Below are 72089 nucleotides of genomic sequence, written 5' to 3' on the forward strand. Positions count from 1 at the left end.
ATAGAATCGATGCCTAAAAGCAATCATTAACTGATATTTCATCTACCCCCAAACTCTGTCTTTGATATCCGGACCCCAGAAGATAATCATGATTTTAACTTGACCCATTGATACGGTCAAATAATAATTGCTCTCTAACATCCCTTTTACAATGGGTCTTTCTGATATATTTAACCTCCACCTCTAAATTGACCCCTTCATGGGCGAAAAGGTCTGCAACCTTATTGCCTTCTCTTAGAGTGTGAGTTATGATAATACTAACATAGTCATTTAATAATTTTTTAGCACTTCAACTTAGTTAGTAATATTCCAAGAAACATAACTAGTACCTTTAAGGGCTTGGATGATATTTAGGGAGTCCCCTTCCAGCCAAATTTTTTTAATTTTGAATCCATGAGCAAGCTGGAGGCTTTTTAGAATGGCCAGAGCTTCAGCCACATGATTATTTTGGAACCCAAAAGGAGAAGCAATAGCAGCAATATAGACACCTTGAGCATTTTTGATGACTCCTCCACCACCAGACTTCCCAGGGTTGCCTTTAGCCGCCCCATCGAAATCCCCTTTATCCATTCATGATCAGGAAATTGCCAAACAATATTATCTCTCCTATTCTTATTGTCAGATCTACAAACTTTGTGAATTAAGTTCCATTCAGTAAGGATGCCTTTTTCAATTTCATTCATATCAATAAAAAGCCATTGTTTATTGTTCTTGTGAGGAATATTTATGTTTTCTTTTATAGCCCTGCAAATTTTTTCAAAGACCACCTGAGAGGTGCACTTAGCATCCCTAAATATTCTATTATTTCTCTCTTTCTAGATTCCCCAGCAAGTCATGGGGAGGATCAGGGACCAAAGGTTCTTGATAAGAGGACAATTAGTGGGGAATGTCCATTGCCAGATAATATCCTTGAGACTCTTGTGCATGACCCAATCAACTTTCCATTTCACCCAAAACTTACTCCAAATTTCCCAGGTAAAGGAGCAGTGGAAAAATAGATGATCAACTGATTCTTCCTCTTTCTCGCATAGCTCGCACCTGTTAGGGAACATGAAACCTCTTTGGACCAAATTGTCAATAGTTAGGATCCTATTGTGAGTAGCAAGCCAAAGGAACATATTGACTTTAGGGATAAGAATTATATTCCAAACTTTACCCCAAATGGGGTTACTCATCTGAGTGAAAGTGTTTTTGTAGGCTGAAGCAATCGTAAAGTCACCTCTAGGATTACTCTTCCAGAGAAAAACATCATCATAGTCTTTGTTAATAGAAAAAGATAGCAGCTCCTGCTAGAGCAGGGAAAATCCAGCATATATAACATCAAGCCTAACCTATTTGTTTTCCTTCTAGTAGTCACACACCATAGGTCCAAACCTCCTTTTACAGTCCTCAATAAATTGACTGTTGCCTTGATCAAAGAGAGGTTCATTGTTCATCCAAGGATCCTCCCAAAACCTTATTTTGTCACCTTTTCCAAGGACCCATCTAGCTCCAGCTTTGGCCACTTTTATGGATTTGATAATACTATTCCAAATGAAGGACCCAACAGGGATGTCTTCAGAGTTGAGTAAATCCTGGAGAGGCTAATTCTGAATATATTTGTCAAACTAGATCCGGTTCCAATCTTTCTTGATGTCATAAGCTCTCCATATTTGTTTAGCAAGGAGAGCTTTATTAAAAGTTTTTAAAGCTTTAATCCCAAGCCCTCCTTTGCTCTTTGGTTTACACACTTTGTCCCAAGCAACCAAGGATATTCTCTTTTTTTCTTCAACCCATGACCATAGAAATCTCTTTTGGATTCTTTCTAATGCTTCAGTAAATTTAGCCGGGATACCAAATAGACTGAGAGCATAAATAGGGAGATTCTAGAGAGTAGCTTGAAGAAGCTGCAACTTCCCAGCCTGAGATAAAATGGATCCTTTCCATCCAGCAAGTTTTTTGTTGAGTTTGTCAATAAGTATATTCTAGAAGGAGTTTGGGGGAACTAAACCCAAGGGGAGACCCATGTAGGTGGATGGGAGCATTTCCACCTTGCAACCAATAATTTTAGCAATTGTCTGTTGTCTTATGACCGGAGTGTTCATGAAGTATATAGCCAATTTGTCCCAATTGACTTGCTAGCCAGTAGCCAAAGAATAAGAATTAAGAGCACTTTTAAAGGTAGTAGCCTTCCCAACAGACGAATATCCCATTAGGATAGTATCATCAACAAACTGTTGGTGAGAACAAAAGACATTAGTAGAGGAAGGTTGAAGGCCTTTGATGATTTTATTCACTTTCAATTTTTGGATCAGTCTGCTCATGCTCTCCACCAAGATGGTGAAAAGAATAGGAGATATGGGATCTCCTTGTCTAAGCCCCCTTGACGATTTAAAGAATTTAGTAGGAGATCCATTAATGAGAATTAAAAACATAGGAGTGGAGATCAACTCTCTGATAATTTTGATTATCTTCTCATCAAATCCAAAAGCCTCCATGATTCTGAAAAGAACTTGCCAATCCACTCTATCATAAGCTTTCGCCAGATCCAACTTTATCAAAAATCCTTCTTTATTATCAACATTGAGGGAGTGAATATTCTCATGCACAAGAATGATAGAGTCCAAAATCTGCCTGCCAGGAACAAAACCTTTCTGCTCCTCAGAGATGATGAAGGGGAGGACAGCCAAAATTCTAGTAGTCAAAACTTTAGATATGATCTTATAGAAAGAGTTACATAGACTTATTGGCCTAAATTTTCCCATTGAATCTGCCCCAGCCACCTTAGGAATTAAGGCAATAAAAGTGGAGTTGAATTCCTTAAGGATTCTTCTAGAACCAAAAAATTCTTTTACCGCATTGACCGTGTCTTCTCCCACAATATGCTAGAATTCTTGGAAAAGAAACATAGGGAAGCCATCAGGACCCGGAGCTTTATCCCGTTGAAAAGACAAGACAACTTTTTTAATTTCCCTAGTAGAGGGGATAGCAAAAAGGGCCTTATTCTGATTAGGATTAATGATCTTGGGGATGATATCAACCAAATCTTGTTGTTGGGTATAATCAATATCCTTGTTCCCGGTGAGGAGCTGAGAGAAGAAACTAACAACTTCATCCGTAATTTCATCCTCATTAAGAAGAATTTTGTCCTCGGCAATTAATCTGGAAATTCTATTCGTAGCTTTATGTTTCAAAGAAGTCATGTGGAAAAATTTTGTGTTTCTATCCCCAGCCTCCAGCCAATTTGTCCTAGATCTCTGCCTCCAATAGATTTCCTCCCTAGAAATGATGTTGTGAAGTTTGACTAAAACATCATCTTCCATAGCTTTGGGATACTTTTTATAGCCATCTTTCTGTATAGAGTTTTGGATCTATTCTAATTCCTCCTTCGGCTTTTTCTTTGAGTCAAAAATATCACCAAAGACCTTCTTGTTCCATATCTTAATGTTGACTTTGATGTTTCTAAGTTTTTTAGCAACTTTATACATGGCAGTTCCATTCACATCAATATTCCACCAATTGGCAATAGATTTATCAAGAGAGGGGTGAGAGATCCACATTTTCTCAAACCGGAAAGGGAAACTTTGATTACTCTTAATGGTCTCAGCAACAAAGGTAATGTGATAATGATCCGAACCAATTCTATTGATGACAGACAAGGAGCATCTATGAGAAAGAATCCAATAATTAGTAACAAGGGATCTATCAAGTCTTACCTGAATGAGGTCTTCACCATCCCTGTGGTTAGACCAGGTGTAGGAAGCTCCTTTAAGATCCATATCAATAAGAGAATTGACATTGATGAAGTCCATCAAATCAGATCTGTTGTTCGGTTGAGCTTGAGTTCCTCCATATTTATCAATACCTTGCAGAGGAGTATTGAAATCTCCCATCACAACCCAACTTTTCTTAGAAAAAGATCTTCTTTTTTGCTGGATTTTATCCCAAAATTTACTCCTAGCAGATTTGGAATTAGGGGCATATATGTTTATAACCACACATTCTTTTTCATCATAGATGCTTTTAACTTTCATGGATATAATGTTACCATCTTCATCAATCATTTCTCCTAAAATAGTTTTCTTGTTCCAGAAAATAACCACCCCACCAGATGCCCCATTCGAGCTGCTACCACAGACCCCTCCATTTTTAAAGAAGTTTAAATTCTCCACTTTCTCCTTACTCATTTTGGTTTCCTGAACAAGGATAATATCCGGTTTTTGGTCTCGAATGAGATTCTGTAATATATCTTGTTTATTGAGACCATTTAGGCCTCTGATGTTCCATGATATTACCTTCATTTGGAAACCTAGGGGCAGGATTCTTGTATAGTTCGGTGCCTTCCATCAGCTATGTTTTGCTTGCTCTCCTAGTCCCTATGCCATTTCATAGTTTTACATCTCGGTGGAGATTTGGATACACCAATATCAGCCTTAGATCTGGTCCTAGTTTTCACCCCATTAAGGCATCCTGCCTTCTTGTTTTTCTTTTTTCCATTCCCTGTTATTTCTTCCTCATGCTCCTCTCTGGTCTCATCTTGCATATTACTCCATAGTTCTCCTCTTTTTTGGGATGATGTGGGCATATCAACTCCAATATTCTAGAATAACGCATTTAGATTAACCTTAGGTGATCCAAACTTGTTATTCCTTCCAAGTTTAATTTCATGTCCTTCAAATTCATTTAGGCACTGTTCATCTCTTTTTGTTATTGAAACTTGAGGGGCCTCATGATGAGATTCAGTGACATTCTCAATCTCACCATCTTCAAGTGTCTCTTCACTGATAGCATTCTCCTCCTCTTGAGTCTGTAGAACCTCAAAAGTATTGACTATTTTGATTTCAAACTCTCTGATTTCATTCTTTTTATCTTCCTTCAAAGGGGGATTCTTAAGAGGGTCATTTCTATCTCCTTCTGATAGGTCTAGTATGTTACCAAGACTTCCACTTCTTCCTTCCACTTTATTACCTTTCTTATTATTATTCTTTTCTTTCCAAACTTGTTTGTGGGTGTCAACTGTCATAGGTTTTTTAGGGTTACTAGGGCAGGCCTTAGCCCAGTGACCATCTTTTTTACAAGAAAAGAACACAAAGGGGAGTGACTCGAACTCTATTGTCTATTCCCATAATCCAAGTTTGGAACTTATATCAATAGAACTAGGAAGATCCATCTTCTGCAAAATATTGACATAGATGCGTGCATAAACTAGTCTTTTTTGAGTTGTGATTATTGGATCTATTGCAACAAGCTCCCCAAAGGAGTTTGCAATTCCTGAGAATACATCCTCAACCCAAAATTCCATCAGCAAGCCTGGCAATCTTACCCAGACCGGAGCAGATTCAAAGAAGGAGTCATTGAGTTCCATGTTAGGAGACCATTTTCTCATAGATAAGGAGGATTTACCAAACATCCAAGGGCCACTACTTAAAGCTGCTTCCATATCTTCCCTACAAGAGAAGGAGAAAACAAAAAAACCTCTAGACAAGGCAGAAACATCAACCTGACCTTTCATCCTCCATTTTCTCTTAACAAAATACCTAACATCCTCAATATTGGGTCATGGTCCAACAAACTTCCCCACTAGAGAGAAATCCATTAAAGAAATGCTATGATCGATAACCAAATCTGGAATGGCAATAGCAAGTTTACCCATTTTTCTATCAGATATGTCTTTCACAAAGGGAAAGGATGATTTACCAGTCGATTTTCCAGTTGATTTCTTTGTAAAGAGACTACTCCAGGGTTTGAGGGCTTGCATCTCCTTAATCTTTTGAGTCAACTTTCACAGCCTCGGCACCCAATTTTTGGGAATCTATCATCTTTTTGCAATTAGGAGGAGGGTCCCGTTGCCGTGGGTCCCCATCTGGTCTCCCATCCTCATCATCCATCGCTCATCCTTGAACTATAGTGGCATCAGAACCAGAGGATCCAACCTCGTTGTTCCCTCCATTTCCAGTTTTCAAATTTTCCCCCTCTGCTTGCATTGTTCCCTCCATCTTGCCTCTTTAATGCTTTATCTTTCTCCTGCTATGTAACAAGGTTCTGGGTTCCTTTCAAAAACCTATTTTTAATTAATCAAAATAATTAATCATAGCATTTACCAACCCATGATGAAGCATGACAATTTTACCCTTGATGAATTTTGGCCTCAATAACTTGAACCTCTTAAGCCTCGAAGTGACATCCTTTTCTTATCTTATCAAAAATGGAAAAATGAGATGATCACGTCCTTAAGTAAACCTAGAGATTCTATACCTATGGATATCCCTCCTCATAATAGACCTAGTATTCTTCCTACTCCTTCTATTCCTCCTATATATGCCCCAATCGTGCCTCCTACATCTTACAAAGGAAATATTTTGGCATCTTCTATATCTCAACCTAGTAGGGCTTCTCCCATCCCTCCTCCTTTAATGGAAGACAAAAAGCTTATTTCTATTGATCCTCAACCTTCACAAGTATCAACTAAAACTAAAATAAATCAACATGCAAGAGAACACCGATGAATACGTCATGTTAAGGCTTTTGAAGTTGCTTCCTAAACCATTTCCTTCCCAAAGACACCAAATGTTTACCTGATCCCATTTTTTCAACCTTCGCCTAACTCTAGCGAGGAAGTTAAACCTTAAACACTAAAATTAAAAATGCTTAAGAAAAATGATGGTTCATGATCTTTCCGCATTCGAGATCCTATTTTTATTAATCTAGATGATGATATGGATGATGATGTTGTTCATGCTAACAATGTTGATTCTAATGATCATGATGATATGTATGAGCTTATTGATGTTTTTGATTAAGAAAAAACAGGTTTTTAGGGGACCCAAAACCCCTTACATCATAGATTTAAAGATAAAGCATTAAAATCATGACATATCTTCACATTTTTCAAAAGCATTAACCCTAGCTCATAATGACAAACAAAGTGACTTGTCATTAGAGAATGGTCCTTGTTTGGATCTTGTAGTAGCTCCATCTGTTGTGCTTGAAGTGGCTCCTCTTGCATCTTGTTCACCTTCCCTAAATGATGTTTAACAAGATTGGGGGGCAGATGATTTTCTTGATTGGCTTTATTTGTGTCATAGATCCTCTCTTGTATGTTTGCTTGTTTGTAATGTGCTTCCCTCGTGATGTGTTTCTTGATATTTTTTTGTGTTATCTTAGGTTCTCTTTGGATGACCCTTGTTACTCCATTGATGCAAGGTAATAAAGAGGTTGAATCTGTTGTGATATTATTCTATTTGTATCTCAATTCTTCTATACATTCTCCTTTGTTTTTTCTACTTGGGGATGATGCAAAGCATTGAGATCTCTTTTTGGTCTCTTCCATATTGAATAAAAAAGACATATGTTATGTTCTTCCATTGTGTTTGTAGTTCCACTACCTTTGGGGAATAAGGTCAAATTCAATATAAATATTCTTGATATAAATTATTAATCATAAGAGTATACTGACCCTAGAGTTAGTGGGTCGCTTATGTGCTTTTTAATATACGTTTTGTGACCATTATCCTTTGATTTTTCCTTTCTTGGGGGCATCTCATTGTGGTAACGTTCTTGTCTTTTTGATGCATTCTACCTTAAAGAAATTGCTCCCGATAAGGTGTATGCAATCTCTTTAACGTGGGGGCATACACTCCACTCAATGTTACACTTTATGCACATACTATGACATGTTTTCATACTCAAGTTACTTTTCAAATTGAGTCTTTTGCTTTGTAATTTCGTATTTTTCTTTTTCATGACTCATAGTAAGAAAATCTTACTAGGCTAGTACAGTTATGTGGTTTCTCTCCTTCTCTTATGTTGTCCTGTTTATCTCAAAAGAATAGAAAAATATTTCATTGTATCGCTTAGGCTATAGAAGACTTCTTGGATCCAAGAATTTAGAATGCCAAGTTTCTTCTTACCCAGAATGAGACAAACACTTAGAAGAACCAAACCTATTAGATTTGCTAATAAATGTGAGATGATGTGGATACAATCTTGATTATATATTTTGACCAATTGGATCATCTTTCTCTACATCTCTACATGAATATCTTGTGAAGACATTTCTGAATAATCTTCCACCATTATTTCTAATAGGAATAGTTCTTCTATTTTTTCAAATTTTCTTATCGCATTTTCTTCTTGTAAATAATAAAAAAAAAATTGAATGACCAGTATTTCACCAATTTGTAACCCAAGATTCTAAATTGTTCTGTAATGAAATTGAAATTGCCCAAGGCAATACTATTAAACATGTAAGATATTGTAGAGAAGCGAATGTTTTATATTTGGTAATTATTCAAGTAGTGAGATCCTAAAGTCCCTGATGGCTTAGTGTGTCTTGTCTCTTTGATATCTTGATATAATTTTTTCAATGCAACTTTGTACTTTACTGTGAGTATGCTTAGTCTCATAATCCCACTAAAGTGCAGGATAAATGTAGTGTGTTAAATTGTACAAGTTACCTAAAAAAAATTCATCACCTAGACCTCACTTTGCCATTCCGGTTTCCAAGGCCTGATTGCAATGTTGATTCTACTCACACCACCCATCTATTCTACATTTTCATCAACTTCCTACTTTTACCCCTAATCTAGAGTCTTGATTTTTAAGACTAGGGCATTACCATTCCCTAGTCCAAAACTAGGACCAGGGTGTACCACACCCTCATCTTAAATTAGGACTAGGACGTACCATGCCCTGGGCCTCTTAATTGGCCCCCAAATTTAACCCTCATAATGATCATCATCAATGAGTGGGAATTTAGATCCTATGTCATCCTATTGTGGAAATTCAATTTGATTTTTGATGGTAAAGTATAAAAGGAGGTCTACCCCTCTCATTTTAAACATAATGAATTCTAAGATCTTAATTACACTCTAGCAAATTCAAATGAGTAAGAAATTAGTCATTCATCGAGCATTGGAGTAAAAGTGAAGTCAAGTTCAAGAATTAAAGATGGCATTCATGATCAATGTTTTATGAAGATATCCTACATGAAACCCTAAAATATTTCTGTGAAGACAAACAAAAATTCATCAAGTTAAACATTGTGGTTTTAAGCATTACATTTTAGATCCAGTCTTTCCATCAAAAGGAAGGTACTTTATTGCAGGATTTCATTACATTTGTCAATTTGAATTTTATGGTTAATTCAAAAACTAGGGTTTGATCAAAGGCATACCCCTATTCCTAACATATCTTTATTTCTTTCCATGTGTAGGAAACATGTGGAGCTATGCTCGAGAATCTAACAGAGTTGGCAGTGACAAATAGGGTCAACTTTCGATGGTAGAAAATTCGGAGGACCAGGGTGGATTTGTGCTACCCGATCCTGAAAAATCAGGTCAAAATTATAAGAATAGGTTCTACACATCTCCTTTTTCCCATATCCAAGTTGTCACTCAAAGGGACATCTGTAGCTTACTGTTTATGTCAATTTACTTCAATAAATCATGGTTTTACCCTAATTTCACAATTACAATACAATTCAATTAAGAAAGAGGCTAATCATTTTTGACTAGTTGAATCCAATCAGAATCTCAGTCTCATTCCCATTGGGATTGAGCCTAGATCTATTGGTTTCAACCCTCTTTCAATATAGTTTGGTTAATTGGGCTATTTAGAGGATTTACTTAGTAAAATCCTAATTCCCAATTTTCCATCCATTACACTTTTGATTTCACCCTCATATTGAATTGTAAAATAGTCAGCCAATGATCTGACCCCCCAAATTGAACCACTTCAAAATGAAATCTTGCAAACTCCAACACCAATTTTTATTTTATAAGGAATCTATCCAACCTAAACTAAACCTTATCTTCTCATGTTATTCTATTGTTTTAGGTGAACCATCTAGATTATGGTTTAATATCGACCATTGATAATTCCTCACACAATTTTTTAAATTTTATTGATCCTATATGTGAGAGTGTTCTCCCTCCCTATTTATCCTCTAGAGAAAGGATGACATTAAAATATTTCCCTTTTACCCACCTCCCTTATTGGTGCACCCACCTAAAACTTCTAATACAATCCCAAGTTTTAGTTTGGTCTCTTTATAAGTTTGGCCCAAGCACAATACTTATTACTAATTCTTGATTATCACACAAAGTTTTGAAAGTACCAAATATATACGAATTTGAATCTTCAACATACATACTTGATAGAATATGTTTATTCCATATTATAACTAATCTACTAGTCATTCCAACCACGTCTTGAGCAAAGATTTATCCCCATTTCTCCATATTCTTGGAAGTAGATCCTTACTCTTGTCACCTTCCATTTTAGTCTCTTAAAAGAGGAGAATGTTTGGTCCTTCTATTTATATGAGCAACCTTATCAAGTGGTTCTTTTCTAATCCATTAAGGCCACAATATATCCTAGATTAGAGCCTTCATTGATTCTTCTCTACAAGGAGGTGCTCGACTCCTATTTTCACAAACTTTCTCGTTGACTCTTATGTGTCATTTTCTACCTCCTCTAATGCCTTCAACCTACCTTAGAGGAATCCATTTTCTTTCCCTTGACACTTCCTTGTCTTGCATCCATTTGTAAATGTTTTATTTGACCATTTTTTGGTCCTCTTAGTGGCTATTGTAGCATCGGAATTAGGAATCATCAAAGCAATATATAAAAGGACATATTAATCATTATTAGCTCAATCACACATTGCAATGATCTAATCCTAAGCACATTCAATAGAGACATAAAAACAAAGCATTCAAAAGCAAATATCATGCAAACCAGATGACGATTTGGATGCTCCTTCCATGCGGCTCCATTGTTCTTCTTTCCTCTTCAAATGGATTTGTGGATCTCACCTACAAGTGCACACATACAATTGAAAGCAAGATGGATGTTGATTATTGGTCAAGAGTACTAGAAGCATAAGTTCGATAGTTTGATTAGGGATTCGGGATTAGCTTTGATTGAAAATCATCCAATTTATAGAAGAATTGGATAAATGACAAGATTAGCATGATGCAATTCAAATGGAAATTGCAAATCAATATGACAAATTATGCACTTTCCATGCACAATTTGATTGATTGATAATTGATGACAAATTATGACACATTCTATGTCAAAATTGATTGATTATCAATTATGACAATTTATGACAAATTGAAATGTCATTCCCATAGAATTAGTAGATGAAATAGGAGGGAAAAGAAATTAGAAATTAAGAAAATTAAAAAATTGAAATTGATGACAATTAGGAATTAGGAATTGATGGAAAAATAGGAAATTAAGAACTAGAAGAAATTAGGTAAATTAATTAATAATTTGTCATTTATTAATTAATTTACAAGAGGAAGAATAATTAGCCAATTAAATAAAGATTTAATTGTAATGAGAAGACTTAGGATTAATAAATAATTTAGTAATCCTAGAGGAAGAAATGACAAATTAGGTTAAATGAATAAATCATAAAACCCTAGAAGATGAATTAGGTCTTGAAATATAATTGACTCGATTTGATTTGATTTTGGATTGATAAATGACCAATGTGATAAACGATTTGACTGAAAAATGCGCCAATTGACGAGGAACAATGACAAATTGATCAAATTGACATAATTGAGACAGACAACGATCGATAGCGAAATGATCGCAAAATGACAAAATTGACAAAAGGACGAGGATCGACCAAAATCATGACTGAAGGTTGTTGTCGACAAGACCAAATTCGAAGGTGAGATGATAGAAGAATGACTCGATGCTCGCAAATGATAAAAACCAAGTGCGTGACATAGGAGAAATGTTAATGCGATGCAAAAACCTAAAATGAGGCAATGCGTAAATGTTAAAGTCTGACCCTGCAAGCGTTGACCATTTTTAGGTGTCTACATTTTGCCCCTCTTTGAGACAATGCGATTTTAAGCGTTGTTTCAAAGAACAATAATAAAAATGCCCCAGACAATAATAATGACATATGCATGCCCCCTCGAGGAATTGGCCAGAAATGCCGCGAAAAGAGGCCAATTGATCGATAAAAAGGATAGGATCGAACGGACGGACAATCGGATACCGGATGCATGAAGGAAAAGCAATTGAAGATGCAAAAGACCATGACCAATATAAGATGGAGAGGATGCACGTCCATCTATGCACTGACAAAGATCTATAAATGAGGCCAAGAGAGTGAAAATTGTTCATTTGCACTAGCCCAAGAAGAGGATTTGTTGCTCTGGAAAAGGACACTTGCAGAGAGATGGCGAACATTCAAATGGTAGATCACCTCAGAGAACGTGTACGCATGTACAAATGATCGGACGATGCAGGAGCAGTGATATGGATCTCAAAAACCCATGTTTTCAATTTCATGAATTTGACTTTCTTGCGGGACATTGCGGGGCCAATAGGGGATGCAGAAACTGACTTATGCGCTTGTGTAGGGTCTTCTGTGCTTGTGTCATGTCTTCTACGCTTGTGTGAGGTCTTCTGTGCTTGTGTCATGTCTTCTGCGCTTGTGTAAGGGTACACAAGTGCAAGAGTCAAGACACAAGCGCAAGAGTTAAGACACAAGCGCAAGAGTCAAGACACAAGCGCAATTGTGCATGTAAGACTCAATTTAGGTTCAAAACTGCATGCAAAGGACCTGAAAAGGGGGGACAAGGGTAGGATAGGTCAGAATAGATGAAAAACACCCTAAGGTGGACATGAAAATGAGGAAATGCAACCTGTAGGAGCAAACCCTAAAACTGACAAAATGTGCCCCAATTGTGATGCAGAGTTGACAGTATCCGTTGATCACGCGGGAGAATCGACCAGACTGTTTCATGCTACAACATAGACTCAGAAGCACAGACAGAGATATATTAGCAGGACTTGAGACATGGTAGGGATGAGGAGGATAGAGGGAGAACCCAGTGACAGAGGCACATGCTCCTTATGACAGACAATGGACATTATGTAGTGTGATATTATATAGTCAGCCTACGGGCCATACTTAGGATAGACAATCCAATTTTGTACTCCGATATTATGTGGATATGATATGCATTGATATGATGGGATGCAATGTGTTATGACTGATGTTATTTTCCATGTATGGATGACTTATGCACTGTTTATGAACATGTATGGATATATTTTTATGTGTTTTTAATGCATTGATAATATGACATGGAGAAAATGCTTGATGTGATGCTTGATGCAATGCAAATGTACTAACCAAATGGATGCAGGATGCAGCATGTATGTTTGGAGATCGGAGCACTAGACCAAACTGACTATCTGACTGAACGGAAGAAATGTTAGTAAGAAGAAAATGAGACAGAGGACAGTTAAAGATGAAGAAAAACTTGCTTTCAATAATGCACTTTGTAGGTGAGAACCTTTATTTTTATGTAGCAAAATGGATGTGTAGCATCATGGCATTGAAGGCCAGAGCTGAAATGCAACCCTTTTTGCAAAAGACAGACACATCACAGACAAACGACAATCACAATCAAAAAAGAAAAAGACCATGAGCCATCCCGGTCACTCTAAATCACTTAGTGACATCATCGAGCAACATAGGAACATGACCGAAGCTAAAGATAAATCAATAAAAAGATAAGATGCACAAATTCCAACAAATCAAACAAACATCTAGATCTTCGTTGTCAAAAGTTGAAAGTGCTGATAGGACGATCATGCTGTCTGGTTTCAGGACATGCGGTACCCCGTCTAAGACAGGACACAGTCTGGTTTCGAGTATACCACACCCTGTATAAGACCCATGATAGTAGAGACAAGGACAAATGATGTTGAGGTTGATTGATATGACAATTTTGATCAGTTTGAATGTCTGGTTTGAGTGAAAAAGTTCATCTGTTAAAGCGTGATTTCATTAAAGCACAATGTTGGAGGGATGCTCAGTGATTTATCTTATGCACAAAAAGGGATCCTTTATTGACAAAATGTTTGTTTTTTTGGATTTTAATGTTTTTGAAATGTTTTTGTGTTCATTTTTTCAGGACTTTTTATGATTTTTAGGGATTTGCATTTTTTTCAGTTTTTAGATATTTTTTCAGGACATTATTCGATTTTTTTGAAGATTTTTTTTTTTCAGGTCATTTTTAAATGTTTTTGAGATTTTTTTCAGGACATTTTTCAATTTTTTTGAATTATTTCAAGATATTTTTCAATTTTTATGATTTTGCCCTCAGTGTCTAGCAAGGCAAGGAATATGATAGGTGAATAAATAGGCTTGCTGAAATGATGGTGGATAGAGGGAAGACAAAGGCCTTTTATTATGGAGACAATGCGGATGCAATTTCCAAGGGCGATTGCGTGATGGGACAAGAGACTGGATATGACAATGTAAAGCAGGAACATGGCATGAGGGACATGTCAAGAGGTGTTTGAAACCATGTTTGAATTTTGCGTCCTTATGTCAGATCAAGATCAAGGGACAGAAAAGGTGTATGGATAGTGATAAGATATGGATAGGAGAAGCAAGACCAAGAATGGATAAGGGACATGGACTGAAGGTCGGGATAGGATACGGGATAGTGGCAGAAAGTTGCAATAAGGTAGGGAATATGGATGAAAGGTTATAATAAGCAAATGGATAAAGACCAAAAGCTATGATAGACTGAAAGCTGCAAACAAGATACATGATGCTCATGATGATCTTCAACCTTGTCAAGATCAAAGGTGGAAAGAGGAAACTGGATATGAGGGACAATAGGATAATGGAGGGTAATGACAAGGGTTCGATAGGATAATGAAGAAGGAAATCTGCCCCCAAGTGCGGTGTGCAAGAAGTTCATAGACTACACATGACGCCTATTTGCCAAGTTTTCATCATGGTACTTGCCCAAGGCGCCTGTTTGCCAGGTTTTCACCAGTGGACGAATTATTTTTCTTTACTTTTTTTTTTCTTTTGTCTTTTTTTTTTTTTTGTCTCTTTTTTTTTTTTCACTTTTTTGATTTTGTATTTTGACTTTTTCAATAGAAGATGGACACATGATAGGGGATGGAAGAAGGACTCAAGCGTCTTTTTTGTTTGGATAGTAGCCTTGAAAAAAAAATGGACCATGACCTTTAAAAGTATGCTCAAAGACGTTTGGTCGGATAAGGACATGGAAAATGACATGAAACTAAGGCAAGGATTTATGCAAAGGATGGGATCAAAGGCATCGAAGGATGAAACATATGCATTGGATAATGGATAGGGTATTGGAAGAATTGTGCTTCAGTGGATGGAAATGTTGGCAAGATCGACATTGGCACACACCTTGAGGGGTGATGGACTGATGGAGGAAAGACGTATTTTGGATATTGAGATTTTGATGAAGGAATAGCTATGGATTTTGGGACATAAGGGCCCAAAATGGATAAAGAAGGTGATGGAGGAATAGACTTGGAAGGTTTGGATGGAGGAATAACAATTGTAGATGCCAATCTGGGTTGTTCTTTTTGTGCTTCAAGGAGCTTCTTGGGGATCCACATGGTTTTTGATTTTTCATGCTTTTGTGGTTCCTTGGAGTGCATTGCTTGCACAAGGGATTTAGGAACCCATATATATTGCGACTTTGCTTTATTTTGCTCAGTGGGCCTTTGTGGCCTTTTGGATATTTCTTTTTCTTTATAGATCATATTGTTCTTTGTTTTGACATGTCGATTATATTGGACATGTTGATCCTTGAATACATGTGGATTGCTAGACTTATGACTTGTATATTTGGCATCCAAATTGCTTGGAGGGGGAAAGGAATGCATGGATGGATATGAATGAAATGGACTTCTTTTGGATGGATGAAATTTACTCAAGGATGTGTGCCTTTGCTGATGTTGCATAGGAGATGGAGGGATATAGGGACCTAGAATGGATGGAAGTGATGATGGGGAAGGTGGACATTTGGATTTTGACTTTGAAGGGATACCAACACCTTGAGTGTGAGCTCTGTAGCCATGACCATTAATATTTTCTTTGATATGGAGGGGTTCTTGCTCATGAAAGTCTACTCCTTTACCTTTATGAATATCTTGACTTGTAGGATACTCTTTTCTTTGGGAAGAAGACGCGAGTCCATTATGAGGTGGATATGATATGAGAGAAATAATGAGATCTTGAAATGGATCGGATTGCACCAAAGTGGAAGAACCCATTATGCATGTTGAGGGTTCATGAACATCTTGCACTAACACATTAGGATCATGAGGGGGATTAGGATCATGAGGGGGACTAGGATTATGTAGTGGACATGGTTCAATGACAGGCTCTTCAAGAGATGGAATGGGAGAAATAATGGGATCATCAAAAGGAATGAGATCTTGGAGTGTATATGGAGCATTAAGACAAGGAGATGGAGGAACAAGTGGATCTTGTGGAGGATCTGAAGGAATGATTTGATCTTGACAAGGAGGAAGATCATTGGAATCCTCTTTAAAGGTGTTTTTCTCTTGACTTTCAATGGGATCATCGGAAAGGATGGAAAGGATATCTTGATCTTTCTCAGGAAGTGGAATGTCAATGGGATTTGAAAGGACATTGTGTTCATGAAATGGAAGGGGATCATTTGGGATTGGATGGACTGGGATATCTTGATCTTGCTCAAGGAATGGTGTGTCAATAGGACCTTGGATAGGATGGACAAGAATAGGGGAATCATCATGAGTTTCTGGGAAGATGAGATCCTGGTCAACAATTGGATGGGATGATAAGGTTTCGGGATCTTGATCTTGATTTTCTTTAGGACTCATTTCTTCATGCTCTAAATTATCCTCTTGACATGGGGTTGGACTTTGGATATGCATGAGGGATTCTGACAAGGAATCAATGTTTTGGCATGAAGGAAATGCATTTTGAACATTTGTGATGGATTCTGGCAAGGAATCAATGCTTGAACATGAGGAAGAGGGATTTCGAATGGGGTCCTCTAAAATAGGTAATGGCAATAAAGTGCATGGAGGCATTGGGTCTTGTATTTCTGAAACATGACAAGGATGTGCATCATGAATTGGATTATTTTGGCAATCAATTATGGATAGCTCTTGGATAATTGCATCCTTGGGTGTATTATTTGATGAGGACAACATGGAAGGTTCTTGGGAAACTTCTAAAGGTATAGGGATAGATGCCACTGGGGAGTCAATTTGCTTGCGAGGGGATGAGGCATTGCTAGACATTGGTGTATGATTTTGATCTTCCTCAAAGAACTCACTTGGTCATTTCCTTAAGAGCATTGCAATAAAGCCACCTTTCTTTTGAGGTTTTGACATGATTGGATCTGGAATTTGAACTTGTTTGGAAAGAATTTGGTTCTAGTCTGATGTCATGTTTTGATTTTGAACTAGATGTTGCTCAAATTGGTTTGACATGTTCAAAATTTGGCTTGGTGCATGATGCAAGCTTTGTTTTTGAATGTTTTGTTGTAGTTGTTGACATTGATATGCCACCATTGGTTGAACCATTTGTTGACATTGTATAGTTGGTTGAACATATTGTTGAAATTGAACCATTGGTTGTGTTGGTTGTATATGTTGAACAATTGGTTGAACCATTGGTTGTATTGGTTGAAAATCTGATTGATAGTAAACACCTTCTTGTTCTTGTTGTGGAGGCACATAATGTTGAAATTGATGTTGTCTCTTTTCTTGAAATTGTTTCATCATCTCTATTTGGGAGAGGAGAGCTGGTATGTCTGATCGTTCAAGAAGAGATTTGACATCAATTGGCTCAATATTTGGATTTCGACCTAGAAGTTTTCGAAACATTTTGGACATTTGTGATCTATTCTTTTGAATGTTTTTCAATCTTTGTTCCAATATCTCATTTTCTTGAGCTAGTTTCTCCTCTAGTTTTTGTATTTGGACATTTACATCATCATGATAAGTTTGACCAATGTTGCTTTGTTGTTGGGTTGGATGTAATTGCGATTGCATTGTCGGTTGATATGTCAAACTTTGTTGCATCATTGGTGCTTGGAACCTTGTTTCAATAGACATGTCACTATGCAAATGCAATATTTTTGGAATTTTTCAAGGATAATGTATGATATGCAACTAAATGCGAACCAAATAAATGAGAATGCAATCTATTGGCAAGAATGCAACCTATTTTTTTGGTTGTTTTGAAGATTTTGACAAACTTTTAGAATGCAAATCTAAAAAGAGACCCTTAGGAAATTGGAATGATGTCTAGACCTCAAAGGACAAAAGGACTTAAGTGACAAAAGGACAAATGACAAAGTCTCCCCTATATGCTTGGATACTAAGCTAGGTTTGACGAAATGACATTGATGACAAAAGGACAAAAGGTTGACAAGGTCTAGACTTCTTAACAATGACTTAGGGTTGCATCAAAGATTTGGATTACCCAAGTATGACAAAACCTAGTTTTGACACTATATTCTAAGGGACAATTACTATGCAAGTGACCCTAATATTGATATGATAATGACTTAAGCTTAATGAAGAGACCTAGGGTATGCAAATATGAATGTATGACAATAGTATGACTTTAATGCAAGAGGACATATGCAAATGGATGACCCTTATTGATATGCAAAGGAGTATGACTTAGGTGAAACCTAACCTTGGTACTTGACAATGTCTTTTGCAAAATGCAACCTAGGATGAACCTAAATGTAAGTAACATGCTTGTTGAGACAAGATCTTGAATTATATTTGACAACCATGTTTGAAAGTGTGCTTTAAAATTTGTTGGATGAAATGCTCTTATGTTTAACCTTGTTTTGAATCAATTTGTCTTGTTTTTGAAATGATATGCAATTCAACTCTTGACAAGCAAAGAATACAAGATATTACAACTTAGACTCAAGACAATCATGCTCATTTCCACATTTCTTATGGTAGGCAAAGACATTAGGTACTTGAGAGGTAGACTCATTATGGGATTCAAGGAGAATACATAGATGCTTGACCCCACGGGCTCCCCTCCATGGCACTCACTTCTCAGGGCAGCCAAGCATCAGTCCCCATGGAAATCTCCCCATGGCGAACTTAGTATCTCTTCCAAGTATCCGAATTTGTCCTTCTCAAGCAACTAGTTGGGTTTTTGGCCTCTAAAAACAAGGTATGTAGTAAGGATTTCTATTAAGCATTACTCCTTGATGTCACGCAAGCGTGATTAAGACATTAAGCACATCAAGATACCAAAAAAATGTAGTCGCGCAAGCACGATTTAGACCAAGAGGCCCTACTTAGATGTTGATATGAGAAAGAGTCCAAGGGTCATCACCTCCCAAGTAACTGCAATTCCCACGTAACACTTCCTTCAAAGATTTCACTCATCAGGTATTTTTTTATAGTGAGTTAGAATGCCAAGGAATTCTAGCCGTACTCACTTTGGGTCATTCCCTTCTCACGATTATCACTTTCTTGCAAAAGCAAAGTGGTCGGGAAGGCAGGCCCTCTAAATGTGACACACAATCAACAACACAAGCATGGTATCGAAGATCTGGATTTCTGATCACCCTATGAAGGATGAGAGCATACTCTCCTACTCCAATGTCATACTTAACAATCAAAGCAAACAAATGTTCATTCCCACCTATTTATAAATCACTAAGTGCCTAATTAAAAATCTCAAACACACAGTTTGGTTGTTTCTCCAAGGCAACCTGCAAAACCTGAGTTAGAAGTTTGATTTGTTGTCTTTGACCATCGATTCTGCATAACACATGTTAGTAGTTTGATTTATAGTCTTTGCCATGCATATGCCAAGATTCTGCACAAATAATTAGTACCAAAATCCAAAGCACAGAAAACAGAATGCAAAAACACCAAAAATTTCAAGTAAACACTGCATTTTTCACCTCTGTTCTGGACTTTACACAAGCGCAAAACTCATGACACAGGTGCAAGATGTATGACACAAGCGCAAGATGTCACCTACACAAGCCCAAGATGCATGACACAGGCGCAAGATGTCTGACACAAGTGCATAAGTGTCCAGAATACCCTGCACGGTCCTGTTTTGGGGTTTTTGACCTGCAAAATCAACTTGAAAGCACTCCAAAACACAGTAAAGGGGTTAGAAGGTTAGTATTCACGTCGGGTTCACCAATTAATGTAGCATCGGAATTAGGAATCATCAAAGCAATATATAAAAGGACATATTAATCATTATTAGCTCAATCACACATTGCAATGATCTAATCCTAAGCACATTCAATAGAGACATAAAAACAAAGCATTCAAAAGCAAATATCATGCAAACCAGATGATGATTTGGATGCTCCTTCCATGCGGCTCCATTGTTCTTCTTTCCTCTTCAAATGGATTTGTGGATCTCACCTACAAGTGCACACATACAATTGAAAGCAAGATGGATGTTGATTATTGGTCAAGAGTACTAGAAGCATAAGTTCGATAGTTTGATTAGGGATTCGGGATTAGCTTTGATTGAAAATCATCCAATTTATAGAAGAATTGGATAAATGACAAGATTAGCATGATGCAATTCAAATGGAAATTGCAAATCAATATGACAAATTATGCACTTTCCATGCACAATTTGATTGATTGATAATTGATGACAAATTATGACACATTCTATGTCAAAATTGATTGATTATCAATTATGAAAATTTATGACAAATTGAAATGTCATTCCCATAGAATTAGGAGATGAAATAGGAGGGAAAAGAAATTAGAAATTAAGAAAATTAAAAAATTGAAATTGATGACAATTAGGAATTAGGAATTGATGGAAAAATAGGAAATTAAGAACTAGAAGAAATTAGGTAAATTAATTAATAATTTGTCATTTATTAATTAATTTACAAGAGGAAGAATAATTAGCCAATTAAATAAAGATTTAATTGTAATGAGAAGATTTAGGATTAATAAATAATTTAGTAATCCTAGAGGAAGAAATGACAAATTAGGTTAAATGAATAAATCATAAAACCCTAGAAGACGAATTAGGTCTTGAAATATAATTGACTCAATTTGATTTGATTTTGGATTGATAAATGACCAATGTGATAAATGATTTGACTGAAAAATGTGCCAATTGACGAGGAACAATGACAAATTGATCAAATTGACATAATTGAGACAGACAACAATCGATAGCGAAATGATCGCAAAATGACAAAATTGACAAAAGGATGAGGATCGACCAAAATCATGACTGAAGGTTGTTGTCGACAAGACCAAATTCGAAGGCGAGATGATAGAAGAATGACTCGATGCTTGCAAATGATAAAAACCAAGTGCGTGACATAGGAGAAATGTTAATGCGATGCAAAAACCTAAAATGAGGCAATGCGTAAATGTTAAAGTCTGACCCTGCAAGCGTTGACCATTTTTAGGTGTCTACAGCTATATTCCAAGAATTTTCCTTGTTATCGAAGGATCTTTGACCTCCATATGTATCACTCTCTCCCCCCTTCACAACTTTCAAAATATTTGAGAGAGTCTTTAGACTTGCAATATTACTACCTAGACACTTAATAGGGAGATTTTGGTTCTTTTTTGGACATCCCTATCTTCCTTAAAGAAAATTCTCTTATCCATCAAAATGCTTTAGGTCTACTTGAGTATTCTTTACAATAATCTCTTTCGGAGTTTGGTTATTTCCTCCCGATTCCAAGGCACCACGTTCACTAGGTTCACTACTAACCAACATGAGTGTCCAAAGTTTATCCAAATATTTATTTGGAGTTGAAACCTCCTTATTTTTTTTGACCTTAGCATAATTCTTGGCAACATGCCCCATCTTTCGACAATGAAAGAATCAAAATAAAAAAAAATTATAATCTAATTCTTGGTTTCATTCCCCAAGATGGAAGACCTTTGTTGGTGTATTTTATGGGTTTTTTTAGGTTCATTTTTGTATAAATTCAGACATATGTTGCTAATTGTCTAGCTTTGTTTGAATTAGATAAATATACATATTCTCCAAGCAAGCCTCCAACCAGCTAAAAATATCCTCCTACCAAAGCTCTTGAGGCAATTTATATGATAGGGTTGGGGGTCTAGCTTGATTGGTGAGAGATTCCAGTGGTGAAGCATGGGGTCATGAGGTCTAGTCTCCCCTAGCCCATGTGGCATAGTAGGATGTGTCGTGCCAACATCACCAGTCACATTAAAAATTTTACCCGATGCATTGCAGTTTATAGGGGGGTATTATACCTGATTCCTGCAGTCTAAAAAAAGAAGATAATTTATATGATATTATCCATATTAGGGTATCTTGATTCAATTCCTTGAGAGGGTTAAACCTTAAAGACCAAGCTCAAATATACAAACTCACATTTATCATAAATCATGGCTCTCCTCGTAGCACATTCTCCCTTTCAAAATTCAAATGAAAAACTATTTGCAAAAATATTTAGCAAGGAAAATCACCTCGGGATTGAGCCCCATCCAAGATTTAATCTTATTCATAAAAGGGCCCATTGCTATGAATTTAGAAACCATTGATTATTATTTAACATTTCCAGCTTCAAATTTAAGAAATTGTCTAGAATTAAGATGCACAAAATATCCTCTAAGGTTTCAACATTCACATTACCCACAATGATCTTTGATCAATTATTCCTTCCCCTTGCTAGAATTTGCTCCAATATATCTTTGAGGAGATCAGCCAAGGTTTTCAAGCTGTATTTGTCTTTCCTCATTGTGATTTGGTCTTCTTTCTTCCCTTCTTGAATGGCTCCTTTTTCATATTTTTTTCCTTCTTCAATTTCCACACCTTCTAGGGAACGCGGCTTGATAGGTGCACACCCTAACTTGCAAGGTGCACGTGGACCTAAATATTATTTTTCTTTATCCAACTACATAAAAAATATAGTTTGGAATATAAAAATTTCCTTTTTTAAAAATATATGTGTATATGCCACGTAAAAAACAATGATTTGGCGAAGGTGTAAAAAATTGCCAATGTCGTGTGCTAACCAATAAATGCACGAGCCACCCCAACAAACTGTGTGGCATAATTTTTGAAGTGGACCTTCTCATTGTGTGGCATGCCTAAAATCCACCACTCTAAACTCCCACTTGCTCTCATTTATTGCATACAAGGACATTAATAATCTAACTACAATTTTGCTTGCAAGGACTTAAGGTGTTCACTTGTGGTCTCTCCAACTACAATTTGATCTCTGAAACATTTTCACCTCAAATACTAGTCTCCCTTAAACTTTGGTGATGGTTACACCCTATTTCTTTGACAACACCAATTTGTTCCCTCCTTGATAGGTAAAGGCATTTCATTTAATCACTGGTTTGCATTATTTGGACTTTTTTGTCATTTAAATATATACATTTATTACTTCCCTTCATCACCAGTTTGCAAGTTTGGGCCCATAGCTTCCATGACCAACCAACATTTCTAGCTCCACAATTTGATGACATCTCTTTGACCTAGGTGAGGTTTCAAGCCTTGCAAAGGCACACCAGTCTCTTGTGATTACATCTTTCATTTTCAATTTTTTTTTTCGTTTCTTTTTGTAAAATGTAACTACGAGGTTCTACAGTTTTGTGGGTGCTTGTCTAATACATTTTTTTGTGGTTATTAAGGTTTGTCCATGGCGTGCTTATGTGTCAACCTTGTGTATTGGGTTTTTATGAACACTAAAAAATGTACTTTCATAGACACACTACATTTTGTTGGGAAATAAAATCTTATGCTCAAGCTTCATTGTCATTGAAATGGGTTTTTAATTATTTAAGGCATTTTGTTTACTACGCAAAGAGTTTTCTGTTGAAAATGCAAGTTATACAAAGGCCCCCTAAGGTATGTGTAAATTATTTTGTTCAAACAAATTGTTTAAAATGCGAGTTATAAAAAAATTGAACTGTTATACAAAAAAAGTTTAAAGTTTATGATATGTTACAAAAAGGTTTAGGGTTATACAAAAAATTTAAGGGTTTATGAGTATTTTCTTCGATTATAATTTTTTGTTCTTCATTTTAATTGTCTTCTTCAATTAGGGTTCTTTGTTCTATCCATAGTTAAACACTCTTTGTTTGTTCACTCTACTAATATTAGAAGTTGACATTATTTTAGTATGTTAGCACTCTTAGTTTCTTCAATCTCATAATTAGAGTTTATAGACCTAGTTTAGACTTATTCTGATGCTTTTGATTGATACTTATGGCTCTATTATATTTCATAGTTGATGTTAGACATTGCATATTGACAATTGACATACTAGTTTTATATGGATGATGATATATTCAGAACTATTAAGATGCTTGGACATGTGTTGGATATTTGTGAGCACTCATTATATGTTGTGGAGGTTTATATTTTCTTATGATAATATCATGTGTATATGCTAACCCTACTTCATCCTTTATGGGATATGTTGATGCAATTGATAATGCTATGGTTTCCATGATTGTATTATCGTTGTATTCATGAAAGAGAGAATGTTATACCACTTGTTTACGAGTAGGGTGTGATGTTGCGATTCTCGTTCACCTGTTTGATTATTTCATGTTATATGCAATATATATGTTTTTTACATGTTGGTGTTGTGTAGGAATGAAATTAATAGACATCGACTCCACCTAGTTTCATAGGTTTGAGTGTGTCTTTTATTCCAATGGCAAGTTGATCAGAGGTGACATGAGACCCTACCACACACTCTAGGCTAAGCTAACATCTTTTCAATTCTACAGTATTGGATAGAGTTGCCTTGTTGGTTGTTATGTGGCATTTTATTTTATTCTATGATGGGATGCTTTGTGGATTTGTGGTTAATAATTAAATTATCAATTAATCGATATGCATATTTTATTAATGTTTAAAATTAATTTGGTTTGTATTAATATAAATATAAATATAAATATTTGATTGGGGTTATAATTAAATAAATTAATGTTATGTTGAGGCATTAGCTTCCCGTGTCTGTGATTTGGGTGGAAGTATCCGATTGTTATTTCCTTGGGATACCTTACTGTGTAATGTTATCATGTTTATGGGATTTTCAATCCTTTGGTTGCCAAAAATGAACTTTGTATTATGTCATGAGTTTTGTTCAGATGATTATGGGATTTGGTTTTTATTCTATGTTGTTACCTTGATATTATAACTTTAATGCTTAATTTTCACTATGCTTGGAGTCAGAATTTTGTTCATAGTGTTTTTCAGACTTAATCGTAAATTTTATCTTGCGTCTGTGTCAATTTTTTGTTTGTTTCAAATGCGCCAGTCTAGTAAATTTATGTGCTACTTGTTTGGGCGTATGTGTCATACTGTCACGTAGATACACTATTTTTTACCCTATATGCACTACTATATCTCATGTATGCGCCATTCTATCTATCAAAAGTGCTAACCTGAGCAACATATGCACCAAGCTGTATTATGTATGCACTATTTTCTCTATCAGAAGTGCCATTTTGTTAGGTATGTTGAGAGATTGTTGGAATTACTTATCCATGTTGCCATTGATGTTAAATATGGTGATCCAAATTGGTCTAGATTGGTATGTGATTAATATGAGAGATTTTGTGTATGCGGATTGATATGTGATTGATATATAAGATGTTGTATATGTTAAGTTGTAGTGGAAGATAGGTATGTATGTTATAGATTGCAGATCCTTGTTGATATTGTTGTTGTAGTGTTTGAGATGATTATTGCTCTAGAATCATGAGGACATGAGTATATGGATGTCAAAGTTTTTGGTGTTGGTTGTGACATTTGTTCATGTGCTTCAAAATTTATTCTCCAAATATCATGTTTTAGATTATATGTTCGGATATTCTATGGTGAGCAGATTCTTGTGCTTTGATTTCTTCTAGCTTCATTGGTTTCTGGTATCATTCATTTGGTGATTTAGTTTTCACATCTTGAATCATGTGATTTTGACTTGGATCATGATTAATGTACTCTAGAATTTGTGGTCTTAGCTATGTTCCACTTGTTCTAATTTATGTTGCAGTAATTGTGGCATTATGGTAGCATGTTGTCTTGGTGCTTTGTGGATGTGTTCTTTTATATTCTAGCTAACCTTCAAAGATCTATATTGATATTCTTCTATGGTGATTGTAGCGTGTCATTAAAATGTTCTTTTGTTAAATATCTCAAAGTCCAACTCATTGTATATTTCCAAATTGATATATATATATATATGATCTCTTTCAGTTGTTGAAGAATGAAGAATGAAGGTATGTATGTGAGAGAGTGCATGTATATGGAAGTATGAAAATGATATGAGAATGAGTGAAGAGTAGAAATAGTAAGCGATAGAGGTGAAGCATTGGTTCAACTAGTGCAATGAGTTGGTGAAGTATTTTATAGAGGTTCTTAATCAGATCTATTGCAAATAGCTAGAGTATGACAGTGAGTTGGTGAAGTATTTTGCAGAGGCTCTTAACTAGATCTACTGTAAACAGTTAGTATGTTGATAGAGCATTAACTAGAACTATTTTCATGCATGTGTAGATGCAACTTTCTTAGTTCACTCCTTTTGGTAGTAAGCCTTTCCAACAGTAATCTGATTGTATCTAAGCCATAAACTCTTCGGGCAATGAGCCATCTAGCAGTGAGCCTGATTTATAACCTCATATAACTAGTTATATTATTTTGAGAGTCAACCCTCTCCATGGTTTATCCATTATTGGGTTTTCCATGTATAAAAATATTTGGTGTCTCTTTTGTGGCTATGTTATGCAATTTATTTCTGTATTTCCATGTTTTCAAGGATAATTAAGATTAAGTTAAGTTCATCATATTAACTATTTTATTTTTAGAATTTGAAGTGGAATATTGATTCACACCCCCTCTTAGTATTCCATTTTGTTCAACAATTGGTATTAGAGCCTGGTCCCTTGCTGATAGCTTAACCACTTGAGGGAGATCTTGATTTGAATAGATGGCTCCTATGTAGATGGATAGAGAATATCAACTGGATGAAGAATTGGAGACTACCCTTCAAGATCTTCAAATCATGGAATCTGAGAATGAAGAATTGAAAGAGAATGTGAAGGTAGTGAATGAATGTGTACATAAGTTGAGAGATTGAATCAAGAAGTTCAAAGCAATGCATAGAGAAGTTAGCAAGGAATTGAAGCAAGCAAATGAGACTATTATGAATCTAAAATTTCATATAGAAGAGAGAAAGAAGGTGGAAGAAAGTGTAAAGAATGCAGTTAATATGAAGTCTGAAGAAAATGGGAAGTTAGAACAAGAATTGCTAAAGATGAGATCAGAAGCTAAAGTCAATGAAAGCAATGCATTATTGGATCAACTATTGTCAATGCAGAAATCACACAATGATAGGGAAGGATTAGGATTCACCGGTGATTGTTCAAAAGATAAAGATAAATAGAAAGAAAAGATGGATATTGAAAATAATACTAAAGGTACAAAGTCTAGATTCTCGGGCCTATGCTTCATTCAGATCTCTGGTTCGACAACCTAATGCTCAAAGGTACCCATCATTTAATGGCTATTTTTTTCAACGCAATTATTTTGGACATAAAGTTGTAGATTGTAGAAGAAATGTGAATCAAAATATTCAATTCTTTAGATGTGGAAATTTTGTACATAAGGATAACAACTATAGTAGTCAAGTTAATAACATAAGCTATAGATCATTTATGAATGGAATAAATGGATCAAAAGTGAATGTATTTTTTCAAGGTCATTGTCACACATGTCATAAATTTTCTCATAAAGTTAATCAGTGCAAATTCAGAGGAAATTAAGTGAATTCAGGACAAAAGAAGGTAAAGTGCTATAATTGCAACACATATGGACATTTTTCTAACAATTTTTGGAATGAAAAGGCTCTGAAAAATAAACCTAAAAAGAATGTCATGGTATGGAAAAAGAAGGAATCTGTTGAGCCCTCTACACCCGTGTCTGACATAGGTGCTTCTTCCTCTGAAAAATTGATCCGATAGTTAGTACTCGGGGGGAGATTCAATGAGAAATCTATTTTTCCCCCTTGTGAGAAGGGAATGCTTGTGGAAACACAAGTTGGTGTTGATTTTGGTGGTGATGTATGTTCTAGTAGATTGTGTATGTAGAAGAGTAAAGTTTCGGCTAACGCCATATTGATAAGACATCTTGTGCGGTGAAACCCTAGGTGTTTAGAGTGAGATACATATTCAATGTTTTAATCATTCTAGCATTTGGAATTGAAGAAATTAAAGAGCAGTGCAAGTAGAAAGAAGAAGGAGATTCAGAATTTGATTTATACATAAGGTATTTTTCATATCTCTTCCTATGGACTCTAAGATAGCGACTATTCAGATAAATGAAAATGTGTGTATGGATGAATACAATCATGATAAAATTAGGAAATCAGGAAATTCTCTGTCGAATAAAAGTATGCAGGAAATTAGAGATTTAGGGCATAAGGGTTTAGATCTTTGGAATGAGTTTCCCTAGTTCGAAGATGAGGACATGATAAAATATCTCTTGAATTGAGTTGAGAATGATTATATGATTTTGGACAAGCCATATCTAATTTCAAAAGAAGTTGTTTTTGTTGTGACTAGTTTATGTGATAATGGACCCTCTTCGATAAAGAAATCGATAAAAAATAAAGAGGTTGAAACCCTAGCCAATGTATTAGGTGATCAATAGGCACTGATAATTGACACTATTTATGACCTTGCAATGATGTATGTTGCTTAATATGGAGTTTCTTATAAGATTTACTTCATAAATGGAGAAGGTCGTACTTAGACTATTGTTGTATAAATTGCACATCAGATGGTAAGAGAAGATAAAAACTTTGATTTATGTGAATTGTTGAGAGCACAGTTAGCGGAAACCATTAAGATGACTAAGGGAAAAGGTTATCCTTTTGGATTTGGTTCCTTGATTGTTTGTTTGATTCTTTATTTCACAGTCTTTGCCCCTTAAAGAAAATATTACATCTAAATCAAAGTGAATTGTTGAGAGCACAGTTAGCGAAAAACATTAAGATGACTAAGGGACAAGGTTATCCTTTCGGATTTGGTTCCTTGATTGTTTGTTTGATTCTTTATTTCACAAAGTCTTTGCCCCTTAAAGAGAATATTACATCAAAATCAAACATTTTAGTTGGATTTTTTTTTTTTAGATATTTAGCTTGTTTGGAAAATAAAGATCTAGCATGTAGAGAATATTTCTTAGAGTTTCAGAACAAGAAGTTGTTCTCTGGTCCAGTTCCTAGTTTTGTCTCTGTTCTTGAAGCAAGTCTCTCTAGTAGTAAGAGATCAAAGAGGAAAAGTGCGTTGTCTCCTTTGGGATCATTGAAGAAGGTAAAAAGAAAAGTTGTGAATGAGGTTATTTCTCTGGATGTTCCAGAATCATCTGTTGTGATTAAGGATGAGCATGTTGTTGAAGAAAGAGAGGATGAAGGAGATGATCCATGGAATGTTGATAATATTCTGAATTTTCTAAAGAAATAAGTTGGATTGAAAATGGTTGGTGAATTGTGTCTTGAGCATCCCTCTTATGAGCAGGATCAAATTAAGGAAATTTTGGTTGATTATCCGGTCTGAAACTATATTTCTCTGCACAATATTGTAGACATGTTGCCAGATGTCCTGTGTGATGTGATTAGAGATCAAATGAAGCAATCTGTTAAGGTACCCATTGTGGGAGAAGATATTCAAGATGACATGGAGAATAAATGTGTATATGCTCATAATAGATTATCTAAAGATATAAAGAATATGAGAGTTTGTGTGGCAGAAGAAAGTAAAGTCTATAGAAACTATTTCCAGTGGCCTACAACTGTGGAGAATTTCAAAGCAAAAATTGACTGTCGAATCTGAGTTGTGTTCCTTGGGTAATGTGTTTGATATTTTCAGTGATATTGATGGTGCTCAGAGAAGGAAGATAAATTCCTTGCAATCAGAACTTACATTTTATAAAAAACAGGCAGAAGATGTCATAAGTATATTCTTGAAAGTTAAAGAGATTGTTGAACATCAGTAAGAGCATCTTTTCGGTATTCTCTTTTAAGCTAAGAAGTGTGTGCATAACGTCTTTGTTCCTGGTTCATTATCAGATGTAGTTGAAATAATTGGATAGAATGGTAGTTTGATCTTGATTATTCATTTGGTAATGAATTCTTGGAAAACTTTTTATCCATAATTGAAGGACAAGTATAAGACGATATTTTAGAAGAGTAAGTAAAGCATTTTTTCCTTTGCAGTGAGGATTTTATTTTGGTAACTCATTTTGTTGTTACCCTTTGTCCTTGATGTCAAATGAGGAGAAATATTGTGTATCGAAGAAATGTTGTGTTGTTGAGTTTTGAATTTTGGGAATCTTGGAAGCATTATGTAAGAGGAACTTATGGAAAGTTTTGATATATATGTTTTGCCATCAATGGAAAAGGGGGAGATTGTTGGAATTACTTGTCCATGTTGTCATTGATGTCAAATCTGTTGATCCAAATTGGTCTGGATTGGTATGTGAGATGTTATGTGATTAATATGAGATATGTTGTATATGTGGATTGATATGTGATTGATATATAAGATGTTGTATATGCTAAGTTGTAGTGGAAGATAGGTATGTATATTACAAATTGCAGATCCTTGTTGATATTGTTGTCGTAGTGTTTCAAATGATTATTGCTCTAGAATCATGTTTCAGATTGTATGTTGGGATATGATATGGTGAGAATAATCGTATGCTTTATTTTCTTCTAACTTTATTGGTTTCTAGTATCATTCATTTGGTGGTTTGGTTTTCACATCTTGAATCATGTGATGTTGAATTGGATCATGATTAATGTGCTCCAGAATTTTTGGTCTTAGCTATATTCTGGCTGTTCCAATTTGTGCTTTGGTAATTATGGAAAATGTTATGGTAGCATATTGTCTTGGTGCTTTGTGGATGTGTTCTTTTCTGGTTTGGCCGACCTTTGAAGATCTATAATGATATTTTACTTAGGTGATTGTAGCGTGTCATTAAAATGTTCTTTTGCTAAATATCTTAGAGGCTGACTTGTTGTATATTTGTAAATACATACACACACACACACACACACACACACACACACACACACACACACACACACACACATATAATCTCTTTCAGTTGTTGAAGAATGAAGAATGAAGGTATGTATGTCAGAGAATGTATGTAAGTGAAAGTATGAAAATGATATGAGCATGAGCATGAGCAAAGAGAAGAAGTGGTAAGCGACAAAGGTGAAGCATTGGTTCGATTGGTGCAGTGAGTTGGTGAAGTATTTTGCAGAGGTTCTTAACCGGATCTATTGCAAACAATCATAGTATCATAGTGAGTTGGTGAATTATTTTCTAGAGGTTCTTAATCATATTTGTTGCAAGTAGTTAGTATGTTGACAAAGCTTTATCTGGAACTGTTTTCATGCATGTGTAGAACTTTCTAAGTTCACTCCTTTTGGCGGTAATCCTTTCTGGTAGTAAGTTGATTGTATATGAGCTATAAGATCTTCGAGCAATGAGCCCTTCGACAGTGAGCATGTTTTGTAACCTCATATAAGTAGTTATATTATCTTTAGAGTTAACCCTCTCCATGGTTTTTCCCTTATCTAGTTTTCCATGTATAAAAATCTTTGGTGTCTCTTTTGTGGTTGTGTTATGCAATTCATTTCTATGCTTTTAAGGATAATTAAGATTAAGTTAAGTTAATCATATTAACTATTTTAGTTTTTGAATTTGAAGTGGAATACTAATTCACCCCACTCTCAGTATTCTAGTCTGTTCAACAAGGTAAATGTGTCTATTGTCATGGGGATTTGCACCCAATGCAAATATAGAAAATCTGCAATCCTGTGAAACATGGGACTACTCTTAGGTTGTGGGTATCCTATTGCAAGAGTAGACCTCCATATTATGGGATGGCTCCCTTTTAATCACCTAAAACTAACTGAAATTATGAATTGGGAAAAGGGTAAGAAAGATATGCAGAAACTGAAAAATTAAACTACTAGTTGATTCACCAACTGAAAATGATTTGAAATTACCTTTAAACCTCACAAGATGACTCTAGAAATGAAGCTACAAATATTCACAACTGAGGCTAATATGTTTCATTTAAAAGGCTTCTATGAATGAAGTTTGCTTGAAAGAAAACAATAATGTTTTTATAACAAACATTCAACAAATGGAAGAAACACAATTAATGACCTGCACTATAACATGTTGTATATAAACAAAACAATGCTTAGAAATAAGATGAAAAGAAGGGTTCCATAAAAATCACAAAAATTCAATCTAAGAACTCATACACAATGCTTGAACAACATAGATCTGAGAAGGAGATGAACTTCTTTTATTAAAAATCAAGAGGTATATGCATTACAAATCTGCTAAACTCATAAGAAATGAGTTACAAAGTATGAACAAATTGCTGCCACAACAGGTACAAACTCAAAACTAGAGAAAACGGAGTGAAGAAGAGAGACTTATACAAAAGGCCTCCAAAAATTCAAATTTGGATTTTGGCTCCAACAATGATGTGTTGTCACCTCCCCTATAAATCGGGCATGTAGCTGAAGAAAGATCCTCCAAAAATGCAGAAAGAGTTGTCAAATTGAAGACAACCTCAAGTGTTCAAATATAACTAAAAATCCCTTCAAACAAGGGTTGTAACTATAAGAAACAAGTACTTATGTTCCTCAAAACCCTCCTTGAATGAAACTCCAACTACTTGGGCTCTTTAAATAAAGTCAAAGTGCCAATTAGGTGTCCGATCACCTATTTTTACTCCCCATGTTTGCAAATAACTCCAAAAATAACTAAACCTTTCTATGACTTATGCTTTTGTAACTCTATGATATCCTTTATATTTGCATTTCAAAGTGTCATTTATTTAAAGTGACTTATAAATATCACCTAAATAAAGACTTACAAGACTACATGCCAAAAATAAAGGAGTTTTTTTTTTTTTAACATAGAATGGTTTACTATTCTAAAAATTTATAAAAACACTTAAAGGAATTACGAAGGTAGAAGGAAAGCCACAACATAAAGATGTGAATAAAATAAAAGGAAAAAATACTTTCTTTTATTAGACTCTTTTAGGGTTACCAAAGCCTAACTTCAAAGAAAACAAAAAGATCAAGGCATTTGATGTTTATTTTATTTGCTTCTATGTTGCTTAAGGGCACTGCCATGATAATTCTATGGTTTTCTACTGAAGCTTTTGGACTTCACTATTGCCATTACTTATGATTTTTGCTGAAGACTTCTATAGGTTTCATGTGGTAAGCTCTCCATGTTTTAGATATGTTCTTTATCTTTTGTGCCCTTATTTTGTAAATGATAGTTTAACACTTTACTGTGGCTAAACTCCTTTGTGATTGCCAAAATAAGGCACATGTTTACCCTTTCCTTGAGTTTTTCCAGTGATAAACCTTTTTCCTCTGAGATTTCTCTATGTATCTATAGAAAAGGTACCTGTAAAGGATTAATGGCTACTCTGAGATGTATTGCTTTGATTTCTTTGGAGATGGTGGACATTGTGCTTGGATGGTTGTTATAGGGTTTGCAATCCCCATTTAACTACTACAAACCCTATGATATTCATCCATCACACTATACCTACTTATTTTGTCACATGGACTCACATTCAAAGCTATTTCAATATATCTTCTTTGAATGGCACTCAATGTTGGATGATTATCGCTTATGTCTTGCACAGGTGCCCAACAAAGTTTTTACCATTTTGGGATTGTTTTGGTGTCTTTCTTTGACTACAACTTGAAGATATGTCTATTGTGAATTCCTTGAGCCAATAACATTTTTTATGCTTTGAGACCATCTTTTTGAAGATGACAACCTGTGTTCTGCTCCTATTACTGTATTCTAAATGTCTTTGAGATGTATTATATCTTACTCTTTATACAAATTCATTCACCATTTCTTGCTCATACCAATAAGAATGACCCTCATAGCTTCTGTAGATGACTTGTGTTTGAGATTATGAAATTCTTGATATCTTTCTTCAGCACCATTGAGCTATAACAACCTTTTCCACTTTTCCAAACTCGGAGGATTTCCCTTAATTTTACTAGAACAAATACCACTTCACATTGATTGACTATGATTGCATAATGAACCGAAATCTCTAAGATTATGAATTTTATTGGGAGCTTAAAAGACTGAATATTTTGTTGTGAGAAAACTTCAAATGACCACTTGGCTTTGTCACTATCTTACATTAATTGTTATAATAGTGTTTATAGGCTTTTCGCATGACATCTCTTGCATTGCCTTCTTGTTGCAGTCCTTTGTGTAAGCTAACTCTGCATATATTGTTTGAGATTTTATGAATTCTTCATTACTGAAATCTTCTATGATGATTGATCACTAATAAAGTTCTTTGGGAATCTCTTTGAAATTGCATTTGGTATCTCCATGCTTTTGGATAGTCTATTGATAAAGGACTGTATTCTCCTTATCCTTATATGCTACTACTTTGGGATAATGTATAACCTTTATTGTAATCAAGGGTCTCATAGAGTTCTTGTGTTCATGAATGACTCAAAGATCTTCTTGGATGTCTATCTCTTTATGGTTGCTTGCTCAGTGTTTTTCATTAGCATGCTTATTGGTAGCAAAGATTGGATTTTCTATTCTAATGATACTATGAGGGTTTTTAGATATAATTGTGAGTGGCATTAGATCTAGGCTAATGATGTGTCTGAATACCTTGTGTCATGTACCATTGGAAATGTGAGCTGCTCTTCATCACTGCCATGACAAATTTTTTCTGGTGTATCTTTCTTCACTACTATCATGATTGTCTTATAATAGTGATATACTCCTTTGCTCATATTACCATTGTTGTAGCTACAATGTGATTGCCTCATTGCACCTGAAGTCCTTTTATGACTGTGATAGTCTATTGTGATTTATGCTTTGAATGTAGGGCTATCATCATTGTACATTGTATTTTGATACTGTTCTTATGCTCTTCACTCTTTTATGATTGACTTTATGACTTTACATGCATTGTCCATTGTTATCCTTATAGCTTTATGCATGCTCTGTACTATGATAGATAAACCACATTTCATACAACAATATTGTGTTAGTCCTAACTGGTGCTGAGAGGGGAGGGGTGAATCAACACTATACCGATTATTATAGATTTAAACTTAATTAAAACTTCTTATTCAAACTTAACACTTATTAGTATAAGCAGTATTGATAAGAAACATGCACACAAAAATGTAACACATAAGACTACCAAGATTTATCACGTGGAAACTCAAATGGGAGAAAACCATTGTGTGAGTAGAAACTCACAAAATATGCACTCTTCTAGAGTATGCCCGATGAGGAGCCATCCCAGTTAGGAGATTACAAAGACACTGTTAGGTGCCACCCAGTAAAGGGATTTTCTTTAAGGCTTGTTAGAACCTTTACCCTATTAGAGGTAGCCTTGTTAAAGGACTCAGGATCATCATTTAAGATGTCACCCGGTTAAGGGATTTTACCAAGGGACCTATTAAAGTCCACTCGATTAAGTTATTTTACTATTGTAGTTATTAGAAAATAATAGCGAGAATGATATGTTGTAATGGGTACTCTTAGCTTAATCAGATCCAAATGAAGCTCTTCGGTTTGACCACCGGTTACACTTGCTCTGCACTCTACTAGTGCTCTGCATCACACTTCCTCTGCACTCTTCTGTTCACCACTCTACTATTCACTTAGTAGTTCTTCCCTCTTCTCATCTTGCTGGATCGCCTCTCCTCACAATTGCACTTTGCAATTTTTACAATAAAACTTTTTGGTTTTTGCCAGAAACCTTTATACAAAACTCAGTAGATTTGAAATTCAAAACTTTCCAAATCTTCCTGCACTCTCTCTGCATGCTCTCCATCAATCTTGCCAGCGACTCATCCTTAACTACCTTTGCAGCTCATAATTTCACCAACCTCTGGGTCGTGTTATGTCTTTTTAATGCGAACTAGAAAGTCCACACAAATATCACCTTAACTTATTGTTAACTACAGTAGACTTCACTATATGTTTTTTTGATGATATCTCACCATGACTGACTCACCTTTGGTCATCGCATCCAGCTTATTGATCACTGCTCTGAGATTCCCAAAGGATGTCATCCTTCAACTTGGATCACCGGTTCACTGGTGTAACTCTTCACCTTTTGCAACCGGTTACTGATCATCAATTAGACTGATCACTTGTTTGTCCAGAGTGTTCTGATCCTGCATAAGACTACTAAACTATAATCTAAGTCACCTCTTGTGACCATGTCATCATTTCATCTGCTAGTTTGACTGATCGGTCGGCTACTTTGTTTTCCCTTCAATCGATTATCCTTCTAACAACACACTTCCTAAGTGTGTTAATGATGCATATTTGGGAAGCACTGAATCCTCCATATTGTTTGCAGCCATGAGTAAACCATTGAGGTTTACCACATCTTCTTTCCTATGAGCTTGGCCTTATTCACTGGTAAGTGTTGGTCATCAATGACAATACTAATTGATGAACCATTTGTGCCAACACAATTAGTTATGCCAACATATTGCATTGTACTTTGTCTTGGAACTACATTTATGATTACTGTCATGCTATTATGCTCTTTTTGATCCTTCATTGACACTTTGTATTGGCTTCTTTCTTACAGTTGGAATTGTATTTATGATTTTGGTATCAAATATCACTGATCTTTGTAGGCTATCATAATGTCATTGGATTTGTGTGAAGCCTATAATTGTTGCAAATGTGGTAATCTTATATCTTTGTTCTTCACCATGTATTTGCACACACTCTTCATATAAACATGGATACTTGACTGTTCTAGATCTCTTAAAGCATACTGCTCTAAGATTCTTTTACTGTGAAATCCTTGCTTGAGACTAACATATGGGTGCCAACTCATTGTTCATCAACCTATATGCTACTTGAACTTGTGATACACCTTTGGTAATGAAGATGATCTAAACTTTGATTCTTTTTCCCCTACATTATTCTTACTATTTTTCAAATTTGAGACCTTCTTTATGGCTGCTATGAAGATGCCAACTGGAAACATGCTTATGAACCTTTGTGACCTAGGGTCCTCTTTTTATCCTTGTGCTCTATTGTTTGTCTTCATGAGGTTGATCACTCATTGGGGCTCATATATTTGAGATTATTTGTGAGACCTTGACCATTTTGGATATTTAAAGCCATTGTACTTATGACTGCATTTTGTCACCTAAACTCTTATATCACTATTTTTTATCTTTTTCCCCATGATGACAATGATATCTTCCTTTGTACTTTGTCATTATTTTCTCCACTATTAGGCCTCTTGACTTTCCTAAGTATTTCAGTATGTCCTTGTGTTCACTTTTCTTTCACTATTTTCACTTCAAACTATTGCAATATAAGTGTGTTGAAAAATAGTATTTTGATTGAAGTGACGAGGTTTTGTTTTGGTACAAGATGGTTATCAGAGCATTACTATCCACTACAAGGCTGCTTACTTGTCACTGAAGTTGATTTCTCTAGACAACTATCTGTGCTAAAACAAAATCTTGACACTTCTTTGAAACACTCCTAATCTAAAACATTGGTATGGCATCTCTTTGGCATTGGCACACTTAAGGGCTACTATGAAATATTTAAATGAGTTGGGCTCAACCCTTGTGAGAGCCACATTTTACACCACTCATGCAAAATTGTTAAACCAACATTACTTTTCATGTATCTATACATGAAGCAAACAAGTTAGATAAAACAATGCACTTGATATTTTTCCTGATGATTTAATCTGATATTTACTTTCCTGGGCTTATATGTCATGCTAACTATTATAATACACATGAGGAATGGATTATATGTTTGTAGGTGCATGTGCATATAATTAATGATGACCTTCATTTATCTAACAACATTTTCTCTCTTAGATGCAGGCATGGAACAACAAGGAAGAAACAACTAGATGCAGGTTGGGTGCACGGAAGACTCAAGATGACACAAAGCTACTCAGTCAGGATTCGTCATTCAGGCAATGACGAGTCACCCTTCCTTGTGTACTTTTATTTATTTTTGCAACTGCAAATACATAATGTTTTCTTTCATATGCACTATAAGAGTTAGTCCCATGGCTTGTGTGAGACATTATTCATCTACTTTATCAATAAAAATTACTTTTTTGAAAAACTTGTGTACTCGCTCTTATGCATCTGCATTTGCAAATGTGATAGTAATCTTTGTTCTTTCTTTATGTATATGAATGTAACACAGTATAATAAAAATGTATCTTTCTATTTATAAAACATAAAAGCTCTACCCGATTGAGCTTATTACTGGAAATAGGTAACAACGCCAATGTATATTGTATATGCACCAATGTTTTCTGTAGATGCGCCCTAATTTTAAGCAAAAGCATTGTTCTGTTGTTTTATTGATTCTGATTGACTTTTGTGTCAAAATTTTGAGTTTGTACTTTCACCAGAGGCTTGGTTTTTGGTTTTTCAGTGATTCCCTATGTTGTGCTCCCAACTTTCAATTCTTATGGATTTACAATGTTGATTATTCAATTGTATTATGGTTTTGGTTTTGGGAGAAAGTTGTATATTGGTAGTGAATGTGGGAAATCATTTTATTTGGTTATATTTTGCATATTGATTGCTTGGGGATCACCTTTTAGCTATGCCTTGATATTGATTATTGGAACCTTTTCTAGATGAATTACATCGTTGAAAAATTATTGGTTCCATGATACAAAATTATTGTATGATGTTGGTATTGGCGTATGGATACATTGTGGTTATGGATCAATTTGGATGTTGGAACCTTTAGATGATTGTTTTATGAGATTCTTGAGATTCCATGTGTATTTATTGTAATAATGTTTTACCCTAGGTTAAGGTACATGTTAGGGGGAGTGTCTTCTAAGTGGGTGTCAGGGCCCACAAGTGGCTACCATGGAATCTCATTGAATTTTTTCTTTAATCAAGTGATAATCTTAATTAAATTAATTTAAATAGGGGTTTGGGTAGATCTCACATTAAACAAGATAATTTGTAGTGCCCCACTCATGCCCTAGTGTTCTAGTATAGGGGTAGGATGACACCAGGAAGGCCTAGAATGACATGACTATACTCCCTTGCCTTCATGAAAGGTTGAGTTGGTTCCACATGGGTATCACTTGGGCACCGGGGACTAGAGATATACTACCAAGGAAACCCTTGTTGATGGTTGCCTCTGGTGGGTTTTGGTGATTTTTGATTAATCCTTGTTGAGTATAATGTTTATTGCTATGATGTTGGTCTTGTTGAGGGTTACTCTTTTGTAATGTTCCTTGGAGGTGGTTACCTGTGTCAACCTAGGTTTAGAGTGTGTGTGTGGGACCTTATGTCATTCTCTTGAGCATGGGGGTGGACCTTTTGGTTCCACATGGTCGGGTGGTTAGATGCCTTCTTCCATTGGGATTCTTCTTCATTGGATGTTTGTGTGCATTTGAATATTTTCTACCTCTTCAACTTATGTTTGGATTCTTAGAGAAGATATGTTCAATGTTCTTGACTGAGGGACTTCATTATATCATGTATCTTAGATATTTATCTTGTAACTAGGAACTATGATTAATTATTGGAATAGAAGTTGTATAAGGGTGAACTCACAATAATGGTTCCCACTTTTTTTCCACTTTTGACAATGAGATGAACATTTTTTAAAATAATCTTCAACTTTCGACAACTATAACTTTTAAACTATTAAGAGTTTGAAGATGATGTAAATTAGTGATTTGTAGCATTTTGTTCGTAGATTCTAAATATATATTTTTTTTTTAAAATATAATAATTTAAAAACAAATTCCATCTCCTTCGAAAAGTAGTTTTTAATAGCAAACTACATTTTTTAAGAGTGATGTGCCTCTCGAGATGTATAACTTTTTTTTTATAAATGATAAAAACTCAATTCTTTTGAATTTTGGTTTATAACATCAATATCCAGGGCTTGTTGTTGGTTTGATCGTGATATGTTGAATATTTTTCATTTTTTTGTTTTGAAGTCCAACTTGTTATAATTCAGACATAGGTTTAAGTTTGAACACATAACTTGTTCTATATATATCAAAATTCAATTTATTTATTTTTGTTAGAAAGAAGACATCAATACTTGGGGCATAGATATTTTTCATAATGTTTTTGAATTAGTTTCCTATTTTTCCCAATGCGTTGATCAGAGAAGTTCATGTTCAGTGAAAAATTAATATTCCATAAAATTAAAAAAATAAGAACATAATAAACTCACAATGTAATAAAATTATACTCGTTGGAAAGCTTGCTCCGAGCACTACCATCTTATATTTTTGGGTTATCAAGATTATTTCATTTGTGCCTTCAACCAGAGGTCCGAAGGCAAAAAATTCTCATAACTCTAAAAAATTTGGGGAGAGATCTCTAAAAAGGGGGTTTGAACGAACAACGGTTTGAGCAAAGGGGAGTTCGATCAAACCATAAGGAATGATGCGTACTTTCATGTAATAATCGGATTTGAACGAACCCGACCTTTTGTAACTGTCAGCATTCGTTCGAACCCTGGCTGACCCAATTTTTATTTTTTTTACATTTTTGTACATTCATATAAATATACATAATTTTTTAAATTTTTTTACACACAAATGATTAAAACAATTCACATTTTTGGATGAAAGAAGACATTTGAAAGTTATTTTGAGGGCAATAATTTTAAGATATTTGAAGGTTATTTTAAAAGCATGGGGAACAAGAAGAGAAGGCAAAATAAGACTTCAAAGAATTATTCTCCCGAAACGGAACAAAGATATCCAGAACAAAGAAGGCAAAGATAACATGATGCAAGTATGTATTTTTATTTTTATTTCTATTTAATTTTATATGTATTACATACCAAAATGTGTTTATTTGTTAGTATTAGTTAAATATTTTTTATCTAAAATTTTTATGAAAATTATTTTAAATAATATTAATTAAATTAAATTAATTTAATTTATATAACAATTCTATCTTAATTAATTCTAAATGATGTTATTTTTATTAAATTAATTGGAAATAGTAGGATTAAAAATAATCTCGTTTTAATTAAAAATAATTATGTTTTAATTTGAAATAATATGTGTATTTGCAAATTTCAAATTCCATTAACTTGATTGTTGTGTAATTGACATTTTCTCTCCCCCCTTAAGTCCATTTATAATAGATCATGGTTTTAATTTAAAATTTAGATCTTTAGGACCCCTCTCTTTCCCATTTATTATTTATAATTTATAATTTAATTTAGATAGTCCATAAATATATAATCTAATTTAGATTTTGAAACCATGTGTCTTTATAGTTTAACGAACACTACAATTGGTGCTCTAAAATTAACAAACTTGTCTTTCATGTCTTACACAATAGGCTCTTTTTGTTTTATCCTTAGAAAGGGGCCTGCCTCTTGAGTAGCCCTTAAGGCTCGGTGAGAGGGAATGACCCAAAGTGGTAACAAGCTAAAGCCAATCTCTTCCAAGCCACTATAAATAAATGTGTTTGTGATGAAAGTTGCAAGCAATGGGTGTTGCTTGCTGCTATAATGATGTTATGACTCCCCATAAACCCTATAGAGCGCAACCTCTATAGGTTGGGAGGCCTTCCATTTAACAGAGTGTAACACGTTGCTGATTATAGCCACCCGAACGGATGCCCTTACTAGATACCTTTTGTGTTAGAAGCCAAAAACCTTCTAGCTATTGGCGTAGGAGGTTGGACCTCTGAAGTGGCTCACATTCTCACGGTTCTTAGTAGAGATACAAAGTTCACCATGAGGAGTTTTCATGGGGACTAGTGCTTGGCTGCCCTAGAGAAGTGAGTGTCATGGAGGGGAGCTAGTGGGGTCAAGCACCTAAGTATCCACTTTGAATTGCATAGCTCGAGGTAACCCCCAAGTGAGATTCAACTACTACTGTCTCATCCAACCCTAGGATTTGTGCTTGCATGATCAAAAAAATCAAACACTTTCAAACAAAAAAACATTGTGTCTTCTTTGTTTTCAAGTGTATGCAAAAATATTTCACATTATACTTGAGTCCCCTTAAAACCTATATTATGTGATACTAGGACCTATTATGACATAATAGGTCTTATTGTGACTTAATAACATGACCACGTATACAAAAACATTTCACATTATATACTTGTGTATGGGCCTTAAGACCTATATTTATGATATATTAGGGCCTATTATGTACATGTGATAAATTAATGACCTATTATTGCATAATTTAGGTCCTAATATCACATACATAATAGGTCCTAATATTTGCATAATATAGGTCTTAAGGGGAGTCAAGTATAATGTGAAATGTTTTTGCATATGTGATCATGTATTAAGTCATAATTAATAAGACCTATTATGTCATAATAGGTTCTAGCTTATATCATATTTAAGACCTACTTAATTTCATGTGATAGCTCCTTTAATATCACATAATATATTTGTCTTAAGGGGAGTCAAGTATATTAATGTGAAATGTTTTTGCATGCGTGGTCATATTAAGTAATAATAAGGCCTATTATGTGATATCATGACTTATTATGTGATTATACGTCTTAAATATGACATAAATTTAGAACCTATTATGTTATAATAGGTTCTATTTATATGACTAGATGTATGCAAAAACATTTTACATTATACTCAAGAGTCCCCTTAAGACCTATATTATGCAGATGTCAGGACCTATTACCTGTGATATTAGGAGGTCTATTATGCAATAATAGTCCACTTGTTATGACATAATTTTTAGGTCTTACTAAATGATTTGAAAATTTGGTTTTAAATTAAAATTGGAATTTCATTGCATTAAAAATATTCTCTGTCATCTTAAATTATGTGCAGAACGAGCTCGAGAAGAAGGTAATTCTCAAGTGGGAGTCGAGGCAAACAAACCTATTGAAGAACACAATATACTTGATGAGCATAGGGAGGAGCTTGCCCAAGTTGAACCAATGGAGGTTGAAGGAGAGGGGTCAGGCTCCTTACCTCCTACCATTGGTATGGATGAGCATATTGTGGATCTAGCTATACAAGTGAAGAGAAATATTTCTTATAAAAATTTAGATCATTCACTTGAAATGGATGTGGATGAGTTGAAACGTCTCAGTGAAGAACCTAGACATACTAAAAGGAGTCAATGAATAAAAGTGCAAAAGAAATAATGTCTCATTTCTACAATCTTGATACTACACTTGAGAAAGCTCAATTGCTATCAATTGTACTTACTCGTAAAGACTTAATAGATCCACTAAAATTGTTGGGTATAGATACAAGTCAAAATATGTGATATATATTCCATGATCAAATGTACAAACTATACATATAAAGTATAATCTAACCATACATGCACATGATATATATAATCCAGGATCAAACACAAACTATATAAAGTACATAATCTAACATACATGCATGAAATATATAATCTAATCAAACACAAACTGTATAAAGTATACTATAGAAACTTCATACATGCATGAATATATAATATGAAAGTCTAAAATGCACATATATAAAAAGATAAACAAATGAGCTATAAAGTCCAGCAAATCAACATGCATCATGTCATCCATGAATAGAGCGACCATCTTAGGGGGGAGTCTAGATGTCCAATAGACCCCTACAAAAGTAGAATTTATTTAAATATTAAATATAGATCTCTACACATATACATATGTGCATATTTTTAAATATAATCAAATCCGACTAGTTAAATTAAAATTAAAATATAAATTGTAATGCACATACATACATGTACATATATACAAAAAACCATAACTAACCTATCCACTAATAGCCTGTGTAGCATCAAAATAATCTCTCCTACGCACACACTCAGAGCTCAAGCTAGGAGTGACATGAGCTAACTATTATACATATACATATATACATGTATTTAAGGATTATTCCAAGATCAATTTAAATGATACAAGTTAAATTCTATTATTTATTAAATGATCTATATAGATTTATCGTACATTAAAACATATACATCTTGTAAAAATTTAATTGCACATGTACATACCTGTGTATCAGGAGTAGGCTGTATATTATGATCATGTTGTGTGATCATATCAACCATATCACTCATGCCTGCATATCTCTCTCTGGCTGTACGTATTGCTGAGGAGTGTAAGGGGCTAACTAGATGACTAGGCATCATGGATGAAGTGTGTGACTATAGTAGCATATCAATAAACTTAGTATGGCTCAAAACTCGTAGCTACTCCTAAAATGAATCCAAGCCCTCATCTGTGATATGGACCTGATCAGCTCATATATCCTCCTCTCTAGCAACAGAGTGATGTATAGGTGGGTCAGTGCCTGGAGCATGCGTAGAGTGATGAGAATGTTGTGACTACCTTGGGGTATGCATCGATGCAGCGGTAGCCTGTCCGTCTTTGAGAATCTCCTCTCTAACAGCAGCCAATGGTATCCCAAGTTGAGATGAAATAAAATGGTAAGAATGTAGCAGGTCCTCAGTTAAATACTATGACATCTATACATGTCTACCACCTCCTACTATAATCGCTACCTCATCTGGGGAGGGGATGCCAGTAGTAATATACTGATCATCTGAATCTAAAGCCACCCCGTGACTAGAAGATGCACGATCTGTGGATGATCTCGGACGTGGTCGGCTCATCATATATATGCCTAGCCTGTCAGATGATATGGTGGCTATTGCTGATGCAATCTGTCCAATCCTATCAATTGCTTCTCTCTAAGAAGCAATCACAACGTGATCTGCTATGGGGGTGAGGGTTGGGGCTACTACTGGAAATATATCGCCAACAAGGTCCCTGTGTCTAGGTGGAGCTCTATCATGCCTACGATATGCATCTCTGTCAGAAATCATGCCCCTCCCCTATCCATAATATGCTGGAATATCAAGGTACTTTGGTTTCATCTGATGATGAACCTCAACAAATACATGTTGTGCAAAGTATAATGGTATCTAGTCATTATTAGGATAACAACCATAGGCAGCTAAGAAGCATGGGTAAATCAATGATGCAACTTGTGGATAGATACATCTCATGACCTGATATCCTCTCACCTTACTCTTCTCCTGATACTGTGGAAAAAATCTCTCCTTGATGGTCTCCTTTGAGACCACCCTCACCACATCAGCAAAAGAATCACGACCCCTCACCTCACTCCTCAATTGTTTATAAATATCAGCTATAACCTCAGGTGAAAATGAGGTGTGACTAACTAAGTGGTCCCTCAATGTAGGCAAACTATCAAAAATTGATTCGCATGTATTCTTGTACATGCCATCAGTTTGTGGGTCATCTAATATGACCCTCAACCTCTGTAGCTCACAATCACTATAGTGGAAAATGGTAGCAATATTGGGCAACAGGGGATCCTGGTGTGGAGGATCTATATCATCATGTGGCTCCTAATCAGGAGCCTATGCAAGTGGATCCTGATTAGGAGCCTGTGTAGGTGGATCCTGATCATGAGCCTGTGCAGGTGGATCCTGATCATGTACATGATCATGGACTAGATCTTGAGACGTCATCTATCTAGGTAGGTCATAAAGTTAAAATAAATACGTCAACACACACACATGAAGTGCATTCAATTTAAAACATTAAAAATTAAAATCAGTTAAATTCTAGAGAGAGAGAGAGATCATTCATCTTGATCTCATTAAAAATTAAAATGTACACATGTGAAGTTCTCACATAATATATATATATACATGAGGTTCTCGCATAATAATTTTTTTTAAATAAATAATTTTAAAGCTCGAGTGAGAGGGAGATCATTATTTAAAAATATATAAATTTATCTATATAGAGAGATCACATACATGTACATTTTAAACTATTAAAACATTAATGAGAGAGAGAGAGGGAGATCATTTTCATGACATAGAGAGAGAGAGAGAGAGATAACATTAATTTTAGAGAGTGAGAGAGAGAGATCCTTAAAGATATATACATCATGTACTAAATTAAAACATAATTTAAAAAAAAATTAAAACACATGCCAGTTGAGCAAATTAAGGGAAGAGAAATTTTATAAGGGGTCATATGCGGTTCTAAGGGGTCACACATGTGTTAGAACACATGCATGACCCCTTAGGACCACATATTCTTGACCCCTTAGGACACTAATGTATGTGATCTTAAGGGACCAATATGTCATACACACTAGGATTTTATAAGGGGTCATATGTGGTTCTAAGGGGTCACACATGTGTTAGAACACACGCGTGACCTCTTAGGACAACACATGACCCCTTAGGACACTATGTGATCCTAAGGGGAATGTCGTATGTACACTAGGATGTTATAAGGGGTCATATGTGGTCCTAAGGGGTCACGCATGTGTTAGAACACATGTGTGACCCCTTAGGACCACATATTCAACCCCTTAGGACACTGTACATGTGATCTTAAGGAATCGTATGTTGTAGACACTAGCATGTTATAAGGGGTCATATGTGGTCCTAAGGGGTCACACATGTATAGTGTTAAAAGACACATGCATGACCCCTTATGACCACATATGACCCCTTCTAGGACACTATGTGATCCTAAGGGGTACATGTTGTATACAATAGGATGTTATAAGGGGTCATATGTGGTCCTAATGGGTCACACATGCATGACCCCTTAGGACCACATATGACCCCTTAGGACACTATGTGATGGACTAAGGGGTATGTCATTCACACTAGGATTTTATAAGGGGTCATATGCGGTCCTAAGGGGTCATGCATGTGTTAGAACACATGTGTGACCCCTTAGGACCACATATGACCCCTTAGGACACTATGTGATCCTAAGGGGTATGTCATGCACACTAGGATGTTATAAAGGGTCATATGTGGTCCTAAGGGGTCACACATTTGTTAACACATGTGTGACCCCTTGGGACCACATATGACTCCTTAAGACACTATGTGATGGACTAAGGGGTATGTCGTACACACTAGGATAATATAAGGAGTCACATGTGGTCCTAAGGGGTCACGCATGTGTTAGAACACATGTGTGACCTCTTAGGACCGCATATGACCCTGTTGGTGTAAATAATTATCCATCATGGATATTATTACACCTTACTTAAGTTTACTTAGGAAATGCATTTCATAGTAGTTTGGGTATGAGACACTTGGGTGTTTGCGCCACATTGGGATAGTGTGTGTAGGAGAATTTCTACCTTTTGTGGTCTTATCTTGTTGTTACATCCACCTCATGTGGAATATTATATTGTTTCTCCTACCTACCCACACCTATTTCCTACCTACCCTTGTTTCTTATTGAGCCACATGTCATGTTTGTGTGCTCACATATCCATATTGCCTTGCCTATATAAGCAGGCTCATATTCATTGTATATAACGATTGATGATCCAGTTGATCAGTATTTTCATCTTGATAGAATATAGTTTATTCCTATCACTATTTTGTCTCTCCATTGTATTTTTCATTGAGCCCTAGATCTTGGCAAAATCTCAAATGGTATCAGAGCCTATAGGGCTTCATTGATTAGTCTTTTGGAGACATTTTGGAGGCTTCAATTTTCGGATTTGGGGATCTTCATTTTTTGGGGGCATCATACAGCGATTTGGACATCACGGTTGAGTCCGAGAGGCCATTTCCATGAATTTTGGATATAAAGTCGGCCTATTTTGGTGATAAATTTTTTTGCCCATTTTGGCTATTATCGTACGGATTTCGAATTTTTTTTATTAAAATCTCTTCTGAAAAAAAATAAAATTGAAAATAAAAAAAAATCAATTTTTAGGGGGTCCACAGACCCTCCGTGCTCTTCGTACCCTACATGTGTTGCAGGATCTGCAGGTTTTCGGCCTCTGCCTTACCTTCTCCGTCTGGCCACCACCCGTGTGGCCCCCGCCAACTAGCTCGCTGCTGCCGACGTACCTCCTCCCCGGGTCTGTGGTACCTCCTGGTCGATGTCGCTACCATCTATTTTTGGCACTGGCCCCACCTCCCATTGGCAGCCTTGACACCACTGACAAACATTCTTGGCTCGGCCTGCCATCCTCCTCCACTCCGACAGATAGCCTGTGATGACCGCCCATGCTCCGTCTCACCACCGCCTACTGACTCCGTGATGTCGGCCACTATCGGCTCCCTCCACCAGCAAACTCCCACCCAATGACCAGACCACCGGTGACATCTTTTCCCGCCACATGGCCCTGTGGGTCCGCTGCCACACAAACAACCTATGACACATCACTGCCAGTTGCCTGCCACATCATCGACAGTCACCAGCCCAGTCAGATCACCACATCAGCAAGTCCGTATCGTACGGACGTCGAATGGGTAGGGAGGCAAAAAAAATTTGATGGGAAGATGGGCATCAAATTTATGCTCATCATTTGCTAATGTCAGCACCACGTCATCAATATTTTGAAAATTTTTGACCCCCTCTTCATTGAGCTTTTTTCAGTTTTGCAATTCAACTTTGGAAGGCCATATCTTGCTCATTTTTGCTCCTTTTTTGGTGCAATTTTTTTTAAATGGGCTATAATTTCATGCTCTTCATAGTGGTGAAAGAATTTTATGATTTTGATGGATGGATTTTTCAGAAATTGCAGATCTTCATGACTATACCTGTCTAATCCCCGATTTTGAAACTTCAGAGACTTCATTTGGGGTCATACGACCTCCTTTTCAGGTGCCATTTTTTTTGAAAGTGTATATTTTTTTGTCTACTTTCATAATCTGCCATTTGTTTGAAGTGATTTTGAGTAGAAATTGTACTTTCAATATTTGGCCATTCTTGGCATATTTGGTACTTACATTTTGTTTGGATCTCAGTTTAGATCACTAGTAGTATTTGTTGAAGTCTCTTAAATCTCATTTTGAGAAGTTGTAAATTGAAATCAGAAGTCCACTTTGCCTTGTTTTGCAAGTGGCCCATTGTATACACACTACGTATAAAGTGCCAAATCACCATTTTGGGGGGGGGGGGTTTCTTGATTGAGTATTTTAGGGGGGTGTCTTGTGTGATTGTGCCTCTCTCTATCTTGTGTTTTTTCATTTTGGTGCTATGGGTTCTCCTAAATTTCAACTTTTAACTCCTCATAATTATTCATCATGGAAGATTAAGGCATGGAGTAAACTAATCGAAAAAGGACTCATTCATTATGTAACTGGAACTATTATAGCACCACCTAATCCTAAGGCTGATCCTAATGCTCAACTTGAACGACTCACTAAAAATGCTATGGCAATTGGAACTCTTAGAAAGTATGTATCAGATGACCTCATTTTTCACATTGATAAGTGTACTACAATTAAAGAGGCTTGGGATATTTTTCAGAAATTGTATGGTCAAGTTGATGAGATTAAGGGCTACAAGCTTCATAGTGAACTCACAACTTTGGATCCTAAGGATTTTGATACAATCCAAGATTATGTCACAAAAGCAAATGAGCTAAGAGCAAAGCTAAAGGATTGTGGAATTGACAAAAAGGATGCTCAATTGGTTTACAACTTGTTGGAAAAGTTTCCTTCAGAGTATGCAGCCTTTGTATCTAGCTTTCACACCCATAGGTTAGCTCAAGGTTCCTCATACACTTCTCCCTCATTTGATTCATTCATGGAGATGTTGATACTTGAGCAATCTAAGTTGACCACAATGGGGATTCTCAAATCTTCAAAGTCGCAAGCTTTGGTGGCTAACAAAGGGAATCAAAGCAATCAAGGAAAAGACAAGAATCAAAAGCAACCTAAGTCAAAACCACAACACGATGGAGCACAATCTTCCTCTCCACAACAAGGTGATACACCATTCTCACCTAAGAGGAAATCATATAAGGACAATATTTTTTGTGGATATTGCAAGAAGTCAGGACATGATGAACATCATTGTTATAAGAAGGATATTGATGAGTTGAAGAATCTTCTTGAGAAGAACAAAATCAACCTACCTTCTAGAATTTCTACATCGGCTTCTTCTTCCAAGGATAAAGGAAAGGATCACTCTTTTGGTATAGGTAAAGGAAAGGGACAAGCTCTTTGTTCTACTACAAGTCATGATTCAGGGAGATGGCTTCTATATTTAGGGGCTTCTCATCATATGGCATCTTCACAGTCTATGTTTTCTACATTTGAGCCTTGCCACATGCCATAGATTTTGATGGGCATGTTAGGCCCAATATGGAAAGTTGATGTACTGAGAGGGGAGGGGTGAATCAGTACTTCAAACATTTCTTCAACAATAACTTTACTGTTATGCATAAACTGAATAGTGTAGTAACATAATATAAAGCTAAAACAAATAGATAACAATCATACATGATTCACTCCATAACACATATATTTTGGTTACACAGAAACTCTTGGTTAGAGAGAAAAAATGTGGTGGGGATGGCACCCACAACTTCACTACTACAATAATAAAGAGTGCTCAGTTAGAGCTACATGTTTAGCTATTTCTGATAGCTTACCCTCTTACGAGTAACAAGATTTGTTAGATCTACCTTGCTAAAGGATTTTACAACACTTTATCTAAATGTTGCACCTGGTTAGAGGCTTTACAATTTATAGACTTGATTAGAGTCTTTTACCCTATTAAAGGTTTCTCTTACAACTTCAAAATATTACAATAAATTTATTACAAATATCTACAACTTTACATTTGGAATGTTATAGCAGATTCTATGTGCTTAGAATAGATTACATTTCTTATAGCATACCTCGGTAACCCATATAGTAACTCGGTAAACCCTTCTGTTTACTCTATTCTTTGACTGTTCTCTGAAAAACCTTCTCGGTGACCTCTGTGTCTTTGTAATAGTCATAACACTTAGTGCTTTCACATGTCTTGCTTCATATATCTCTCTATCATCCTTTCTGTCATGCTACATGTACATGTCTAATCTCAATTCATGTTGTATAAATAGATCTCTTATGGCAGTGATCCAATTCATTGCTTCGATCTTACAAACATGTTTTATCAAATGAATAACCATGCAAAATATTTCATTGGTTAGATGACCTCAAAATCATACACAATCTTTAAGTGCAATTTCCAATGTGATAATGGTTCTATGTGCCTCGATCTTGTAACACATTTCACTCGGTGTATATCAACTCGGTGTGTCATCTTTTATGCTCTGTAGACATGTAATGATACTCAGTAGACAGCTCGGTGTATACTGTCCTCTGAGACTACTTTCTTCTGTAACCGACTAGACTGTTCATACCGATTGAATATTTTGGTAGTAGTAACCGACTAGAGTATATAGTATAACTTTGACATAAAAATAATGGCAACTTGATAAGTAGTAACAGGGAAATCATACATACATGGATGTGATTGAGAAAGGATCTATTGCCATTGGGGATACCTCCTTCAATGATTTGTTGTGTGTGCCCCACTTGAAAAATAATCTTCTTTCCATCTATCAAATCGCACATGGGGCAACTAAGAAAACTGTGGAGCTCACACCTGATTCAGTTATCATTAGAGACTTGGAGAGTGGAGCCATCATTGCGACTGGGGTGGTTGATCATACATCTCGATTGTACTCTTTTTCACATTTTCGTCCTATTGATGAGGTTGATTCTTCTTATGTTGATGATTCAAATTTTGAGGAGAACATTGGACATTTGAACTTGGGGATTCTCACTTGTGATCTCGTTCTTGAGCCTTGCATTTCATCCCCTCCTATTGATATCACATCACCTATTGCACTAGATGATGCAACTAGTGCAACAATTTTGCCTTCTTGTGATTCAGTGTAGTAGGATAGTTGATGTCTTCCAACTTCAGTTGATTGGGATGCCTACTTGACAAACATTGCTGGTTTGTTTGTGGATTCCTACAATTCATATTTGGGAGACATCATTGATGACATTCATCTTCTCTTTGATGAAGATGATCCTTCTTCGATTGTTGCGAGGGATCACTCTGACCCTCTTGTGCATTCTCTACATGATCAATCTTTAGAGGTTGACATGATTGTGGATACTTTTGTCTAGCAGTTGGAGGAGGTATCTTTATCTTTTGAGGAGACATGTGAGTCTTTGGATATTGTTCTACATTTTTCTCCACTAGATCTTGGAGTGCCTTTTTCAGCAGTGTGGTGCAGTTTATCACCTTTGGAGGGGGTAACTTTCAGCATCAACATGGGGACACTTGAGTAGGTTTCAGAGATTCCTTTCATCATGAGTATTTTTCCTACATCTTCCTTTCCTCATTGGGAATACTTCATGGATACACCTTTGGTTTTGTTTCTTCCTAAGGGGAGGAACGTGGTTCGACGTTCGTGGAGTAGTTTCTTCATTCATCATTGGTGCAAAATCCACATTGAGGGGGGGCTTCCTAGTCTCTCTTCTTCTTCTCTCATATGGGGGGGGCCTTTTCCTCACATGGGGTTTTGTCCTTCACATACTTCTATGAGAGTTCTTTGTATCTAGTTTTCATCTCTCTTTTGGGGGAGGGTTTTTTACCATTGGGTTTTTCTCTCTTTCCCCACTTTGTGAGAGATTTCATTGCATTGGTTTGCATGCATTTGCATTTGTACATGGGTACCTAACATGGCCTAGTAGCCGGGACCCATCATCCATTGCTTAGTTGCATTGTAGACTTTAGTGCATTCCCCTAAGTTGCACTTTAGGGGGGGTATTGGTGTAAATAATTATTCATCATGGATACTATTACACCTTACTTAAGTTTACTTAGAAAATGCATTACATAGTAGTTTGGGTATGAGACACTTGGGTGTTTGTGCCACATTGGGATAATGTGTGTAGGAGAATTTCCACCTTTTGTGGTCTTATCTTGTTGTTACATTCCACATTCAGTGGGTGATCCACCTCATGTGGAATATTATATTGTTTCTCCTACCTACCCTTGTTTCTTATTGAGCCACATGTCATGTTTGTGTGCTCACATATTCATATAGCCTTGCCTATATAAGTAGGCTCATATTCAATGTATGTAATGATTAATGATTCAGTTGATCAGTATTTTCATCTTGATAGAATACAGTTTATTCCTATCATTATTTTGTCTCTCCATTGTATTTTTCATTGAGCCCTAGATCTTGGCAAAATCTCACAGACCCCTTAGGGTCCACTATGTGATCGTCTATGGTCCTAAGGGGACATATAGTGTCATTAGGGGCATATGTGGTCTTAAGGGGTCCTAAGGGGTCATGTTGTGTGTGTAATAGGATGTGAAAAGGGGTCATGTAGAGGATTTATTTTGTCTAATTTGTTTAAATTTGTTATCTAAGTTTTATAATATTTTTTTTAATTTAAATTTATTAATTTTTTTAACGTTTTAATTTATTATATTTAGATTTGTAACATTTTTCTAATTTTAAATTTTGCTATTGTTTTTCTTAATGTTTTTGTAAGTTTTAATTTACTACCTTAGTTTTCTAAGTTTTTCATAACACTTTTTAAAAAAGTTTTTAAAAAAAATACATATACAGTTATTTAATTTTAAAATCAAATTGACGTTAAATCAAAACATAAAATTTTCAAACGTTTTTCTAAAATGCTGAAAAACAATAAATATACAATTATTTAATTAAAAAAATAAATTAACAAACAAATTAATTATTAATTTTTTAAATAAATTTAATAAAAAAAAATATTATTAAACAAAAAAAAAAGTTATTTTATGCACCTCAAATAATGTAGGTCGAAAGTTGAAAGGTAAGAAGCGATGGGTGTTGCTGACAAGGCACGGTGGTGCCAACTTCAAGTTCACTCTAACCCCCTCTGGACACAGAACACTCCAAACTTGAAAATGACAGCAAAACTGTCATTTTTCAGTTTTTATAGATTTTTTTTTTTAAATAATTTAAAACTGGGTTCAATCGAACTGGGGGTTCTATCGAACCCCCAAACCATTATTGTGGGATAGCCCATAATGGGTGATTCCCTTAAGAAGGATATGAGATGTATTTAGGATGATTATTCTTGTAGTTAGAGGTTATGGTTCTTGTAGTGGTGGATGATGTATTCTTGTAATAATCAAATTTATAATATTTGTGACATGGGAATATGTAATATTTTAAATGCTTATATAGATGTCTTTATTAAGATATAAATTATTTATGTTTAGAGTTGATGTAATTATCTAGCTGCTAGAAATAAAGATTAGGAACATTTGGATTTGGTGTATTAAATTGAACCTTTTAATAGCATACCTTGGATTCATGAACAAATGATAATGTGGATTATAGAATATGATAATAAGTTGAGATTCATGTATGGGAAATGATGTAGTTATATGGTTATCTACCTATGTATCTTAGTTGAAATGAATGTTAGATTTAATGAAGGAATTATGTGATAGAGTGAATAGCTATTGTTCATATCTTGATGTTATGTTAAGTTAAGTAGTGACATTGAGATGCCTTAGGAAATGTAAATGTATTCATGTTAATTTATGTGATGTAGATTATTTTCGCTTGTGTATTTATTTTTATATGATCATGTGTAGTTAATGTATGTGTGATAATTGTTCTTTTAAAAAAAAAAATCTTTGTTTTCTTATTTTGGTGGTTAGTTTCTCTAGGGTATTCTTGGCAGGCAATAAAATTTGTATATTTATATATTTATATATATGTCTATGTGTATATATGTGTGTGTGTATGTATACATCCTAATTTTTCAAAGGGAGAGTAATCAATTTGGCTTGAAGGAGGTCAAATAAAATACTCTCTTGTTGTGATAAGAGGTTGGGAGAAGAAGACATAGATGTATTAGACAATGGGGGAGGGGATGTCAACAAAGGAGGAGGTTAGAAACCTAAACCTCTTTGGAAAAGTGTAATGTATATTTCTCATGACCCTCAATTACTTTTTGCACACATCCTAAATTGTGTCCATTGTACCCATACTTAGAAAGGATTTTGAAACCAATTCTATAGTGTTTTTCCAATTCAATTGTAGGAGTTTTAGTAGGTGTTGAAATATCTGGAGGATTGTGCCCACTCTTATTTTTAATTAGGTTGAAGTCTAAAGAACCTCAATCATCATCACGATGTGTAATGGTAAAAGAAGAGGTTGAAATGGACATAGAATAATATTGAACAAATGACACACTAGGCCCCTTCGAGGCTTCCATTTTGAATTTAGGGACTTTATACTCTCCACAAAAGCATGGTGTAAAGTCTAAAGCAGCCCAATTTTTTATTCCAAGAAAGCATCATCAGTAGGATATTATGTTGTAGAAGGAATCACAATGTTGAGGGGAGATATATATCATACTTATTTTTGGACACCACTATATGGATTTTTATCACCTTATAGAGTGTACAACTTATTTTTATAATGAACTTGAAATTGTGATGAAGAGTAGAAGGGATTGCTTGCATAGCATGGGGCCATGATCTACCAAGAATAAGGTTGTATGCGTGATACCTGGGCATGACATGGATAGAAATGGGTACGATCACAAGACCTACATAAATAGGAAATGTAATTGTACCTAAAAATTGCTTACCAACATTATCAAATCCATGAATAGAGATAGAATTTGGTTGAATAAGGGAGGTATCCATCTTCACTTCATGTAGCAAGTTTATTCTACAAACACTAAGATTGAATCCAATACCAACTAAATTATTTCTTATGGTAGTACCATCAATGAGAACAATAATCATGAGGGGATCATACTGATTTTGAACTTCCAAAGAAGCTAACTCATTTTGTGAGAACAAAATATTTGTCTTTCTTTCATGCATACAATCAAGAAAGGCTGCTACATCATTTGGTTTAGTAGAAGGTGAGACAACTACCTTTTGTAAGGATTCTTGGAGCATCCCTTGCTATGTAGGTGAAGTTTAAATCAAATCCTAAAGGAAGACCTTAGCTTGAGTAATGTGAAGTTTCTCAACAAGATCATACTCCTTACCAACATGTGAAATATGAGGTGGTGGAAGAAGAAAAGTTAGGGAAGTGGGAAGAACATTAAAATCTTTCTTGTTGTTTTGAGTGTTATATGTGTGAGTTATTGCATGATAATTGAGTTGTTGATTCACCATACCTTTAATAATAGTCACTAGTTTGTTTTGAATTGTAGCCTTCACATGGCTAGAAACATGGATGACATTGACTTGATTGGGCTCTTTGTTCTGCAAGGATTCATCTCTAGAAGGGAGAGAATCAAGGAAAGTGCTAATGATATCATCCTCTTGCTCAAGGTATCCTCATGAGTTGGAAAAACTTTGGTAGAGGAATTAGCAGTATCCATCAATGCTTCATCTCTATGAGAGATATCATATATGGAAGGTGTTTATGATGTCATCCTCTTGTGCTAAGTATCCTTATGATGGAGGTACATTTTAGGAGAAGGATCAATGCCATTCCTCAAAGCTTCATCCCTGGGAGGGAGATGTTTGGAAGAAGTGTTTATATTTACTTCTTGCACCAGAATGTCCTCATGAGTGGGACCAATTTTGGAAGAGGGAAAATAATAGCTACTGATTGAAGGGAGAGCTAATTTATCATCATATGCATAAATTAGAACATCATGCATGCCTTGGATAAAATTTAAAATTGAACTATCAAAAGAAGATAACAAATTCATTTATCAAACTATGATTAAACAATATAATCATATGATGTAACCAAATAAATGTTCAACCATTTATGTAATCATTATATAAAAATGTCATGCAAATATCATATTTGAAATAAAAAAATAAGAAGCCATGCAAGTGTAAGAAGAGTAAGGTTCACCAAAATGTAATGTGGTGGAAATGGGGTTCACTAGTCTAAACATGCAAACTAGGAATCAAGCCCAATCCTATCAATTATAATAGAGAGAAAACAAAAGGCCCAACTACAAACCCTTGGGAGAGTTGGGCACTTGAGTGATTGATTGGAAATTGAGAATGCAATAACTAGGCTAAATAGAGAAAAAGTGCAATAATCAACATAAACAAACAAATGTAGATTTGAGAATCAACTGAGATGTACAAAACTAGAAATGGGATTCAGAGAGGAGCCTTTGTCTGAAATCTGAGCTCAAAATGGTTGGAAATTGTGAAAGGTTCCCAATTCATGATAGGTGTCCAGTTGTAGAACACAAGTAAAACTGGTCTCGAGAGTCTCCAAACTGACTTTTGGTCAAATTTTAGGTCAAAACATTTGGACTATGGTGCTAGGTGCCCTAGTCCATGCCTTTTTGGATGATTTTTTCTTGTTTTCCTATTTCTCTATTTGCACTATGCTCTTGTACCTTTAAAATGAGTTTGGAACCTATTTTCAAGCCTCCAACTACACAAAAGAGGAAGAAAATAGTATTGGGATATGTAGGGGCCTTCCTAAGTCAAACCTCAAGTTGGAATTAACCCTACAAAAATGATAATGAAAAATAGAGCTTACCCTTGAAGGGTAGTTCCTAAATTTGAAATTATATGCTTGAATTGAAATGCTAGCATGAAATTATTATACCTTTTGATGATACAATACTCTTTGGATAATTCACACAAGTGTTGATGTGATAACATGATAAATAATCATGAAATCCATCATGAAAACATAATTAAAGACAACTTCTTGTACCTTGATGATACAATACTCTTTGGATAATTCACACAAGTGTTGATGTGATAACATGATAAATAATCATGAAATCCATCATGAAAACATAATTAAAGACAACTTCTTGTAGCTTGATGCTCCTTATACTTAGATATGCTCTTGAGGAAGAATATTTGTTCTTGAATTGTGAAGATGAGATGATGAAATGAATTAGGGATGATGCCTTTTATAGGGCTCTCAAGGTAATTTGCATTTTATGTCAACTTACAATGGTCATATCTCAATTTCGAGACTAGATCTAGAAATGTTAAGGTTGACACATTACTCTCCCAAAATTTTAGCCAAAAAGTGTCAGATACTTTAGACTTTTGCATAAAGTGTCCCAACAAAATAGGCTTTAATTTTAAGGGAAACAAGATAATAGGGCTCTAATATCAAATCTAGAATTTATATGACATTCAAAGACATATAATTGAGGAATAGAGTGCTTCAAAATTTAAAATGTAATAGAGCCCAAATAAGATTGAAATGATATATAAAAAAGGGCACACTAAATTAAGGACCCAAATAGGAGCGTGTTGAAGTTTTATAATAAAATAATTCATATTCTTGAGTTGAGGATTAATTCAAGGCTATAAATGGTCCTATAATTCTTAGGGGAGTGGGAAACTAAAGCGAGTGCTAAGGAGAGTGTGAAATTAGACTCATAATTAAAGAAGTACAATTTACAACACTACAATTTTATTATACATTCTTAACTTTCCCTTTTCATAGGGATATTTGCATAAATTTATACTCATTTCAATTCATATATCTCTTATTATAGATATCTTCTACTCAAATTGACACATTTATGATGAATAGATTATTATGATTTCCATGTTCTCATATTTATATATAGTTGATGTCATACATGTTAATTGTATCTTATGAACATGGATTATTTAGGGTTTCTATTTGATTATATGGATGTATATTTATGTATATCTATTTTCTTTTTTATATTTTCTATATTTTTAATGTATGTTATGTGTATGTATATATGGATGAGAGATGTGTATGGATGCATTATGGGTACAACATGGATATACTAGACTTGGTCAAAGGATTCACATGGTTATTACTATCACATACATGGTTTTACTATAGCATGATTTTATTTATTGCATGATATAGACATGATACAAACATTGTGGTTTCTCTTTATGGTATGTTTGGCATATGAGATTGTATGTAGAATAGCATCAGACTACTTAATTGAGCTTTTTAGATGTGGAGTCCAAAGATCAATGGGGATATGAAGGTGATAATGCTACAAAATAATTGTGAAGCAATCCAAAGATTTTTTAGTTTAGGCCAACCATTAGGCTAACACTAGACATCTAAAAAATTTATTGTCTTATGTCAAAAATAGGCAATAGGTCAAGTCTAAGGTAAATGAATAAATAGCCTTAACAAGGATAGTATTTTGAAGGAAATAAAGGATCTTGGTTATTTTACCTAAATTGTGTGTGTGTTTTATTTTCTTAGTTTATAAAGGATGTCACCCTCATAGCTATGATTGACATCTGATAACTTAATGATGAACCACTAGTACCAAACCGGTACTGAGAGGGGGGGGTGAATCAGTACAAACACAAATATAGTCCAAAATCAGTTTGAAAACAAATGCTCCAAACGACTGACAAACAGGGATACCTTTTCCACACAGACTGCAACCAGTAAAGCCAAGAGTGTCTAAAACAAGTATTGACCGGTTGATCACTTAGCTTTTCACTTAACTCAAAACAACACTACCATTTCACTTTTATGCATGAACAGGTAAACTATCATCTGATCCTTACGACAGTTAGTTCAGTATGTTTTATAGACAGACATAAAACACAAAACCGTCATATGCTCAACAGGTAATAACAAAGCATCACAAGATAGAAGCATCACACATGACACACATATTTTTCAAGTGGAAACCCAACTGGGAAAAACCATGGTGGGGATGAATACCCACAAGTTACTTTTGAACTCTTTTGAAGTCCACTCTATTAGGAGCCTTGTCCATTTAAAGTCATTACAATAGGTTCTGCTAGGAACCGATCTTGTTAGGGATCACCCGGTTAAGGGTTAAACCCAGTAGGGTCACCTTGTTAGAGGATTTCAAGAACTCAATAGCTAAAGGATCTCTAGATCTCTATAGCTTCTCAGAACTCATTAACCTTGAGTTACCCAGTTAAGGGATTTGAATCAAGCCTATTAAGACCACCTTGTTAAGGGATTTTGAATCAAGCCAGTTAAGGCTACCCTGTTAGGGGATTTTACAACTATTGAAGTGGTTAGAGATCAATAGGAATTACAATGATCTATTAATAGCACTCAATGCTAATGCAGATCCGTTTAGGCTCCTCTTTACCTTCTGCACATTCACTTTGTAGGTATCTCTTCTCTCCTTTGGTCTGGCAAGAATCATGTATCACTTCCCTTGGATACACATTCACAACTTTTGCCAACAACCTTAGAAAGAAACACAACATCGACCTTATAGGAAATAGACAGGTCGGTAGCAAAAACCCTAAACCCTAAACCTATTAGGTTAAGCAATTCAAGCAGTTCAATCTTGACCGTTGACTCATACTACATTAAATGTAACAGTCTTGAATCGATCTCAAGACATTCTCCATCATCCATTTTCCATCGATTTCATGGTGGCTGATAACCCATCACGTGTTATCACTGTTTGACAGACTTCACACATTCCCGAGGTGGATAGGAATAGGCTTCTTCATGCAAGATCCTTCACGTGCACAAAGATTACGTGGCAACACGATCTATTCTCCATTATACTGCTAGCTCATCACACAAAGATCACCAATTGAGTCACACAGACTTGAGGTACTCCAACCGAAAATCCTAAAGTGGAGGCTACCTACCAACCGGTAGTCATACAATGCTTCCATGTGCCGGTTCCCATAACTACATGCTGGTTCATCTTGAACAAATATGCCGCTTCACTTTGGCATATAAACCGATTCATACATATGCCAGTTCCTCTCTCTTTTCACCTATCACATGTGCCGGTTCACACCATGTCTCATATTGACATCAATGACAACATACAATATCATTATGTCTTCATGCCGATTCACATAATGCCAACAATCTCCCCCTTTGACATTGATGGCAATATACAAAGATATCTTCTCCGCTTCACATCTTCTCCTCATTTGTTGCAGATATCTTTTTGCTTCACTCCTTCTCCCCCTTTGACAACAATGCCAAAGTGGAGGTACAAGCATCTCTGTTCCATCATGTTGCTTCACCTGAGGAGTAGCATCCTTCAACACATCAATCAACAAAAAATTGACCTTGCAATACCTGACTGATGTGGAACAATTACTTTTAGTTCATCTCGTGAAGGTGCAATACCCCTAATTCACCTCTTAAGTGCACAAATGTAGTCTTTGGGAGAGGCTTGGTGAATATGTCTACTAACTGCTCCTTACTGAACACATGCTCTAGTGCAATCTCTTTATTCTGAACCTTTTCCCTCAATAAATGATACTTAAGCTCAAAATTCTTGGTTCTAGAATGTAAAACCGGATTCTTTGATATATTGATAGCACTTCTGTTATCACAGAATATACTTACCAGTTCAGATATAGGGATCTTGAAGCCTTCCAGTACATGCTTCATCCAAATTGTCTGAGTGCAGTTCATGAAAGCTGCAACATACTCCGCTTCCGTTGTAGACTGAGAGATACAACTTTGCTTTTTACTCATCCATGAGACCAGTCTACCACCGAGAAATAATGCACCACTGGTTGTGCTCTTTCGGTCATCCACATTACCTACCCAATCAGCATCTGTGAACACTTTCAGATTGAAATCATTGCTATATGGGTACCACAATCCATAGTCAACTGTTCCCTTCAGATACCTAAGAATCTGCTTGACTGCAATCAAGTGAGATTCTCTTGGACTCTTTTGGAACCTTGTAGTTAGGCCAACTACATGTACAATATCCAGTCTACTATGTACTACATAATGCAACTTACCAATCATTGATCGGTATTCCTTCTCATCAACCAATGCGGAATCATCCTCTTTTGTCAATTTGCAACCGGTCACCATCGGTGTACCAACCGGTTTGCTATCTTCCATGCCAAAGGTCTTTAGTACCTCTTTGACATATTTGGACTGAGTGATAAAGATTCCATCTTCCATCTGTTGGATCTGCAGTCCAATGAAGAACTTAATCTCCCCTATGAGTGACATCTCAAACTCTTTCTTCATCTCATCAGCAAACTCATGACTCATCTTGTCATCTCCTCCAAAGATAATGTCATCAACAAAAACCTCACAGATCAGGATCTGATCTCCTTCAGACTTCAAGTAGATATTGCTATCTTCACTTGTTCTCTCAATTCCAATCTTCACAAGATGGGAATGTAGGTGCTCATACCATGCCCTAGGTGCTTGCTTTAGACCATATAAGGCTTTATGTAGTCTGCACACCATATCACTATCTTCAAATAGGTAAAACCCATCTGGATTCTCTATATATACCTCCTCTTCAAGTACACCATTTAGGAATGCAGATTTTACATCCATCTGATATACTTTGAACCTTTTAAAAGCTATATATGGAAGAAGCATACGAACTCCTTCCAATCTGGCTATAGGAGCAAAGGTTTCTCCATAGTCTTCTCCTTCTTCTTGATCATATCCTTTGCACACCAATCTGGCTTTATTCCTAATCATTGTGCCATCCTCATTCAACTTGTTTCTGAACACCCATTTGGTGCCAATGAAATTTTTATGCTTTGGTCTGGGTACCAAGGACCATGTACCATATTTCTCTATCCAATCAAGTTCCTCTTCCATTGCCTTGATCCAGTCTTCATCTTTATGAGCCTCTTTGAATGATTTAGGCTCAAATTTAGAGATCATACTTGAGTTTTCTCTGATCTTTCTTCTTGTAAGGATTCCTGCATCCTTATCTCCTATGATCTACTTAGGATCATGATTCAGCTTGACATACCGAGGAATGGTCTTAACTGGTTCTTCTTGCTTTTCTTCTTCATCCTCATCTTCATCAGTATCAGCATTCACCAGTTCAGGAACACTGTTATTGGTACTTGATTGACTAACAACCGGTTCCCAGAAGGTTGCAACTGGTTCATTTACAGCTTTCTCACTGTCGGTTTCCTCAGCTTCTTCAGAGGATTCATCAACTCTTACATTGATACTTTCCATAATTCTCTGAGTTCTATTGTTATAGCACTTGAAGGCTTTACTCTTGGTGGAATATCCTAGAAATATTCCCTCATCACATTTAGCTTCAAATTTGCCCTAATGTTCACTCCTCTTAATGTAACATTTGCTACCAAATACCTTAAAGTAGCTAACCATAGGTGTCTTACCGGTCCAATGCTCATAAGGAGTTTTGTCCTTACCTTTTTTGATGAGTACCCAGTTCATAGTGTAGACTACAGTGCTCACCACTTCTCTCCAAAAGGTGTGAGCTACCTTTCCTTGAATCAACATGGTTCTAGCTACTTCAACCATAGACTGGTTATTCCTCTCTGCTAGGCCATTCTATTGTGGAGTCTGGGGGGCAGACAGTTGTCTCTTGATGCCAAATTCTTCACAATACTTGTTGAATTCACTGGAAGTGAATTCCCCTCCTTGATCAGTTCTGAGACACTTGATCCTTTTACTGCTTTCCTTCTCCACTAATGCTCTAAAAGATTTGAATTTCCCAAAGGCTTCAGAATTGTCTTTCAAGAATGTGATGCACATTATTCTTGAGCAGTCATCAGTGAGGATCATGAAGTACCTATCACCCTGCACACTCCTAGTTTTCATAGGACCACATAAATCAGTATGTACAAGATCAAGCAAGTTGTCAATAGTGAAAGATTTACCTTTAAAAGTTGAGGAAGACATTTTCCCCAATTGACACTCTCTACACAAGGTATTATCCGGTTTGTTTAGCACCGGCAACCCTCTAACTGCCTTGATCTCACTAGCCTTTACAATGTTATCAAAGTTTATATGACAGAGTCTCCTATGCTATATCCAACTATCATCAAGCTTAGCCATAAGACAGGTACTTACATTTGCATTCACTGAAATAAGTTACCTTTGGTCTGCATGCCGGTGGCCACCAATTTACCATCTTTTCCTTTGATTCTGCAAACTCCATTCTTGAATTGCAAAGTGAGGCCACTGTCATTTAGCTGGGCAACACTTAGAAGGTTGTGTCTGAGACCATCAACCCAGTACACATTGTCAGCACTACTCTTTCCATTCAAAGAGACGGACCCTCTGCATTTGACCATGCATGGTGCATCATTGCCAAAGCGAACCACACCACCATCATACTCCTCTAAGGATAGAAACTTGCTCTGGTCACCAGTCATATGGTGAGAACAACCACTGTCAATGATCCACTCATTTGAATTATCAAACCGAGAGACAAGAGCCTTCTTGTCTGCCACATCTTCCTTTACAGCAACAAACACAATGTCTTCATTCTCTTCATCTTTTGATTCCTCATCTGTGACACCTTCATCAACTACCACAAAATAGTTTCTCTGGTTTCCTCCTTTGAATTTCTTAACCTTTCCGGTTTATCCTTGTTGTCACTATTAGGATAGTTCAAAGCAATATGTCCTATCCGGTTATAGGAAAAACATTTCAAAGGGAGCTTACCTTTGTATTTACCAGTTCCTTTTGGAAATTTTTCTAGCAAGAAAAGCTTCAAATTCCATCAGAAACTCCTCATCATTCATTTCTCTACTCTGACTAGGTTCCCCACTAGTGTTAGCCTCTTTTCCTTTTCTGGATGGTATAGCAGAGGCTTTAAAAGTTGATTCTGTCTTTTGAACACTGCCATCAAAACTATTCATCTCATAGGCTGTCAACTTGGCTATGATGGAGTCCAAGGACACCTTAGACTTGTCTATTGATCTCAGCTCCTGAATAGCAGCAACCCTTATTGCATAGACTGGCAACAAGGATCTCGGGACTTTGCTTACCATAGTGGAATCTTCTATAATACCACCTGCACTCTTGATTTCTCCAACAACCATTTTGATTCTTATTCAATACTGTTGAATGGTCTCTCCTTCAACCATCCTCATGTCTTCAAACTTCCCTCTCAGGCTTTCTTCCTTAGCCTATTTTACATGCTCATCACCACCATAGATATTTTCAAGAGCATCCCATACCTCTTTGGGATTTGCCTTGTCCTGAACATCAATAAACTCAATGTCAGATAGACTACTGATGAGGGCTTCCATGACTTGCCCATTTTCTTGTATCTCACTCTTTTGGTCATCGATGAGTGTACCGGTAGGAACAACATATACATTTTCAACATAACTCCATTGTTGAACACCCATGCTTTTGATGAATATCTTCATCCTGTCTTTCCATATACCGAAATTTTCCTTGTTAAACTTTGGACCTTCCCTCTTCATCATTTGACTAGGATCTTTTCCTCAAGCGATTAAGCTTACAACATAGAGGACCTGGAGTGCTCTGATACCAATTGATAACTTAATGATGAACCACTAGTACCAAACCGATACTGAGAGGGGGGGGTGAATCAATAAAAACACAAATACAGTCCAAAACCAGTTTGACAGCAAATGCTCCAAACGACTGACAAACAAGGATACCTTTTCCACATAGACTGCAACCGGTAAAGCCAAGAGTGTCTAAAACAAGTATTGACCAGTTGATCACTTAGCTTTTCACTTAACTCAAAACAACACTACCATTTCACTTTTATGCATGAACAAGTAAACTATCATCTGATCCTTACAACAGTTAGTTCAGTATGTTTTATAGACAGGCATAAAACACAAAACCATCATATGCTCAATTGGTAATAACAAAGCATCATAAGATAGAAGCATCAAACATGACATGCATATTTTTCACATGGAAACCCAAATAGGAAAAACCATGGTGGGGATGAATACCCACAAGTTGCTTTTGATCTCTTTTGAAGTCCGCTCTGTTAGGAGCCTTGTCCAGTTAAAGACATTACAATAGGTTCTGCTAGGAACCGATCCTGTTAGGGATCACCCAGTTAAGGGATAGCTATAATACCTGGTTAAGGGTTAAACCCGGTAGGGTCACCTTGTTAGAGGATTTCAAGAACTTAATAGCTAAAGGATCTCCAGAGCTCTATAGCTTCTCAGAACTCATTAACCTCGAGTTACCCGGTTAAGGGATTTGAATCAAGCCTATTAAGACCACCCTGTTAAGGGATTTTGAATCAATTCGGTTAAGGCTACCCTGTTAGGGGATTTTACAACTGTTGAAGTGTTTAGAGATCAACAGGAATTACAATGATCTGTTAATAGCACTCAATGCTAATGCAGATCCATTTAGGCTCCTCTTTACCTTCTGCACATTCACTTTGCAGGTATCTCTTCTCTCCTTTGGTCTGGCAAGAATCACGTATCACTTCCCTTGGATACACATTCACAACTTTTGCCAACAACCTTAGAAAGAAACACAACATCGACCTTATAGGAAATAGACAGGTCGATAGCAAAAACCCTAAACCCTAAACCTATTAGGTTAAGCAATTCGAGTGGTTCAATTCTGACCATTGAATCATACTGCATTAAATGCAACAGTCTTGAATCGATCTCAAGACATTCTCCATCGTCCATTTTCCACTGATTTCATGGCAGCTAATAACCCATCACACATTATCACCGTTTGACAGACTTCGCACATTCCCAAGGTGGATAGGAATAGTCTTCTTCATGCAAGATCCTTCACGCGCACAGAGCTTGCATGGCAACACGATCTGTTCTCCATTATACTACTAACTCATCACACAAAGATCACCAATTGAGTCACATAGACTTCAGGTACTCCAACCAGAAATCCTAAAGTGGAGGCTACCTACCAACCGGTAGTCATACAATACTTCCATGTGCCAATTCCCATAACTACATGCCAGTTCATCTTGAACAAATATGCCGCTTCACTTTGGCATATAAACCGGTTCATACATATGCCAGTTCCTCTCTCTTTTCACCTATCACATGTGTCGGTTCACACTATGTCTCATATTGACATTAATGACAACATACAATATCATTATGTCTTCATGCCGGTTCACATAATGCCAACAACATCTACATCTAAGAGTATGGACTATTAGGTTCACATAATGCCGGTTCTCTTATTTTATGTTTGTAATTGGACTATTAGGTTAGACAAAACCAAATAGGTACAAAATGGATTTGAAGACTCTCCCCTACCAAGGAAAATTGAGAAAGCTTACTATTAGCTTCTAGGAGGCAGTGTATGCTTGCATGTTTTACATCCACCAAAATAGACAGTGATGATAGATAAGAGAGATTATTTTAAGAATCTAGGTTGATTAATTCAAATTATTAGGAATGTAGAGGGATAAATTATATATGGTGATTTAAAAATATGATGAATTAGTAAATATGACTTATTTACACTAGTGTGTAGGGTCAAAAATGGAATGAGGTAGACAAAGACCTAATTCCACTCTCATCCACACATTGGAATACAAAAGATCCTAAGGAGATGATTCACTTTAACTACCTCTTGGGCAAGAGAGTTGCTGGTTCCCTAAAAGGGTTTACACTGCTACAAGGCAGAGACCAAGATGATTCCTCTGAATACCTATGGAAAGCCACTTCCAACTGTCAATATCCTTTAGGCTTGGACCAACTGCGACAAGGATTTGCAAATCCTTCTTCACTTTGGGCTCTGCAAGACCCGGGAGGGTAATCCCTTCAGTGAACTTCTTGATCTCTGCACTACACTCAAAAATTCACTAAAACAAAGAAAATTATCTCATAAAAGGGCTCTATAGAAAGCGAGAATGCTCAAGGATGGAAAATTATTCAGTGATCCTCAACCTAATTTGAGCATGAGATGGCTAGGACAACTTAGAAATACATGAAAACTTAGCAATGATGTTATGACATTCAAAAGATTTATGACAAATCACAAATAAAATAGACAAGAAACTGAAAACCTAACGACATCTGCTAGAAAATACCAGTGCCTTATCCATTGGGCTATAGAGTCTCTGAAATATTATTGAAATTTGATAAAGACTTATCTAATAGTTGATTTGATTTTAAACAATAATGCCTTGCAATATCATTCTATCTGCAATTTCTTACCCGAACTACTTATCAAATCCTGGTACAGGCATTATCTCTTTGTAATTTCATTCAAGTATTTTAACTAACCACTTGGATTAAAGCATAGAATGAAAAAATTAATACATCATAACAATGCAACAAGTAAATGAAACCCTTGATTCTATTAACTCAAAAGAAAAAGAAGTCACACACAGGAGAGTAAGGATTTGAAAATGTATCTGTATTAATCTCATAAGCTATCTTCTATCAGATAATAGAAAACATTTCATTTACAAAATAACCCACTTGGAATATTAAACTGGTAACTATTTCGTACTTTTGCTCTACAAAATGACATTACAATTCCTGCTATTTTCCCATGACTTCTCAAAACTGGAACCTAATCCTGTAGACCGAACCTACCTAAAGAGACCCTCTTCAAATATTTTGGAACCCTTTCTTATGGCCTTGATTTTCCTTTTATAGAAAAAAAAGGGAGCAACAAGCTTTTGGCCTAAGGACACATGTCACTAGAAAATTAAGCCAAGGAAGTTGTACACAATTCTGTTACAAAATACTCCTTTTCCATATGCTGGTACCCGGGATGAGGTGGAACCAAAATCTTCAACTGATTATCAGTAGAAACAAAAATGCTTGAGCCATGTCGATATCACCCTAACACCTTCAGATGGACCTTGAGATGCTTAGTCTGTTCTACACAACATTTCCCTTCTTGGAAAGGAAACCAAATCCTGGCAAGAAGTAAAATCGCCCCCAAACTAGAGAGAAATCTCCAACCTTTATGCCCCCGATTAGAGGAAGTGGAAAGAGGATCTTGAGGGAAAACGTAATATGTTGAGAAGGCATTGTATCTTTCATGTTGTTGCAGAGACAACTGGCTACCACTCCTTACTCGAACAAATCCTTCTTTCAGTTCCATGCAGGCTCCTTCCTCAAACACTCTGCCAACAATTTGTAGCGTAAGAACAGAGAATATGTCATGGGTGGTTTTTTCTGATAAGAAAAGGCTTTCATGCCCCCTCTGACAATCCTTCGAACTTTCACAACCCCTCTTACAATGAGAAACCTCATACCAAAGAAAAAACATCCATCCAGTGTCAAAAAAATATGCAATGACTCCATGCATAATCCTGTTCAAACACCATCTTCTTTACTAATGAAAAAATGCTCTCAGAAAATAAAGAAGTTTGTATCCTTTTCTACCCATTTATCACCACCCTACTAAATTTATAACTGAAGTTCAAATCAAAATGGCAGTTCTCATTCATGTGAAGAATCGTCATCCTGATATTTTTTGCTCATCCTACCAGCTATGGATTTCCAGCAATCATGCCTACAAAACTAGGTCACTATCACCTCTAGGCCATCAATTCACTACCTCCTGTATAAGCTCACCTTGCGTGAGTGATTTTGTTCTCATCTTATTCCTCCTTGAGCATACATTTTTCTTCTTCAAAATCCCTGTCAACAAGCAAATCTCTAATTTCATTGGGGAACCCATGATCCTTCATATCCAATTCAAAATTTATTCGAATCCTTTCACGCGTTTGGGATATCATCCTTTCTTGTCTAATCAATATTTTACTCAACAAAACCTTTCACAAGATCCCTCAGGGATGAGTCGACATTTAGAAATTTCAACTTGTCGTTATCTATTCTAAGTCGACAAGCCTGCATTCTATTCATCCTATCTTTCCCGCGCGGGTGGCAACCAATACATTTAATGACCCCCTTTTAAAATCAATTTGAAACTCAACCGTAGATCCTGCCCAGCCTAACAAATCAAACGATCATTAATGGTCAATGTGGCAATTGAACTTCCATCGAGGCTTGTGGACCCATTAAACCCATGACAAATTAGTGCCATATCATCTTTGAACCCAACACTGTCAGCGACCCCACCGTCAATCTTCCTGGCCAACCCAGGATACGTGGCATCATCTCATGATGTCGCGGTCCATAGCCTTCTTGCAACTTCTCTCCCAAAGATACGAGGGCCATCAGATATGTTTGCACTTTACCGTGTAACCATAGTGCCCGCTAACCTTTGTGAATTAAAAATCAAGCACCTTTTCGCCTAGATCATAACATCACCATCTATTTAAAACATGTGCTAATTGATAGGGCCATTAGTAAACTAATCTTTATCTCTTGAGAACCGATAACATGAGGTCTTGAAATATCAAACCACCAGCTTGCCCTTCTCCACCGAGAACATGTGGCATCATCTTGTGATGCTACAATCTTTATCTTCCTTGCACTCATGGGGAAGCGCGAACCATCAGATTTAAACTACCTTTGTCCACTATCTGAAATACTCAGAATTTTTAAACTTGTAGCATCCTAAAATTGCGACACTTGCAATTTCGACTACATTTGGGTCTTCACGATGGCGATGCAACACTAAACCTGGATGGAGACCCCGAAACTTGTTCATGACATCAAAAATTGCATTTCTCAGCACCCTGGCCTGATCCTCCTTGCACCCCGTTGTCCCTGGAGGTGGGACCATGGCGCCCAGCACCCTGGTCCCTGGCCCTATTTTTGGGCCCGGTCTCTTTTGGGTCTCGGGTCTTTATGTTTGCAAATTGGAAAATAACATTTCCTGGTCGGCCTAAGGTCGGGAAAATCAGTCTTCTAACCCTAATTGGCAAGTATATAAACTACATTTCCTCTCTCAAAAAGGAAGGAGGACATATGTGAGCAAGGCGCGAAAGCAATATTCAAGCATTCAAACATTCAAGCATTCAAGCATTCCTTCAAGCAATTGATCATTCTAAGTCTCCATTCAAGGCTAAGTGTTGCATTCAAGACAAGGATTCAACCATTGAAGAGGAGATCACATACAACATACAACATACAACATACATTACACCTTCGCATGTAAGAATACAAACATTCTTACAACAAGGTATTAGTACTTGTTTACATTACAAACATTTACATTTACAGCATTCTCATTTCTTGGTTAATTCCAAAACCGGGGTTTGACCTAAAGGCAAACCCCTCATCCCTAACCCCCCAATCATCCTCTCTTTTCTGTGTGTAGGTTGCAAGTACGCGGCTGTAATTGAAGATCTAGAATCCTTGTGCAGAGACAAACAGATCCACCTTCGTTTCGCGGATTTTTCGGAGGACCGTGTGCACGCCGGGTGCCATCGTCCTGTCAACTTTCGCTCAAATTTGCAGAACAGCACCGTCTCGACATTTTACTCCTAATTCTAGGTCCGCAGCTTCATATCATATCCCTATCTCTGTTTATAAGTGAATCTTTCCTACTTTACATGCATTCCTAGTTCAATCTTTCTATCTACATTTCTTTACAAAAGAGGGTATCCTTGATGTCTTAACCCTTGAAACTCATATAGAATCCAATCTTGCATTGTGTGGGATTGGATCTTGTGGGTTTCAACCCCTCTTTTGAATGTAAATTCTCCCCTAAGTGAAAAACCATCAACCCTAGTGACTCTCCCTTCTCTCTCCTCGGAGTTGGGGAGGGGAGAACGACTAGGGTTCGATTTTTCCGCTTTACAAAACTTAGGAAAATGTAATGCGCCTGCTGAAAAATGACTTAATGCTTAGGAAGTCTAATGATCCCGCCAATGGTAACCAACCCTTGGCTTAAGTGGAAAAAGGTAGCGACAAAATATAACAAGGTTAGGGTTTTTTCTTCACAAGACAGTCGGAAAATCACAAACCCTAAACCCTAGACCTTGAACTTTGACAGAGGGCAAGATAAATCCAGAAAAACCAAAATTTACCCAATGACCAAAATTTTGCAAAACATAATTTTACGTCCTATCAACAGTCAAGGAATATCTTTAGGGTTCCTATTCCTTTGTTGCAATGAGAGGAAACATGCAAAATGCAAGGCAATTATCAACTATGATAGGAGATAAAAAAGCATGCAAATGTAAACTGAAAACAATGAAACTTGCAGATTTGAAATTGAGACATTGAATACAGAGAAGGGAGGGGAATTCAAATGTGAACCTGCCATTGAAATTTGGGCTTCACTAAGAAGGACCAAGGTGCCATGTCATGGTCCCTGATACTGTACAAATTTGGATTTCTAGAATTTGTTGTCCGAGACTCTGCATTGTCAAACTACCACAGAAATTTGAAAAAAATAGAGGACCGGGGCACCACGCCTTGGTCATGGACCAAGGTGCCATGCCTTGGTCCCTGAAGACTGAAAGCAGTTTTTGGCCTTGGGTCTGTGCTTGTGTGTTTTGTCTTTCCTAAAGATCATGCGTCTGTCACATTTTTGTACTTGCACCTACAACTTGGAAAAATGGTGTTTGGGTGACTATATGGGGTTTTGCCTTAGTCAAACCCCTTGTTTTGGTGATTTCCACCTCTACAAATAGCCTAATCTAGAGTTCTACCCTACGCTTGAGAGTAAACCCTAAATGAATGTAAATGTAAATGCTTCAAATCACAAATGGAATAATAGATCCAAAGCATGAATGTAAATCTAAAAATGATTGTTATGAAGCTCATACAAAGATA

Source organism: Cryptomeria japonica, chromosome 10, assembly GCF_030272615.1.
Source record: "Cryptomeria japonica chromosome 10, Sugi_1.0, whole genome shotgun sequence".
NCBI classification, from domain to species: domain Eukaryota; kingdom Viridiplantae; phylum Streptophyta; class Pinopsida; order Cupressales; family Cupressaceae; genus Cryptomeria; species Cryptomeria japonica.